This window comes from Nothoprocta perdicaria, unplaced genomic scaffold (genome assembly GCF_003342845.1).
Source record: "Nothoprocta perdicaria isolate Ctin4 unplaced genomic scaffold, notPer1 scaffold_45, whole genome shotgun sequence".
Classification (NCBI taxonomy): Eukaryota; Metazoa; Chordata; class Aves; order Tinamiformes; family Tinamidae; genus Nothoprocta; species Nothoprocta perdicaria.
The window spans coordinates 390,256-453,030 of record NW_020455699.1 but is presented as its reverse complement, the minus strand read 5'-3'; the positions used below and the strand labels follow the sequence as shown (position 1 = coordinate 453,030).

At 38.0% G+C, this 62,775-nt stretch overlaps 1 protein-coding gene across 2 annotated transcripts; it reads right to left on the bottom strand.

Annotated features, from left to right (window-relative positions):
- Positions 1-3,886: 3,886 nt before the first annotated feature.
- Positions 3,887-34,561, bottom strand: SNX2 (sorting nexin 2). Of its 2 annotated transcripts, XM_026046553.1 has the most exons (16): positions 34,437-34,559; positions 26,157-26,274; positions 17,944-18,107; positions 17,510-17,576; positions 17,253-17,296; positions 17,009-17,150; positions 14,327-14,405; positions 10,962-11,037; positions 9,562-9,675; positions 9,241-9,334; positions 7,211-7,416; positions 6,326-6,469; positions 5,818-5,829; positions 5,045-5,125; positions 4,872-4,943; positions 3,887-4,300 (listed from the first exon to the last, which is right to left on the bottom strand). In XM_026046553.1, exons 1-16 carry the CDS (start codon positions 34,542-34,544, stop codon positions 4,250-4,252), a joined length of 1,572 nt encoding a protein of 523 aa, XP_025902338.1. In that variant the 5' UTR covers positions 34,545-34,559; the 3' UTR covers positions 3,887-4,249. The 2 variants fall into 2 exon arrangements, with proteins under 2 accessions (XP_025902338.1, XP_025902339.1); XM_026046554.1 differs by lacking the exon at positions 5,818-5,829 and having other exon boundaries at positions 3,898-4,300; positions 34,437-34,561.
- Positions 34,562-62,775: the final 28,214 nt, after the last annotated feature.

Here is a 62,775-nt window from a genome sequence, read left to right as displayed (position 1 = left end):
GGCGCGGCGGGGGCGGGGCCTGCGCCATGGCGGCGGGGCCGCCTGGGAGCAGCGCCGAGCTCGGGACCGCGATGGCGCCTCCGGGGCAGCTCCGCAGTGCGTCTGTCCAGCGCTGCGGGAACTCACTGTCCTGGGAGCATCTCCACGGAGACGGCGTTGTGGAGCAGGGCAAAACCGACCCCTTTGGGAGAGGCTGCTCATTCGCTTACCTTCCCCTTACCCTCCCAAGGAACGGCTACATGGATAACATGAAAACACTGCAAGCCAAAAGGAGGGTGGACTCGCTGCACACGCTGAGCAGGAAATGCACAAGCTAACGCCTCCATCACGCACACCAGTGCGCAACSCCGAGCTACCAACCATTCACAAGGAGGATCCAGGGGAGGACAGCAAGCCCCGGCTGTACTATCCGTCTGGCTGTACTTTAACAGCCACCTGCCAAGGTCACACAGGAGCTTCCCGAGCAATCCCATCTTCCCCCAGGCACGCTCTGCGGGACACACAGCTACAAAGCTGTAGTCTGTTTAGCATGTTACACTAAGCACATTAGCGAGTAATTTTCATGCTRTCGTAAATGTTACCTTCTGGCAAAGAGAAAGGTTTTTAGGCTTAGTTTCTGATCTTCACCAATATAAAATGGATGGGCAATAGGAATAGCATACGATCAAAAAACATGCAGACGAGATACTTAGGGACATGGTTTAACAGCCATGGTGGCCACGGGCTTACGACTGGCCTCGATCTCGACAGCCTTTTCCAACCATAATGATTCTATGATCCTATGATGCTATATTGAATGAAACACATTATCTACACCAATCTACACCACAACACATCTGTGCTGATGAGAAGCGGATGTAAAAAAAAAAAAATAAAAAAAAAAAAAACCACTATTTGTGGTTGTCAGAATCTAATAACCAGTACATTTCCAAAAGCTACTCCCTCCCCCCAACCTGTATTACAACTTTGTAATAAAGAAAAGTTTGAGACATTAATCTCGTTTCAAATTCAATAGTACATAATGGAACTTTTGTCTGTGCATCAGCCAAGAGGAACAACAAAGATTACATGGGGAGCTGAATTCAAATGCATCAATATGTTTTGGAGTATTAAATACTTAATTTGTACAATGTATCATCATTAGTTAGCTAATCATGAAAGTCACAGTTGAAGAAAAATCAGGATTTCTCCACATGGCTGACAAACTAATGATCATCTTTTCTGTCTCCTACCTTTAAGGGCAAAACAAACAAAAAGAGGTGTAGATAATGGAATAGAGTTTCATATAGCTTGACTTCCAAAATCAATTTTCAGTTCTATCTAAAAATTAAGCATGGGTTTTAGTGGGAAAAAAAAAAAAAAAAAAACAAAATAAAACAAACGACAACAACAACAAAAAAAGGTTTTGGCCACTTTTATTCTCTCCCTGCCTCCCACCACAGCTCTTTCTTTTCTTCTGTCCTGCCCCTGTCTCTGCAATTCCCCTTAGGGGAATTTGGCATCTTCACACAAGCATGAAGAGACAATAGGTGACAACTATCCTAACAGTAACTTTTCTTCTTGTCTCCTCCTTGCATATATCTTTCTTTCCTCAAATGTTCCATCTCATTTTCATTGCCTAAAGTTGTCAACTCCTAAAATGAAGGAATAACAATAATAATAGTACTGATGGAGGAGAAAGAGCTGAGCATACACTGGCAACACTTTCTAGTATGTAGGCCTAGGAACAGTGGATAGTGATTCAAGGATGTTCCAAATGGCTGCTTTCCTGATTGAAAAGAAACGCATAGGCAAAAGAAATGCCAATAACAATTCTAATCAAAGTGATAAGTAAAGTACACATTAAAACATGAGCCCAGATTAAAAAATATATATGTACACACACACACACACCCATAGTGTTTGATAAGAACAGAGTCTGTCTCAGTGTGCTGTCTTCTCAACTGCTAACAGAAAGATTAGTTTTAAATAAACCAGGACTTGTGACCTTGATGCGCTTCATTGTAATCTTAGAGATACTGATTTCCTAAGTAAGTAGTAGCAAAGTTCAGCATATGTCACAATCTCCACATACGTAAACAGTTTGCTTATTAAGGCATTCACCTCTTCCTCTCTCCGCTGTGAAGATACAACATTAATTTAAGTGATGTAGTTGCTTCTAAAGCAGCACAAAGAATTCTGAGCATGGTTTCAGAAGGGAGTTGGCAGAATGAACATTCTGGAAAAGTCAGTCATTTTTCTGTGTACAAGTTTTTCATGCCTTGGCTATCATAGAATCAAACGAAACGTTATTTACCTCTGGCAACAGCCATGTTGTTGGGAGCTGATAAGTTCACTGAAAGCAGGTTGCGGGTGGATGTACCTGGAGGTTGCACAGGGGATGTGAGCCTAAGGTTAAATTATTACCACTCATAGTTTGTGCATCTCTCTTCCTGTTTTGATTATCTGTTAAACTGTAGATATGGTTTCTCTGAAGTCTTTTCTCCCCTTTCCATTTTCACTGTGCATTTCCTTTAACTCCAGTTTTCATGAAAGTTGTTAAAAACACAGCTTCAAATTCTGCCCAAGCTGCCTCCCACATTGTTTTAAGGCCCTTTCTCTTAATGATGTTACCATGAAAGACTTATATTACTTTTTCTCCCTGTTCACATGATAGCAGGAAAAAAAMCCAATTTTTAATATAACTATTTCACCGTACCTCTACTGTATGTCTTTGGTCCACTTAAATGCACAAGATATAAAAAAGTAAAACAAAACAAAATGCTGAACCTCCCCTCCTCCAAAAAAATATAAATATTCATCCATGCCATGATATCTTAGCATCCTGGGATGCTGAGAAATAGCTATGAAAACTGTAAACTTAGAACGAGCGCATTTGAAAGCAAGAATGGCAGAAGATTGCAGGTGCATGGAGAACTTCCCACTAGTAGCCAGCAGGTAATCACTGCAGAATCTGTAAGAAACTGACATATTTGGGACATGAACTCCTGATCTGTCAAAACATAAACTCTCACCAGAGATTTTCAGAAGGAAATGATTTGGAAGAGATAAGAAAGAAGAACCATCAGGGAAAGCAGAATATCCTGCCTTAAAAGGACAGCAGTTAAAGAATTGATGAGAAGGCCAAATGCTATACACAAAAGAGTTAACACAATGCCCTAAAGGAAATACTAGTCTTCAATTTGCAATTCATCACCTTATTCAGTGGCTATACATTTTTAATTTAAACTTTTTGAATTCAAATAAACACAATGAATATGATAGATCATCTTGAAAGTTTAAACTCATCTCTGTGTAAAATGGAGTGTATGATCTTTCTATAGAATTCAAGTTTCCAATTTGCTCAGAAATAGTATTTAGTATTTCCTTATTCTTGGCCATAAGCTACAAAAATTCTCTTCTTTCCACAAACACCGAAGTTTTTTTGTTTGTTTTTGTTTTTTCATCTTGACACCACTCATGAAGAGATTAAAACTGGTGACGTTGATCAGTCCACTATGACATCTATATTTGACTAGCACATGATCTTAGACTTTCAGGACCTTTATAAGGTATTAAGAAAAGAACATCAGAAATGCTAAGGCATTAAAGTTTACCAAGGCAGTGGTAACTTCAGGTAAAAAGAACATCTGTAGCAAAGACAATCAAATAAAAAAAAATAGTTTACCACAAATACTTGTTCAAGAATCTTTAGCACCGTCTCTGATATTCTTTCCCAGATGGCTAGCTTCTACCAGGGTTATAACCTCAATTTGTTATAAATGCTACTTCAAAGAATATAGTACGTATCTATGAAAAACAAACCAGAGAGCTTAATGTTTCACAAGGTATATCCCTTTATTATTATAATCACAAAAACATGATTTTGTACAGGAATGTGTAAGTGAACATTAATCAATGCAATTAAATTTGTTTCATAAAGACCAGGTAAACATACTACAGAACATTGTATTGTAAAGAACAAAAATATCTGTTTTCTGGCCTTRCAGTGCACATTTTAGTGCAAGTATTAAGACACAATAGTGTTCAATTCAGCAATGTACTGCAGAACGTCATGCCACAGTCCACTTTAGAGAGGGTCAGGACATGCAGCCTGTTAATAAAATGCTGTAGTATATAAAAGAGCCACATGTTAATTCATAAAATATAGAGTGTATTTTGGATGATTTTAAAGTGATTTTACTGTGGAATTTAGTTTTTTATCCAGGACAAACATCCAGAGTATCTTGTTAACTGGAATATTCTTCTTTTATGCGATGGCTTTGGCTTCAGGTAGGAATGCCTCCCAGTATTTTATTAGCTTGGAAATAAGGGAAAAAAAAATCACTGTCAGGTATAGAATTGTGGAAAAGAAAATATATACACCTTCCATTGGTGTGCTGGACTAGTCCTCACTGGACAAAGTAAGAATATGGATGCTTCATATTATCATAAACTTTGTTATACAATGAAAGACAAAAAAAMCACAATTAACAAACGCACAAATTGCTCACAGTACAGAGCTATGGTTACATATTGAGCACTATGTATATCCCATGACAAACTTCGTTTTCCAGTTCAGCTTGCTATTCTCACCTTTAAATGGAAATTATTTTACTGCTATAAGACATTCAGCACATTACATTTTTGTAACTGGAAAAAAAGACTGCTACTTCAGCAAGTTGAAGCACATATTTAATGCAGTTTACTCTCACTTGCAAGTGAAAATAGTGAAGAACTATGTGACAGCAATCACTATGTTCAGCAATATACAACAGACTACAGTCAATTCTCTATGTTTTAGGAACTTAAAGCCCATGTTTTTATATTAACCTAATATGGAACACACTGCAGTATTAACTTCTATAAGGATAGAGAAAACTTTCTCTTACCTGTTGCTGTGTTTGCACTAAAGATTCTAAGTACTTGATAATAACGGTTTTAAAGTCTTTCACTCGTTCCTTCTGTTAATAAATAAAGTAAATTAATTATGGCCGATTAAACTCAAACAATTTTGCTTGGAATGTTATTAATGTAAAATTGCCAGCTGAACATTTATACATGCCTCAAATCTTCCCACTTCTTTGCGAATGGTTTTGGAGATCTGTTCAAAATCTTTTTCSCCTTGTTGAACCTTTGTCTCCCACTGGCAAAAGAAAGACATGCCGAGATAAGGCTTTACATTCTCCATTCAAATTATCAGTATATTTTTAATACAGATACATACACACAAACATATATACACACTATTTATTTTTATTATTATGACTTCCAGTTTGACTTCTCTGCCAGAAGGACTATCATTACATATTCCCAGGTACTGAATTCTATGTCAAAGGCAACAGTAACTTAGYGTCACCCTATTCAAATTGTGAGTTATTAACAACCTTCTGCAAAAACCCAAAGAAGAAAGAATCCTACAGAAGCAATTGTTTTTCACATTAGAAATGAGAAACTGTCACCATATTTTTCCTATAGCTTCAAATATTCAGGAAGTATTTTTGTCAGGAGGTTTCAGCTCACTTCCTGTATGGTGGACAGATAGGTGACATCAAGAGAGCCAACCAACAACAACAAAACGGTCATACAAGAGTGATGACCAACACTCAACTCTTGATGAAACAAGAGTTTCACCAGTCTACAAGGACCCTCGACACTTATGAAAAATATACTAAAGTTAAGAACAAAGCAGCTTGTGGTCAGTGATGAATGAGACAGCCAAATGAAATAATAGCATAACACGGCTTGAAAACTGCAATGACATTCTCCCATTATTTAATGAGAGAATACTGATGCGTAACTAGAATGTATTAATATTAAATATTTAAGTTGTCCTACCTCTTCAATTTCCTTATAGAAGCATGATAGGAAAAGTGTATAAATTATGATACTTCAACATGTTAGTTTTTTTACTGAAATTATACATCTATACATACACACATATATATGGACAGAAATTCATCATCCTTAAGCAAACACGGGAACAGTCCTCCACTAGTCTTTTAGACAGACTTTAGTTTTAGCATCCAAAGGATGAGCCCCTCTACCCAAGTCATCTGTAACAGTTAACAGCATTTTGAAATTTGTCCATATTCCCTTCCTCCCATCTCCCACACTCTGGAGAGACAGATTTCAGCCACCCCGCAGATCTTAGAAGGAATAACAACTATGCACATTTAATTTTTTAAAAATTACTTTTAACAATTTCAGCAAACATGAAAAATATCGAATCAGTGATTTGTAAACAAAAAAATGTATAAAGTAGTGCACTGATGGGGAATGAACCGATGCAAAAAAAAAAAAAAGACAAGACCTCCAGAATAACAGAAATTTGTGATAGCGTTACCTCTTTAATTTCATCTTTAGCTTGCTGYAGTTTATCAGGTTTGTTGGCAAGCTGGAGCTTTGCTTCAGCTTCACGTTTTTTTTGTAAGGTGACCTGAGCATCTTGCCATTTCTGCCAGCATTTCATTCGATGATCAAACACACCCTGTACAGGTGGACAAAGTTATTAACCCRTTGGAACTGTTAAGAGTCCTTTACATTCCAATTAACGGAACACATATTTGGAAAAAGCTGCAAAGACGCTTACCACAAGCGTTTTTGTATTTAATTTGGCAGCATGCTTACATAGCTAAGTACCACCTAACAAAGAGGAGGGGCACTCAGCAAGCCTGTTCAGAGCTGACATCTTAGTGCCCTGTATTGTTTTATTTTTGTTATGTTCCTTGCTCCTTCACAACACTACCAAAGCAACCACTATGAAGTGCTGCATTACACAAATGCTTCTCTAAGTGTAGATTCCATCAAACCTTTTCATTGACTTAATACCTATTTTTGTTAGCAAAGTACGGAGAAAGCAGAATTAAAGTGGGTGTGTGTAATTTTCCCCCAAAATCTGACAAGTTCAAAAATACTATCATGGGGTCCCTAAAYACTGCACAACTAGCATTGTTCTAATTAGAGGATATTCACTGTTGGCATTTTGTCTAGACTCTGTTAACCCATGCCCACTTTTCTCTCACAACCATTTTTATTGTGGGATCAGCAGTGAGGAGTATGGATTCATTTTTATTCTCAGTTGAAATTCAGGCAAAAGCTCAGTAAGTCTTAACTGCATAATTAAGTGTGCAAATACGCAGGAGCACACATTTACGCCAAGTCTCTAAACTAAAGAGTGCATTAAGTGTTACTTTAAGCAAAAATTAACATTATTCCTAGTAGTACTCACTTTGACTGCAGCAATGAGACGAATGTAGTCACCAAGCAGTTCTGAGAACACATAGAAATCAGCAAAAGCTTGTTCTTGATGCAGCTGATCTATCTTCTCCTCAACTTCTGCAAGCTGAGATAGAGCTCTAGACAGAGCAGTGTGGTCCTCAGAGTTGCCTAGCATGGCAGCACTTTTAGCAAAGGCAGCTGTGTTGACTGAAAGCTCTGAAGTACAGGAGAAATACAGAGTAATATATAAAACATATATAGAAGTATGTACTTAATATCTTATGGTACACTTCAATATAGAACAGCTTAAAACCTGTTCTTGAGTAGACCCTCCTGCCCAACAGCAACCTTGACTTTACTAGAGGGAAAAAACACTACAAGCTATATCCCAAAGCTCACGATAAGGCCCATGTACATGACCCACAGAGATCACAATGAAATCACGCCTGGGAGAAAAGTGCACCCAGAATTCCCCAGTATCAGTTAAAAGATTTGCTGAAACTGTTATGTGATGCCTGTCCTGTGTGGYGAGACATAGAAGATACTGTTGCTTTGGTATTATCCAACTGCCACCAAAACAAAAGCCAAGTCACCCACACAGCAAGTTCAAAACACTTAACTCATCTGTAGAATAACTGTCCTATGCAGCTGGAAGAGCAAAGTAGCAAGAAATACTCAATGGGAACATCAACACCACAGTAGAATTTGCTTCCACTCTACTATTTTACCAACTAAACTATCTTAAACTGTCCTGYAATATCTATATCATGTATATAATATATATTAAAAAAATACACATAGCTTGCACACAGCAGGGTGACTAGTATCCAGGAAGTCAAAGTTTTTAAGCTTATTCATTAACAAATACTTAAGATAACTGTTTCATCAAATCGCACTTAAGTTATCCTGTACAATGTTAGCATATACGAAAGACCTTTGAACAAAACAACATATTCAAACTTGCATAAGGATTAGAAGTACAAGTTTATTTGTGACTGTGATGGCTTTGCAGAATCATCAGAACACCAGAAATGTTTGTAGAAGAAAAAAAATTCTGATTCCCAAAACTCACAATTTTAACACAACTCTATAAAATTCTGTTTTTTCACATCTAAAAGCAGATGTCAAATCCATAGTAATCACATTCATTTTCCATATTTCTTTCATCTTAAAAATATTCTTTAACCATGAGGATAGCTGTCTAAAGATGTTTTACTACAAAGAATGATTGCTGGTACAGATTTTAGAAATGAGCTTAAGACATATTAATGCATTTTGAAAGCAGTCTTGAAAGGTAACCACCACAGTTTAAAATTAAGTAGTAGTGCCAGAAGATACATTTATAATCTTCCACAAATACCAAATTAAAGTTTTGATTTTTWAAAAATCATCTGATGGAAAACAACCTTTGACAAAAAGCTGCAAACAACTGAAATATTAATTTTGCAGGTATGTTCTCACTTTGAAATAATGAAATCTAAAGCCAATAATTTAAGACTAGTGACCTATCCAAAAAAAGCTTACTTAAACTCYATCTTTGATGACATAGTGTTACGTGCACTGATGTAAGATTAGCAAATCCCCAATTAAGGGCTTAAACTCAATTAATAGAACAATACCCAACCACAAGATGTTTAAATGGATTTGAGTGGCCACATCTTGTTCAGCATAAAAGTCTCTTGCCATGAGATTTACAGAAACATTTATGGACACGTACTGTAGTTTCATTAGTTTCARTATTAGACTCTTTTAAAAAAACAAACAAAAACCAACCAACCAAACAAAAACTTCTACACTAACCTATATAGGAACTTTCAAGTTCAAGAGAGGGCTGAGAGATATTTGAAATATATATCAAAACATAATATCCACAATGACAGAAGAGTTTAAATTGGAAGGTACAGTTAGGAGATTTTTTGTGTTAAAATCTGACGTAAAACTTTGTTGCTTTAGAGCTCTAGCATTGTTAAGTTCCAGTCTCATTAACATTTTTTAAATCACTGAGCACTTAAATTTACACAGTCAGAAAAATAAATTTACCTTTTCTGTGGCACACTAGTGCTTCGACACTGGTGTGAAGTTTCCTAAGCTGTTGATCCAAATTCTCAAATTGCTGCTGTTTTTCTTCAAACCACTGACAAAAGATGAAAGAGTCAAGTATTACAAATTAGATTACCAGCAGCATTTCTTGTTTTAAAGAAGCAAATTATCCRCATACTGCCAGGGTGGTCAACTGATACAACTAAGAATCCAAGCCAATAAGCAAATTAATATCCCATTTTCCAGTTCTACAGCTTTAAAACGCAATTGTTGAGCCTCATTAATTCATCTCATTATTCAAGTCGAAAAATCAGCTCTTACTGCATCCGATTCATTCATCTTGATTGTCATTTTGTTGACAGCGTCGGCAGCCTTGTTCACCATCCTCAATATTCCTGCTCCACTCAGAGCCTGAGTGTTAACTGCTCTGGGCAGCTAGAATTGAATGACAAATAAGGGCAAACAGACTGGTTAAAAGGCTGGAGGTTTAAGTGGGCACAAGGGGGAAAGAAAAGGATATAGTGTTTTCTTTACTCCTATGTGTTTCAATATACTGGAATCTAATTTCACAGATTTACTACTTTTACATTCTCAGAGGAAAACTTAAAAATACAGACTATTTACTTTTCTTGTACACCTTTACATTTAAATGGAACAAACAACCTACTTGTCAAACATTATTATGAACCAGCTAAGGTCCTAACTAGCCATCTATACATTACAGAGAAACAACTGGCACTATATGAACAGAAAAGCTAACATTTACAATAGGATACAGAAAATTCTATAAATATAATGCAAGATTCACACCATGGATCATTAAAAAAAAAATGACATCTTTACTTTTAAATATAGGCCAGATTTCAAAAACTACTTCTAGAACATTGTATGAGCAGTCAATTTGTAAGGTACCTAGAAGACTTCGTGGTAAGATAAATTTAAATTTAATTGATATTAATCTTTGTTAAAGTCAGTCTGAATATGCGTACAAAACGGCCCCTATGTCAAATCATTTGCCCCTCACATCTGATATTTTGTGTCAGCAGCATTGATAAATCCACTTTAAGTTATCTATCAATGATGCTTTTGTCAGTAGCAGGGCCTCTGTGACTTATTAGTAAAGCTAAAATATTGACATTGGCCAAAAGACAGTGTAGTATTACAGCAAATCCACTATGCACATTCATAAAATGACTGATGCTTTTATACAAGCATAGCAGATGATCTGTTTTGCAATATATTTAATGTTTGTGAAAGGTGCCAGATTGATAGCACTGGTGACTGAAGTCCTCTATCCACAAAACATTTAGCACGGCCAGCAGCACTGCAAGCCTGTTCACATTATCCCACCAGTAAAACAGAAGCTTGACTCCTGGAAGCAAATTCGCTTGGAAAGACCTCTCTTAACACCTAACCTAGCAACAGTAAATGACAACCTTCACTTAGAAGTAGACGGAACAATTAATGTAGTATTAGTAATCACTGAAGAGAAGGTTTTGGTCACTACCAAGTATTTACTACTAGTATTTAAAAGCAGTATGGGCAAAACAGTTTGCAGGTCACTGCCTAAGTAGTCCTCTGCCATTCTGTCCCATGAAGGGTACATTCCAACTTGATTTCATATGAATTTAGAAGACCATRTCTCAATACAAAGAGAACACACTACTTTGCATGTTACCATACYTTAAAACAAATAGGAGAACTTAGAAGAACTTAAATACCTCAGAACTTTCCAAGAACTGCCTTAAATCTGGATCCTGTAACAAGGTGGGGTGTTTTACTGTTCGTTGTAGATACCTATGATTTTAAAAATTAAAATATTAGATAACAAGACAGATTTAATGTGCCTGACAGAATGGAAAGTGTCCTTTATCTGAAGAGTGGATACACTGCAGGCAGCACACAACCTCCCTTCATCATCTGCTGGGGCTTGAACACTCTCTTAAAGCCACCTCTACAGGGTCAGAGGATAGTTCAGTCTCCATGCCCCTTCAATCCTTTGCCTCTCTACTGAGTGTTCAAATCATGCTTATGCATTCTAACACCTTCACCCAACACACAAGTCCTGCAGACAGTCATGAGAGAGGACCAATACACAGTTTAAATATTCACTTTAGACTCAAACCAGTGAGCCCATCACAAAAATCAGAAASTTTTGAGTGAAAATAATGATGCTTTGTTATGCATGGGGCTGCATTATAGCTACAGGTTGCTGGCTRTGGTTTCCAGCATAGCTTGTTTACACCATAAACTTCTTAGGATGAGATCTATAATAAYGATGTCATATGGTATTAAAATATAACAATATATCTGATACTTTAAACACCTTRATGACATCCTCCTAACTCTACTAACAACCCATTTAAGACAGAAAAGACAGAACTTGTTTTAGTATTCTGTACAGTGCAGTGAATAGTGCACGGTTACTTGTTACAACTAATTCTAGATGGCTTACTTTAGATTTACAGGAAGTCTTAGAGAAACTGATCACACTCTAGGTATGCACTGGTTGTTTGCTGCTTAGGCCAAGTCCAACCTCTATTAGTTCTACACAACTCATGCATTCAAAAGTTAAATTAATGCAGCTCCTTCTTTTTCAGATCTGAGCAGAAACACTTAAAAGTCTCAAAATTCTGCAGTACTCACCTCCTATAAACCGCTGTGAGCTTACCACAACTAATCTTAATACTAGGGATTCACRGAGAGTGTCCATTGTGTACAGGAATGCTTTATAGAAACTAAATATCTCAAGAGATTACAAGAAAGTAGGCAATATTGCAAATTAGGATGAACTGACAGAACATTACCAACAGTGTTTTGCAGCTGAGGCTTGAGCAAAACTTAAGCTTTRCAAAACTGCAGTCCCAGAACTGCACCATTACAGTCACAATCACATAGAAACTGCCCTAGGGCACGATGSAGCCTGGGACTCCTAACTGAAAGCACAAGTATTTTCTCCAACATAATTTTATCCATCTCCCACTAGATATGGCCACCATATCCTTATTTTTTTTCCTTAAAGGAGCTAAGGATTGTGGTGAAGTTGTTTCATCCATTAAATTGCTCAATTTTTCCTAGATTGTTTTGACACTCAGTAGCAAGTAAGAACAAGTTAAACTTGACAGTGCAAGCAGCCAAAGAGATTTTTTTTTCAAACTTCTGCTAGAGACTAGCACTTTCTCCAAGGGAGATTACTAACATTTTCACTCGAGACAACTAGAGGTGTGCTTGAGGATACCCAGAAGGCTTGCAGTATTTTAAGTTCCCAGCTCTAGGGCATAAACTTCAGTAAATGCAACTGAAAGTGAGGCTGCGTCTTTTCCCACTTAATCCACAGCTCTCTGTTCAAGGGAGATCAATTTTGAGTTAGATGCTTTTGATCTGAGATACATAAATATGTTCTCCTCAGCTTTATAAAACAGCAACAAATCCACTGCCTTTAAATATCTTTTGAGTATCTGGATATGTAAGCAACATTTTTGTTTGTTTCTGAATGGAAAAGCCAGTTAATGAAAAAATTGTCCCTTGTCAGATAAGATTTTTCATTTGCTTCTGCAAAAGAAAATGAAATATACTGTGAAGCTTTCCCAATATTGCCAAGAGTAGAATTGCCTATTCCCCAGTACAAAAACCATGCTCAGCACCTATCAAAAGTGGTTTATACTTTATTAAAATAACAACAAAAAGAAATGTAGTACTTAAAGCATGTACACAAGTTTGTCAATTAGCTTTTCCTAATTCTAGTTCTGTTCTTCAAACAAGAAATCAAGAGGGAGATTAGTCATCTCTATCACAGAGATATGAAGTTGTGYAGAAATGGCTGTTCAGTTGAGTCCAATTAACTCCAATCCTGGCTGATGCCCCAAGTTTTTGTATCTCATACCACCACTTCTTCAGCAATAGGACTTCTGTATACCCAGGATGTGCTTCAGAATTTTGTTTCAAGAGAAACAATTACTTGAGTAACTTTCGGCTGGAACTTCTAGGTGCCAAGCCATAAGCTATATCCCAATCTTTAGTGACAGGACAATCTATTAGTATTTTGAATATCAATATCAATTCAAATGTTCAGTTGATCCTAATCAACTGCATAATTAACTAACAGAAAGATTAGCAATAAGATTTCAAACTAAGATTATTTCTAGAACTCTAAAATTTTGATAGCTTCATATCTGCTAGGTATGCTCCTTGTCACTCTGAAACCTACTGATTTTTGTTAACTTCCTGTTTAAAAGATTGTTAAATACTACATTGCTGTCATATCATGTAATGGCATCATAATAGCCACATTATGAAATCATATCAAAATTACATTTTTTTTAAATTTGTGCTGTACATTTGACCCAGCTGGTAATGGCCATAAGTCACAGAATTCTTTTTCACTAGTTGTTTTCCAAGGTTTGACTAGCTGTGTCAACAGGAACAGCTGACACTGCTCACTAGTGACAGTACTCCAAACACAGTAGACTCCAGAACAATACTAGCTGTATGCCCGTGTTGGGTGATAATCTGATGTCTCTAGTGTGAAGACTCCACTAGTCACATCAATGCTTTTTAAGTAATCAGAAGGCCAACTTAGTTTCAAATGACTTCTCTGGAGATCTTCCAAACCYGTCTGGATGCCACCCTGTGCCCCGTGCTCTGGTTGTCCCTGCTGGAGCAGGAAGGTTGGACTAGATGAGCTCTAGAGGTCCCTTCCAACCTCAACCATTCTGTGACTTCGCGTGACCTTTACCCTTTGCAACTGTCAATTTTATACAAAACAGATCCACTGCTCAAGTCATTTAGTTACTTAAAACCAAAATGCCTAAATCWGCTGATGAACAAAGATTCACTTACTGAATCCCAGCAATCTCCATGTCAAGAAAGTAACTGTTTGAAAAAGTGTAGGCATAATTCCCCTCACGCATAAGATAAAATGTCCCATATTAAGTGGAAATTATTCCATTTCTAAACAAAATTGAGAAAATATATRAGTTTTTCCAGAACCAACTGGCCCATGCCCCAGCATGTAGCATGTAGCCCATGTAGCATTTCATAAGTCATTCTGAAGCTAAACAAGTTTTAGTTAGATTATATACATTACCTTTCTAGTGCTGCTCTTCTTTTTTCTACAAATTCAGTAGATGAAGAATCCTCCTTGCCTACTTTAACCTTGGTCATGCCTTTGGAGAAAATTGCAGCATACTGTTTCTACATTTTCATAAAGAACCATTAACATAGCTGATATGATTACAAGATAAATTTCATCTATATTTACATATTTAAGTCAAATTATAACAAAAAGCACCACATAGGAATACAAAGAATATGAACACTGCATGTTGCATGCTTCTGCAGAAACAGACCTATCAAATAAGCACTTTTTTGTATGCATTTATTGCAATTCACATTAAAAATTAATTGAATTTTCTTTTACAATCTCAAAGTCAACCTAAAAGATCAGGATTTTATTGGTCATCCATATTCAGGAAAAGAAAACAGTTACCCTAGTAAAATGGAGCAAGACAATAAACCTCTGTTTGTAAGTCTAATGACTGGTATGTTCACAACCAAGAATTTAATTCTAGTAACTTCTAATTTCTGAAACCAAGAGTCTTCATTATTTGTGACAAACAAGGCAGCTCTTAAAAGTTTGAAGCATACTAACATATACAAACTGAATAGAAGAGAAAATCCGCAGAGTGCATTCAACTTTATGTCACATCCTTTGCTCAAGAGGAATAGACAAAGAATCGTGACAATGGAGACAGGGTTGTTTTTGATGTCTCATGGCATGGGAAACATATTCAAACTTAGCAACAGCAGAACTCTTAAAATCTCAGAATGAGAGCATTATCTTTCATGCTAAACACCCAAACTTACAGAGTTAGGAGCCTAAGTCCTACCCATTTCCTGAAGCATGGGGGCAGAAAGTATAATATGATACAGTCCAAGCATCTTTTTTTTTTCCCCTCCCCTCCTGCACTGATTTCCTGCTCTATCGCCTCTGTACCTCAACAAGAAGTTCAGGCTTAAAAAAGCCTGAATATGTACTCTGTGAGTTSTTAAACCAGCAATTTCCCACGTTGCTCCCCTCTCAACAACCTTTGGACATCAGAATTTCACACAGCAACCAAGGAGCAAAAATTACCATTGCAAAAACAAGGAGGGACCTCTACTTCTCAGTGAAGCCTGAGCATTTTCTCCTCTCCATAACAGGAAAGAAATAAATGCCATTGCTATGTTTTTCAAATGTATACTACTGTGTAACATAGCACTAAATCCCTAAATTAATATGTTAAGGCTTTAAAGTATACAAACACACTCTACTTAATTCATATGTCTTTCTATTTTAGCATTAGTGTACTAGTCTTCATTAATATTAAACTGCAGAAAGGATGAAATACTGAAGTTYAATAGATTAGGTACTTCATATATGATGGCAATATAAGTTCACAGGAAAAAGAACTGAAAAAGGCCACCAACTGCTAAGAAGGAGGAATTCCTAACTTCTGATAGTGTCAGCCAATTCTAGATAACATCAGTTTTGTACTCTGCTGATTTACAGTTATTTAAGAGCAAGTGCAAAAGCATCTCTAACACAAGCATCCTACTCCTTCACAAGAAGAAATTCACAACTTAAGCAAATATTTCTTAAAAACAAGAAACAAGACTTTCCAAAATGCAGCAACTAAGTAGTTAGGCAGTTTAGATGAACATTCAACTCTAGCTCACTGCTGACTCTGCATAATACACTTTTCCACAATAAGTAACTCACTATCTTACTTTAGGACTGAATTCCGAAATGCAGTTCTCCCAACTGCCCTAGACCTCCAAAGTTTTTTGAACCTACAGCTACTCCAAACTGAAAAACACAGTTCTTTTCCACAAATTTAAAAGACTATTCTTCCAAGCTTTCTCTTTCATAAAACTACCTAATCTCTCCTTTATTACTTATCTGAAAAGCCGCTTTAATTAGATTTACAGACAAAACTTTTCCAAGAGAAAAAAAAGCTTTTCCAAGTAAAAAAAAAAACAGGATGGCTTTCTAAAGTCCAATCAGTTATTTACATACGAAGCCACAAAGGGAACTGCTTACAACTGCCAATTGCTGTAAGGTTGTTCAGCAGGTTTTATTGTTTTAAACACCTACTAATACTGAAAGAACTACTTTAGAGATCAAAAACTTGCAATTTCAAGTCACTTCAACATCTCAGTCTTGCTTCTCAGCTTGTTCAAAGAATTTATTAAGAGGGATATCATTCAAAAACATTCTGAACTAGACCTTTGAAACTAAGAGTTTCAGTTTTTACGAACAACAAAACAATCAAAAGAAACAAACAACAAAACAATCAAAAGAAACAGACTTAAGTATCAGAGATGCACAGCACATAGGAAGTTCTGTGTGCTACAGGGAACAGATAACAGTACAAGTTAAAAATAAACTTTCGTTTAACATTTTTGTTTTGATAGACTAATCGCTCTTAAGGGGCAACAGTGCAGAAAGAACGACAGATAAGAAACAGAAGGACACACATTAAGACAAATGTCCTTCTTATTATCAGCACTGCTCTGAGTCAGTAAGAGGACAGTACCTTTCCAACTTAAACATAACTTTTTTAGAATACAGAAGGGGAAGTATAAATAATAGTTAAGTCACCTGATAATCAGTATATAAAAGTTATGCAAAACAGTATTTAGTTTACTAACAAAGTCAGTATTAGAATATTTCATTGTTATTGTGGTGCTTAAGTTGCGTGCATACATTCAAGCTTTTTAGACTTACCTACAATACTTTTTTCTGGAGCAGGAGGCACAATGTAACCCACATGCATATACTTTGTTGCTAATTTGCTGTGCAAACCAAGAAAATCACTGAATCTTCTTTTGACAGAGAATTCGTTTTTGTGAAACATGGAAAGAGATGTCTTTAAAAAAGAGAGAGAGAGAATTCATTTTAGTCATGATTTACTAATACATCTACTCAGTTGTTGTATGAAGTTATATTCAAATACTTATGTGCTAGTTACCTTTGTTGTTACTCTGTATGCCATATAAGCATTCATGCCATCCCCTGTAAGAAAATTAAAATACTTATCCTAGAGCAAATTGTATTAGCCTTTCCACATACTTTTTGTTCTGAAATGCACATTAAGCAACTTTGCACTTAGATACTCTAACTGTTCAAAAGATAACCGAACAAGAGGTTACGGTAGAAACCCAGAACAGTCGTCAAGAGGTAAGACTGTCTACCATCTGACTTACCGGGTTGAAGACATGAACTTACCAACTTTCTCTGGGTCCGATACATTGATTTCTATATCAAACAAATCTCCATTTGCTTCCTCTTCAATCTAGAAAAGTACACACCACATTTAACAAGTTCATATGCATTCATATTATCTATAAGTACAAGGGTAGGACTAGAAAATTATAAAGAAGAGTCAGCATGTCTGAATGATCCAATAAAGAAAAAAAAACAAACACAGTACAGATCACTAGTATAACCGCTTAAGCAACAAGTAATGATGCCATTGAAGGAATGAAATCCATATTAAATACTCAGTGCAAAATAAACAGAATATTTCATATGGCTGTTTATCAGTTTATCAAAGAATGATTCTGTGAGTAACAATTTAGCAATTTTTTTTTTAATCATCTAAAAATGTGACATCACATTTTCATGGTAATCAATCCAAAACTTAGAAGTTCACTCAGTACCTCTTCTCTGGATCTATCAAAAATCACAGGTGCCGCTATGCTTTTCGATTCCAGTCTTGGAGCTATTAATGCAGTAGGTGTTACAGGAGTGATTGCAGGCGTCGGTTCTGGAGAGAGTATTGGATCCCTCTCTGGGCTGTCCAGTGATACTTCTTCTGTGGCTTCTAGATAAACATTAAGTTTGCAAAGATGTTTTTGTACAACAGAGATAAATGTGCGTCAAAGATCCCCCCCTCACACACACACAAAAAAGTGTCAATATGCAAGTCTAAAATGATCATCTCCAAACAGCATTTTTTTCCCATATAATTATTATAAATATGGAGCTCACCTACATGCATTATCTGGGTTTCCATTTATAGGTCAAAGGAAAATGTATATATATGTGTACACACACACACACACACACACATACAAATTAAGACTGACAGGTAGAGAGTCTTTTAGAGAATTCATAGTAATGAGTCACTCATTTCTGTAAGCGAAAAATCACAGAAGCCTGTGACATTCTTTTCACCACGCTTACTGTTCTTCATTTCCACATCAATTTTACTTTTTATATTCAATAGCTGATTCAGTTATCTATGCTGAGAATTGAGCATACCAAAAGAATTAAGTTTCTAAGTGAAGTTACCCAACCAAAATATATCCTTCCACTAAAACAATATGATACATCAAATACAAGTATTAGCAAATAAGGCATTCTGACCAGTACAATTAACTTATTTCTACTTTCTTCAAGCTCTTCTGCGGTTAAAGCAGTTTATACAAGGCTAAATAGTTTCTTCAGTCTGTTTTAACAGTATGTAGATCTCTGCACTAAGTAAACGGCATGCTTTCCCAAACTAACTGGTTTTGATGACTGATGGTGAACCACCTCTTGGGTATATAAAAGTTTCTSTTTTAGTCCAAGCAACTAATGTCCTGCTTCTCAATAAATGTACATTTTAAAGACTTTAACTTTTTAAAGATAATATTAACCATAAAACAATCTTGTGATGTGATATTTGATTTCACAACTGTTCACAAGACTTGATACAAGCTCAAGTTCTGGAACTACAACCAAATCCTAAGTTCTTCAGGCAAGTTCAAGCCTCAGACAGTAAAGCAGATGTACTCCAAGTTATATTAAGCTATCAAAACAGTTTACTACACAACTTTCAAAAAAATGCTGTTCTTGCACATCTCCAGTCTACATGAACAGCTCAGTTTTCAAAAGAAAATACGTTAACTTCCTTTTAACCTTTCTAAAGCTTGTTAGCTACGATGAATAGCAAATCCATCCTCCTTCAAGCAAATCCCTGCCAATTCTGAAGATCAGGTCTTCCTTAAAATTTGAGAGACTACTTATGTTATGAAAAAAGCACGTCTCATTTTTGACCCAATATTATCGTGTGCTTCTCCAGAACAGCCTGTCACTTAGTAGTCATCAAAACAGAACTGGAAGTAACATCCTCAGCAAGTGAATCCAATCATTTATTACTCAAGTGTATTACAACCATTCATAATAAATATATAAAATCACTTGGTTTTAGCTCTGCTGCTACTTAAAGATGTTCTGCTAGTCAATTCTGCTTCCCATTTTTATTAAAACACTTTTTGTCAGTCCTTATTTTTTTCATTAGCAAAAGCATTTTTCTTTTTGTCAGGGACAGATAAGATTGTCTGCTTAAACTAAGCCTCATGATCAAGGAAAAAAGCAGAATAAAAACAAATATCAAGGCCAGTATGCCTTTAGCTTTAGGCAGATAAAGGTTGCTTCGTTTAGGGGGGCATATTCATTAGAGAAGGTCATTATTCATTTAGGGATATTTCACAGAATAAGAGAATAGTTAAGGTTAGAAGGGRCTTCTGGAGATCCTCTAGTTCAAACCATACTACTAAAAGCAGAGTCAACTATAGGTTGCTCAGGTCTATATTCCGTGCAATTTTGAGCATTTACTCCACAGCTTCTCTGRGTAACCTGTACCAGTGTTTGACCACCATTGTAGTGAAAAGGTTCCATCTCACATTTAAATGAAATTTCTAGTATTTCAATTTGGCTTTGTCCTGCCACAGGCCACCACTGAGAAGAGTCCTCATTATCCCCCACATCAGATACTTATATAGACTGATGAGATCTCTTCTGAGCCCTCCAGTCTCCAAGCTGAACTGTTTCAGCTCTCTCAGGCTCTCCTCACATGAGGGATGCTCCAGTCCATCAGCTCTATTTGCTCCAGAGTGTCCGTGCACATCTCATACCTTGGATCCCAAAAAAGGGGCACTGGGCTGGACGTGGCACTCTGGATGTTACACCAGTGCTGAGTAGAAGGGAAAAATTACCTCTCTCAATGCACTTGCAACCCTCTTCCTAGTTTTAAATTAGAAATTTCTACAGTATTTTCAAATTAAGCTTAAAAGCAAGCATCTTTTATATTTGTCACTTTTAATATATGTCACTTTTATATATATGTCACTTTTAATATGAATTATCTATGAAATTTTGCTGAAAAGATTTATTTTCTTACCATACATGTTGCTTTACTTCAGTAAAAACTGCTGAATCTTTCTGAAGAAACTTATTGATGACTTCCTATCTCAAATGTCACAGGCAGAACATTGCATCTTAGACCAATAAAGAAGTTTGATTTAATATCTCAGATCAGGTAGGAAAACATGCTGAGACAGTTGTCAGGAAAATTCCAGAATAAAACCTTGGAAGCACAACATCTAAACATGGAAAAGAGGTAGCTCTCTCAATCAGTGGCTAAGAGCATTTAGAGATGTATAAGAAGTTACACAACTGACTATGTAACAAGGAGAGAGTTAAAAAAATAAATAAATAAATAAAGTCATTTTACTTAAATCCTTCCTTTTCCTGTCACCAGCTATTTGCTATGACATAAACCATTATTCACATGCACTCTGCTATGGYAACTTCACATTTCAGACAATGATAAACAAGTCATGAAACAACGTGGACCACGTATTTCTCACAGCTGGAAACAAACAAACAAAACAAAACAAAAACATTCTCTTCTGGAAAAGTGCAATCTATGGAWGCTGAGTGAATTCAATGTTACAAACCTGCGCTGCTATCAGACAAAACAGCAGCACACCTTTCCACTATCCCTCATTTTCAGTCCTACATCTGCACATGCATTACAATATCACACACAGGTATGTTTCAGAGTAGAAGCTAATGTACTTCTAGAAACATTTGAGTTACTCAATTCAGATTTTCAACTAAAACTTCTACATCCAACTTTTAGAAGAAATGTGGGAAGATCAATAGTCACATCAGCAATGGCAGCTATAAACACATAGAGACATTCCCAGATAGCTAATGCCATAAGACATTAACATCTACTGTACAATCCATAAATAGAGTTTGATAGGAGATCACTGTCTTAACTCCAATAGGTCACAAAAAACTCGCAGTCTGCTGCTAATTATGCTTAATTAACACTCGATAGACAATTATATAAAAGTTTCTGTCAACAGCCTTCAACACTTAAGCTTGTGGGTCAATCTCAACAYTGTGTGCCTAGTGTCTCTCTACATCTCACCATTAGTATTCACCAATCATTATCATCATCTCAGGAAGTACAAGTTTCCAATTCATTGCAAGCATCATCACCTGACTTGAATGAGCTATTTTTAACTGATCACACCTACATGCTACAGGTCTCTAACATTCTGACATCATTTGAGTGCTTAAACTGGCTTACTGTCTTCAAAGGTTTACAAAGATAATGGCACAAATTTGGAAGCAAGCTGAACAAGACACTGTTGTTCAAAACAGCAGACGAGTTATTAGAAAGAGGTGGTTTGGCAGGACAATCAAGTTACTTATAAGGCTTCCTTCTGACTTCAAAAATATAGTTTCAAATGCCTTTGTGCATAYATTTCTTTCAGAAGAGACCTCAAATTGAATAAACATTTTGTWAAAGGCAGCCAGGCATCCGTACAGGACTGCTCGGATCGGACACGTCACACGACCCTGCCTGAAGGACACCATTAGCTAGAATTCTTGCTGTTCAATAGGGCTTCAAATAAGGRTTTTGTCTGGTCCACAGAATGAGCATCTCCTTTTCTACATGAACTTCCCAAAAGAAAGGMCTAGTACAAATCTAGTAGGACCTAAAGACCAGAACATAGTAGCTACAAACCTACAAAAGGGGATCCATTCTCATAGCCCTTTAAGAACGGGACATAAAAAAAGCACACAAAAAGTAATCTTTYTATGGATGTGGGGAAATTGTATCTGTGATCTGTCACCAATTTCCGAAAAACAACTTCACAATCTATTCATAATCTACAAGCACCAAAAAATGTAGTTATGTTCTGCACTGTCCATCTATGACACGTTTATTCAGCTGTAGCTACATATAGCACTTTAGATCACCATTTTAGARCAGTCATTTTTGCTCTTATCTTGAGATTAGAAGTTTTCAGTTAGCCAGGTTTTAAGAGTGAACTTTAGTATGGGTGCTCCTGTCCTCAGAAGCTTAGGTTTTTCCTATGCACAGAGAGCCAAATACATCCAAAATGTTCTTAATGTTCCGTGATTTGAAAAAGTGACCAAAGCAGACTCCAAACATAAATGCTCTACAAGATACGAAAACCTCATTTTTTTCCTTTTTTTTTTTTTCTTTTTTCTCTTGCTTGAAATACATACACTGACTTTTATCCTTTAGAAGAAAGTGCTTAGCTATGTTCAGCAACATGTTCATCTGCATTTATTGAGCCAGGAACCACAATACTAATAGAAGGAGTGACAAAGTTCAGTCAAAGATTGTGATTCAGAGGCAAAGAATACCTAGAAGTATTTATTGCAGATGTTATCTGATAGCTGCCACAGAAGCACAGCAGCAAAGCCTAAAAGCTTCAGATCCTGAGTTATATTAMGACAGTACAAGAAATCTTCCACTTTGTTGTTCTTCACCTCCTTTCCCCATTAAGCTATATTATTAAAGTCAATAATGAAAAAGACTTATCAAACTTATATTTGCTAGAGAACAACAGCATATGATTGGTGAATATGATGGGGAGGAAAACCAAAGAAAAAAATACAGTAGGTGTTTTTTTTTTAAACACTGAAATCTTGCTTTCATAGAAAGCAAGGATTATGCAATCACACTGAAGGCAAGTAAACAGTACTCATGCAACCTTCTCACATTACTTCTGCTCATCACAAATCAGTGCAAGAAAGAGCTGAATTAGCAACACTGCCAAGCAAAATAGTGCTAAGGAAGAAAAAAAKTTATCCTTTGAGTATATAGCATGGAAGCATGAAGTAGATTTTGCTTCTGAGAACCTGCATGCTGACAAAGTGCAACAAAGATCAAACTTCGTCACCAGCATAATGCTGCACCACATGAACTTCCTGTTTAGAATTCCCATTCTAAAGTGTGAGAGATTTTTCTGGGTTGTTCTTCCTATTCAGAGTATATTAGCCTTCATCTGTGTATGAAATGACCTTCTAAAAATGGCTTTCAGTTGTATTAAACCTCCTATTTGTTACTGCTGCAACTGGATGCTTCTTGCCTTTAAGATAATGTCTTTGGTAGTAAAACTCAGGCTCTTTAAATCTGTTCTGGAAGCATGTTTTCTCACAGCATTCATTTCAGTTGCAACAATCTGGCTGCTAACATTTGTCACTTCTGTCTGCAGCCTATCAATATTTACTCTAGGCATCTTTTATTCTTAATTTAATATTTTCCAGCCAACGGAGAATTGGATTTCCTGAAACATTCTTTCCAGATGGCTCTATGGCTACAAAAAGCTGCCTTTACATATTAAAGCTATATAGCAAATTATTAGTACAAGWAAGATTTGTTTTTCAAGTGCTTCCCATCTTCTTTYCTGTGAGGGTGACCAAGCCCTGGAATAGGGTGCCCAGGGAGGCTGTGGAGTCTCCTTCTCTGGAGGTCTTCAAAACCCACCTGGATGTCACCCTGTGCCCCGGGCTCTGGGTGTGCCTGCTTGAGCGGGAAGGTTGGACTAGATGAGCTCTAGAGGTCCCTTCCAACCTTGAATATTCTGTGATTCTATGATCCTGTGATCTATGTGAGTCATAAGATCAGGTAATAAACACAAAACTACTAGAATTATCACTGAAGTGTTTATTCTGCAGTTTTCTTAAGCCTGTTCCAGAGAGCTAATAAATTAATCAATASATCCCAATAGTGTCATAATCAAATATACATACACACCTACCTATATAAAACAACCTAAAACTAATGGCTACAAAGTTCAGTATGAAATGGTTATATTAGGGAACCAACGAAGATGGAACTAGGACTGTATGCAAAGCAGACTGTCAACTGATACAATAAATAGTAATAGCRTTAGTACTGGAGAAAAAGCATTTAGAACTATCTCTTCAAACGTATAAGATATTCCAACATTATACTTACTTCCTTGAATTACAAATGTTCCCGTAACTGTAAAATGAACCATTGTCTATGCTTAAGGGACTAGAGCATCTCTCATGCAAGGAAAGACAGAAGCTGAGACAGTTTGGCCCGGGGAAGGGAAGGCTCAAGGGAGACTTTAACAGCGCATAATAAATATCTGATGGGAAGGTATAGGGAGAATGGGACCAGCCTTTTCTTGGTGGCAAATGGTGACAGAACAAGAGGCAAAACAAACACGGGAACACTTGAACACAACRAAACAAACACAAGAAAATAGTTCCTAACTATGCAGGTGGTTGAATGATGGCACAAATTGCCCAGAAAAGCTGTTAAGTCTCCATCCTTGGAGATATTCATAGCCCAGCTGGACATGGTCTTGGGCAACCTGCACTGGTTGTTCCTGCTTGAACAGAGCAGGTTGGAGCAGATGATCTCCAGAGTTCCCTGCCAACTCCAGCTGTTCTGTGATTCTGTGACTATTCTGCAAGAAATGGATTGCAGAAAATGGACAAATTAGTGACCAACTGATGAAGAATTGGAAACGTTTATTGACTGCCGAACTGACTGCAAAATTTTCATGCAGCTTTCTCCAAAACATATTTCATAGTGAGGTATCACAGAAAGAATCTCATACTCATGAAATGAAAGGACTGACCTCATAGGCCATCTTCTCATCTTTTTATTGTAATAAAAAGGCCCTGTAATAAATGGAAATACTCTCCACCTTGCAATATAGCCTCAATTATCCTTCTGCAGAAGTAGGAAATGGGCTGGGCAGCTTAAATGAGGTTATAAAGTATGAAACAAAGTTTTTAACTTTCTTCATGCTTTTGAAATAAACACAAACTTAAATACTGGTAATTACATAACAAGAAATGCTGCACCGCTGTCTGCGGAACAAATTACTAGCTAGCTACCTCTACAGCACTGTAACAGCAAATACAACAAGGTACCTGCATTTGGGGAAAAAAATAATAACAATTAAAGCTATAGCATACTACAAGGAAAAAAAAAATCCTATATTCCACTGTTAAAGTTCTTAAGAAGATTTAATTTTACCTCTCTTTCAAACAAGCTTCTCAAAGTTCCATTAATTCAGTATGTAAGACAGATCAACTCCAAAAAGGTCTGCTACAAAAATGTTCTTTGTTGTGAGTGTGATAGAAGTGTTTACTCCTGAGACAAGACACAAACTCGCAGAGGAATAGCTTAATTTTTAATTTACTAGTGAAAGCTAAGTAAACCTTACCTACTCCTAGAAACAAATTATGTATCACTATTTTCAAAAACCAGCAAGATTAAATCTTCTGTTTTATGAGTTCACATTAAAAAGACCACACTCATTTTGACAAAAAACAGTCAATAGTTACACACATTAAAAATGGCTTAACAAACAACTTTGGGCAACAAAGAACTTCAGCTGTTTTCCCTTTTCAGTATGTTACCTTTCTTGCAAATTTTCAAGTTGATAAACTTGACAATATGTTGCAGTAGACATAGGAATCTAGGCGACAGCTAAACCCAATAGAGAATGATTTGCAAACGCTACCCCAAAACCCAAAGAAAAACTTTAAATGACTTTTCCAGAAAGTATAACTTGCAAATTAGGCAACAACTAAGATTTTCTACAATTTTTAAATTGTAAAGAATTAAAATTGAAGTCTCTATTTTTCAGGGTACTGCTCCCTATTTCCTTACATCAAATAAAATGACAGCATGAAATGTTTTCTTCTACTTCCCAGAAAAACACTTTCCTTTATGTCTAAAGGAAAATAGTCTACTTAGACACAATCAAAAGAAAAAAGCAGTTACCAGCAAAGAGGTCTTCTCTATCATCATCTAACATCATTTCAGCTGGCTTTGGACCATTAGAGTTTGTGCTGAGATCTTCTGCAGGAAGACTTGCTGGCTCTGGAGAGGAAGGGCTTGACTGTTTAGGTGGAGGAAAACAAATAAAAAAATAAATCAGCGGAGAACCAGTTGCCTTGTGTCAGTATGTAAGGATTATTGCAGCAAGCATTCCTTCATTGCAGAGAAACAAAGCGAAATGCACAGAAAGGAAACCCTGTCAGCTATTTCCATTTCCTACTGGGATAACAATGAACAAAGGATTCATCAGTCTACAGCTCTCCTCATTCCTTTAACATGTTTAATTAACATGAAGCAAAAACTGCTAGAGAAGTATCTAGAAAACGTGTATGAGTATTTTTGAGTGCTGTTTGATTAAGTTCGTTTTGGAAAAGCTTACATTTATAAAAGCTTACATTTTGTTTAGTATTCTTTTCTATGTACAAAAGCAGATTTCAAGTGTTCCATATAATTTTTTTTCAGAGATTAACAAGTTAATTACATTGAAAGAACAAGCCAACACTGCCTGCAACTACAAGAAATTTTGAAGTCAGGAAGCGGGCTGCCCAAAACATTACTGGACAGTAGCTTTGCAACAGCTCAAATTTGGACATTATTATCACTCTGGGTAACAATATGCAAAAATGGAAGTTATCATCAACATGCATACAAATTGAATTAATTTTAATTAACTGAAGATGAGAACTTGTCCTGCGAAGAAAGAAATACACAAAGACACTGAGAAAAACAAAAGCACAACTGAAGTTAGAGTACTGAAGCACAGCTTTCTCACTAAATGAGCATATATCTAACTGAAGTGCTTTAGTATGCAAGTTCTTGCTGAATCAGTGTCAACTCTGGTTATTTCAGAGTACTTCAAAATTTGCAAGACTCATTTCCCGCAACTTCCMCCAAGACGGCTAGCCAAGGGATTTTCAAGAAAAGCGTACTTAAGCAAAAAGAAAGACATCTGCCTTAGAAGGGGCATCACTAYTGACTTCCTAGTGTTTTGCATAAAATTGTCATAATTTAAAGTTAAAAACAGAATTCAGAAGAAAGGCTTTTTTTCTGGGCAACAATTCAATAGATGTAACGAGGACAAAAGAAAAGAAAAAGCCTGAAAAAAAAACACTGAAAAAAAACACTGAAAAAAAACTACAAAGAAATTGTAATACGGACATGACTGCATCTATACTGCATGGTCCATGAAAGCAGCAGAGAAAACAGAGGGAGACCTTCCTTATATCAGGTTCTCCAAGAACAGTGTACTTGCTGGCATGAAGCACAGCAGTGCTGCTGTACTTGAAGATCACCACCTAAGTGTAAATCCCAACCTCAGCTACTCAAAATCCCAGTCAGAGGGATACAAATACACTACAAAACAGTTATTCATAAGCTGTATGAAACTGAAACTCTCTCCACTTGGAAAAGTGTTACTGAAATAATTCTTTCCCTGCTGAAAACGCAAGAAAGCTAAAAGCAGACAGRAGAATAACAGAAAACTCTATTCTGAATCAACATGAAACAGATTAAGATTGCAACAAGCAAATGCTCCTTTCAAACAGACAGAAGTTATACCCCACTGTATTTCCAAAACCACCAATCTCTGAAAAACTCTGATACAACATCATCAAAAACATTTTAAAAAGGGAGAGGGAGAGGGAGAGGGAGGGGGAGGGGGAGAGGGAGGGGGAGGGGGAGAGGGAAAAAGCTATATACTATAAGTCACAACAGGCTGCAGCTTCTTCTTAGATATTGCCACAGAACCTGCAAAGAAAGAAACACTGGAGAACTACATGTAGGTAGCATAGTTTATATGCTTACAAGCAACAGATATATCTGATACGTGTATACTTCTGATACTATGACAAATCAACACCAGCATTATCCTATGGTAGGAAGAGGAAGAAGTAATGAAGTTACATTTGCTTATTCCACAAAGTAGGACTTCAAGCTGCACTATACAATGCAAGTAATTTAGAAGAAATTAAATAGTAAATTTAAACAAAACTATGCACAACTCGCCATGCTTCACTGTTCTACAAACAACAGTATAGAGAGTATGCATCACATGTAAAGGTTAGCAGCTTAAAGTGATTTGGGAGCTCAGGAAGCAGCATGTTCTCCGAGAAAAAGGATCTTTCTACACAATACTGCACAAAGCTCTTAATTTTGTATGTCAGATGGAAAAAAAGGACATGTTTCCAGCATGGAAAAGTTATCTCTCCATGAATTTCAGGGAGTTTAAAGTTTTATCAACAAAAACATTTTTTTTTTTAACATCATAGGTCACTCCTTTCGAATCATTTCAGTTGTTGCTCAGCTTTGGTAACTACCTACTGAGATCCTGATAGATGTGAGTTTTGGTGCCGAGTGAACAACCTAGCACTAACACAGAGTGAGGATGACACAYACTTCATGCTTCACCTCTATGAGAAACAGCTGTAAAACAGCCAGGCACAGCAAATAAAAGCTTTCCCAAACAACTGCTACACACAGCAGATGGCTTCAGGTTCTAAGTGTTAGTAGGATTACATTTGCTATTACTAAATTGTGAGAGATTCTGTCCTTGACACTATTCAAGAAAACCCTGTATTTGCACAAAATATTAAGCTTTGCAGCTTTAGCTTGAGTATCAATTACATGGGACTTCAACAGTATTTCATATACCCTGTTGTAATGAAGTGAAACTAGAGAATACTCACAAAACAAGAGGCAAGAATGAACATTAGGGGTACCTCAGAAAGCTCAAGGAACATAACAGCAGCATGAACAAGCTTTAACTTTTAAACAAGGCACAAGGTCCAGAGGTGATTCTTTCCCAGTAAGACAGATAACCTGTTTATCTGTAACTTACTATATAAGAAATTTATACTTGTTATATGCATTGAGCTCTGTTACTATGAATAGCAGATATGAAAGTTTCTTTTTGCGGATTATTTACAGAAAACATCTTTCCTTTAAAAATATTTTTCAGCKGAATAAGCTATTTCCTGGACTATTAACCATTCAGTGGCATGTTAGTATCTTGTAACAAATGTTGTTCTGAGGCAAATAAATAAAAAATGTGGATAAATATCTTTGCATACAGTTAGGACTTTCTTTGCAGGAAAAACCTGCAACAACTTAGAACAAGTATCTTCAAAACACACAGCTTTTCTCAGTGAACTAGGAGGACAAAGTCATTCTCCTGAAAGCATCAGGAACTGCTGTCAATGATTCCTTTTTTTATTATTAGCATTTTATAGGACCAGTAGACAACAGAGCACTGTTCAGTCTCTCCAATAAAAGGAACACCCATAACAGCATTAACATATTAAGTTATTCTAGTTACATTCTGCTCCATGTGCAAGATRGAGTAAGGAAAAATATCTGCTCCCCTAGCACAGCAAAGAAGAGTTAACACATCTACAGAAGCAGAGCAGCTAAGGTCATCTAACAGAAACACAACAGTGAAAGAACAGACTACCAGACAAGAGATGGAGGAGATCAACCATGAAAAACAACCTCAGGGCCTAGACAGCCACATGTGCAGGACAACTGTTTAGAACATTTAAACTTATGTGACTCAAGGATTTACAAAAAGTCACAAAGTTGTCCACTTCTTGAAAGGTACATGGCTTACAAAGCTTCTGAGAGACTCCTGAGCAGAAAGTAACTCAGAGGGAGCATTCAACCAAGACATCCAACGGTCAGTATACACGTGAGACACACAGGATCCTGTTCTACTTGTTTTCTAGAAAATGAGTTACTGGACACGCATCTGAAGGGCCCATTCCAGTGTGCACTGGCAATAATTTTTCCTCCTGTATTGTTAATTACAGTTGGTGACAATAATCATGTATTTTAATAGCCTTGAYTTATGAAGGCACAAGAACAAGTTCACACACCTTTTGTTGGCTGAAATAATAGCTTTCATTGTTTGGACATCCTCTCTTCTTGTAATAGGAGGGGTCCCCAGCCCAGCCAGTTGAGCTACATGCCTGAACTCCTCCTGCCGCTTTCAGCTGGAACAGGGCAGGCTGACAAAACGCACATTGCTCCCAGCCCCCTGAGCCAGCCTAGATCACTGTGACTGAAACAGCGGACAGAGGCCCACAGAATGCCACAGGAGCAGAGAGAACAAGGCAGTGCAGTGATGTTTGCAGCAGAAGGTGAGAGGACACTAGCAACCTCAAAAGGATCGATTATTTTATGTTTCTGTTAATATCTGTATTTAACACTGAACTGACAGGGAGGTGTACTTCCAGCAGAATTATATCAGTCAGTCATGCACATTGACTTAGTTTTCTGCAAAGTTTTAACACAGCATTGAAAGGCTTCATGTTTTAATACCAAGTATTTTGACRGGATCATTAACACCTTCCCCATAATTTTCAATTTCTTGTTAAATCCAGTTCAGACATAAACTATAAAGTTTATAGTCCTATATATACTGAACTCCTCTAACAGTCTATCCAATGTCTCGCCTTCTGTGGAAGAATCAAGATTATATTTTAGTCATGTTTAGGCCAATGACATAAGCAGTTACACTTGCAATAAAATTGCACAGTATATTCTACATACACACCTGCCTTAAATGACAGTCCTTGATAAATTACCATATCTATATCTATTGCTTGCTCATTGTTTTCAAGTGACTCCATATATTCTTCCATTAAAGGGGAGGGAAAAAGTATAAAAAAMACTGGAAATGAGTAGATGGCAACTCAGCTACAGGTTCCCAAGGGAGCCGCTTTGCAGAAGAGGGAGACATTCAGTAAYTGAATTCATAACATCTACTTAGGGAAAGATGAAGAAAGAAGTGCCATAATGGAGACAACAGATATACAATGAAACAGATGGCAGAAAAACACAGCAAGAGAGCAGCAGGGACTTAGACTGTGCAACGAGGAAAGAGAAGTGACAAAATAAGAATACCACACATACTATTTTTCAGAATAATCCCAAGGATGCTTTKTTTTTCCCACACATGTCACCACAAGAGTGACTTTCATACAATTGCTTGCTGTCTCTTCTGATAGTGGCAGAGGACATAGACAGCAAAGTAGTAATCTGTGGACAAAAAACTGTAGAGATTTATCTTCTTTGTAACATCACCTGCACTTGGATTTAAGACACCTGAAAACTTAGCMATCAGGAAATCCCTTGAAGATTATTAATAATATAATGCAACCTATAGCTCCTCAAGTCACCAAATGGCAAAATGCTGGTAATCAGGATAGAAATCCATATAAGTTCCAGCACATACACATATATAATCATCAATAAAGGCCTTCCTATGGCCTCTGTTGACTTCCACCAAAAACAAGAACTCAGTCTACAGAGACTATTTGTCTGATTGTGTCTGGTTGTTCTTACCTATGAATGCCAGTACAGCAGCTGCCAAAGACTGTTCTCTTTAAGTGGAGAAGCTCCATGAAAGGTTTCAATACAGCTGACACAAAATAACCTTGAAAAACATTTTAGTACTTGTAGGCACTGTAGGTACCTGAAGAGGAAATCAGCACCCTGGTAGATCAGAGGAGCTACTTTACGCACTAAGTTTTCCAAGACTTTATTTTCAGAAGGTGAAAGTTCAGCTGTTTCCATCCACGACAACTCCTTTCCACTGTACCACAGAAATTACAAAGTTACAGGGAAGAGCATCAAATCTTAACGTCTTATATTCTAGAATTAAGAAGAAATCTAATTCAAGATATTAACTTTTAATATATGCTCATGGGAAGTGAGACTCAGCTTCTTTCTCTCTATATGCAAAGAATTCAGCTTGAAATAAGTTACGCTCTTCCTATTAAAGAGGAASAACTGAAGTCAGTTAGCTTCTTTAGAAACAACATTTAAGCATTCTGATATTTTTATTGTTCATAATATATATGAATTTTATGTTTTACTGAAACAAACTTACAAAATAAATGATAATATAAGCGAAGACTTTGTTACTTTGAAGCTATTTGGAAGAACTATTTGCACCTTTACTGCTTTTAATGCTGCTTTGTCAAATTACAAGTAAGAAGGGACAGCTTCTTAAAAACAGAGAAAAAAAAAAAAAAAAGAAAGAGCAGAAATTAATCACACAAAACTCAAAGGAGCAGCTCCAAGGTCAAAACAGTTATGAACCCTTTCAAAGCCCCATAAACCAAACACAACCTGGCTTTAGACCTCACTGTCTTCCACATCGCCATGCCCTTCTCTCTGTTACCAGCTAGTAGTGCATACAATCAACCATGAAGAGCGCTACGTCCTCTCTGCTTTTAATGTAACTTCAATTGCGACTTATAAACGAGTACTTCATGAATATTTACAAACTAGAAGAGCACTTAAATACAGAAGTTTAATTAGGTCCACACCATGACATTAACATTCTCTGGGCTAGGGTGGATTTCTCTTAAGTGTGTTACACCTACACTAACTAGTGTCAACTAGAAGTTTAAACTCAATTTTCATGACCCCTTCCTTCCGGATTTGCTAGAACAAGGTTCTTTCCTAAGCACTCTTTGATTAAAAGTCAGGAAAACCTTTACTGACAGAAGTTCTTCAGAGTTTATCTTTAAACAAAGTGCCTTTCCCTTTCAACTTTCTTCTGATTGTGTTGATTATAAAAACAAAGCAGAACAGAACTGTCAACAAAACACTTGAAATACAGAAATATACAGATATAGAGAGAGTGCATCTCTTTGCCTGTTTCTCCAGTTTTAAGATTTTCAGTGACTATTTTTTTAAATATTCAGAGGAAGATTTTTCAATGTTAGATTGTGGTTTAGGCAATAATTCTACTGTATGTCTTGAGGTTTTAATTCTAAACCACATCAGTAAAGAAATGACTTGTTTTACTGCAGTTTTGCTTAGCAGTACAAGATACAAACTGTACACACACATGTACAGAGGTCTATTAAAGCAGCTATTAACTGTAAGTTCATAAATCACATCATYTGTTATCCCATTACTGTATTTTCCACAGTTTTTTGGGTTTTTTTCCTAGTAATGAATAGATCATAGTTCTATAAAAAGAAAAAAAAAGATCTTTTAAGTGATTGCAGAGGAGGCAAGTGCCTTTAACACACATTTAAGAGCCTCTTTTATCTTTTTTTTTTTTTTTTTTTTAAGGACAGGCAACAACCACAACAAAACAAAGAAACATACACTGATCCTATTACTGTAAAGGTCAAGGGCAGGAAACTCTTCAGGAAAAGGACAGCAGGAACAATTTTCTTTTTAAAAGGTTAAAAGGATCACTGTGTACAGGGAAAATGAAGTTTTTCCATAAGGGACTGGCATGAGTGAGATGTGACCACAACCTAAARAGCTTCCACCTTAATTAGTGCAAACACTTCCAGCAGTAGGAAGTATTTACACATGCAGTTGTGCTGTTCTTTTTTATTAAATGGCCACAAGAGAAAGCAGGAGTGTTTTACGTATTTAGTAGATTTGTTTAGATCTTTCAGACTGATTTCTCCAAACAAACAAACGCAGGTTTCACAGCCTCTTGCATGAATGTCTCCGTTCAGCTATCCATAATCGCCACTTGCTCATAGAAGCGGCTGATGTTACAGCACTCTCCTCAAAAAAAAAAAAGAAAAAGAAAAAGAAAGAAAAAAAGAAAAAAGAAAAACCACCTCTGCAAGAGCAGAAAAGCAGCTGTTCAACAGCGATAGACTGTGTTATTTTACAGCTGAGCACTGCGCTAACTGTGACAGGGAACGGTCCGGGGAGCACTAAGTTTTCAGAAGTTTCAGCGAGCTGCAAGGGCGCGAAGCCCCGGGGCAGGCAAAGCACAGGGGCTATTCCCGCCCGGCACGGCGGCGGGGAGCAGCCCCGGGGGAGCGGCGCCCCGCACACACGGAGCCTGCGGTGCCTTCCGGGCGGCCAGCGGGGTGAGCGGCACGCGCGGCCGCCGGGACAGGGCCGCGCCCCGGCGCTCCCGGCTCCCCGCGCCGCTGCGGGGGTCGCTCGGGGGAGCACCGGCCCGGCGGGGCACCGGGGGATGAGGCGGCGGGCCCGGCAGCGGCCGCTCGCAGAGGAGGCCCCGTACGAGAGGGCCGGAGGCCGTGCCGGGCGCCCCGCGGGGGACGGCGGAGCGACGACTTGAGGGGGAACCTGTCGCGGCGGGGGTCGGGGGGGACAGCTGGGGTGACAGCTGGGGTAACGGCYGGGGTAACGGCCGGGGTAACGGCCGGGGCAGCAGCCGTGACAGGGGGCGGGAAGCGGCAGGAGCGAGAGGGGGCGGCGCAGCCGGGCGCTCACCTCGAGCGTGGACACGGTGCTGGTGAAGAGGTCCTCGCCGTCCTCCAGCTCCTCCGGCTCGCCCGGCCGCGCCTCCCCCAGCGGCGGGGGCTCCCTCTCCGCCGCCATCTTCCCTCCGGCCCGCGCCGCCAGCACCACCCCCCCGCGCCCGCCGCCAGCACCGCCCCGCGTCACGTGACGCGCGCAGAACGCCCCGCCCCCGCGCCGCACGTGACGCGCGGGGCGGGCAGCGGGGTGGGCGGGGCCGAGAGGCGGTGGGGGGCGGGAGTGGTGTCGTAGCCCCTCCCCCCGCCGCTGCCCGTTTCCAGCAACGGATAAAACGTTTGGGAACGGCCGGTTTTGTTCAAGTGCGGCTAGAATTGTGTCCATACAGGGCTCTTCTCGTGCCTACCAGAGAGCTGGCTGCTGCCCTGCCCCCGCCCTTTGCCCTGCTTCCTTACATAGCCGGCTCTTCCTCGCACCAGCCGTTGGCGAGGCAAGGGCAACGTCCATGTGCTATGGCAGCCCCCCGAGGCGCTTTGGAACCAGCGTTTTCATTATTTGAACGGAAGTTCCTATCACAGCCTTTCAATTATGATTTTTTTTTTCTACTAGCAGGTTACATTCCTAGTTAAGATTGAATCTTTGTTGGAGGCTGAGGAGCAGCGCTGCTCTTGCCATGTAGTSAAATGACTAGGTCCAGTAATACAAACACTGAAGTATTTCTCACGTAAAGTATTAGTAGGCACACTTTCTAAGTTGCTCTTYCTAAATTTCTTTTTTACATGTGACTTAGCTCATATTCTCCCACAAATTTAAGGCATAATACTCACCTAAAAGGGATGAAAAATACCAATACTGTTGAGTCAATAGGCATGAGCTAATATACCTGTACTTGATCTGAACTGCTACAGTTGTTCTTGCAATACTGAAGGAAAGTTTCAGAAAAAAAAATCTTTTGAGCTTTTTTTTTTTTTTTTTTTCATATAGCTTTCATTCAGCGTGGTCATGATTTGCGAGGTCTTTGTTAGTATTTGCTGTTTTAAAGTTAATTTCTAAATGGTGACCCATGGAGAGTAGKAAGAACAAGTTGCCTCCTCAGGCTGTCAACCCTTCTGGGGCAAGGGCTGCGTCCCTCCAGTGCTCGCCCAGTGCCAAATAAAGACTAAAAGGAAAGGATGGAGTCATACTTACTCTTTTCTTTCAGCTTCTTCCCAATCACATCATGTGAAAGTCATAAAGATATAAATAGAAAATCATGTTGGCTTGAAAATGTGGAAATGCCATGCATAATTTTATCTCTACTGCTGAGTCTGGAGATGGAAGACAATGTTAGGGAGAGAGGGCTCTGCCTTAGGCGAGGCTGACGGCTGATTTAGGGACCTGTCCTTCACTCCTCTTGTGGTGCCCTAGGGAAAGATCCAGCCACAGAGCTTAGCAGAATAGGTTTAAGTGCAATCTTAAAATCTGCCACTTAAGAGCTAAATTTGTGCTGAAGTTTAGGGACTCCAAATTGCCCATGGTAAGTAGCAAGTTACCCAATAAAGAAGAGTTATGATGCTTGAAAGTCAAAAAAAAAAAATAAGGGACAATCTATCTCCTTTGACTAATAGATGTAGATGGACAAGAAACAGGGAAGGTTTGCAGTATTTCCTCAGGTCTGAAGACGTTGTCTAATAATTAATAAAAGACTTATCTTCAGACTTATAGTGTTACAATAACACTGCTACTGGAAGATTATTAGATAGCTTGCCTATCATTCATCAGGCGTGGCACTACTTTTCAGTTTCTTGGGAAAGGGACTTCTTCCAGGATGGTATTTCCTTTCTCTTCACAAAGGAATAGTATTGAAGCTTAGGTTGTTCATAGTAGGTATGGTGTGAATTAAGCTACTCACATTTTTACTCCACTCCTCAAACAGCCAATTTCTCTTTATTATATCTCTGAATATTGATTCTGAGAGCTCATTTTTAAATAATAAAAAGAAGATAGAGAAAGAAAAAGTATTCTACATACACTTTAAGTATGATTCCTTGGCCTCTACAGTTTTGTTGGTTACTTACTGCTTTTTCAGCTTTTGTTGTTGCTGTTTCGCTATTCTACTTCTGAAAGCTTCTCAAATAACTAGTATGTGCACGTTTTATCTAGAAATGATGTTTCAACTACTTTGAGAATAATTTTTACCCTTTGACCTTAATTTAAATATTTCCCCATAATTTCTTTTCCTGTGATCAGAAAGATGATATAACATACATTATATACTTTCAATACCTACCAAGTATACTCACCTAGCATATTGTTTAGATGTTTAGTGCATTTGTCTGGTTATAACAAACTAATACGATGCTGGATRGTGTTCTGACTTCATTAAGATTCACACCGTCGTCTCCAGTGTTCATATGGCCAGACTATTAATTAGTTCTCTGAAATACCTTGAAGTAGCCATCTATCATAGCAAATGAATATGCTGTTGAGGCAGAATGAAGTTAAAAACAGACAAGATTTCAAATGCAGAATTATTTTTTCACTTATTAATACAAGTTTAACTTCTTTGATTCAAAGCAGAATTTTATTTATGATTTGTTTTGTTTCCTACTTTTCCAATGCTTTTGAGATGTGTGGCCCAACCCTGATGCCACAGAAGTCTATAACAGACATTTGTTGTGACAAAGAGGATAAGAAATCAGTACAAAAGTAACTACAGGACCTGGATTTTTAATGAACTGGGAGTCAGTGTGGATCCTGGATTACACCAGTGGTGTGTATTATATCAGTGTAAATCTGGGTGTAGAAAATAATCCAAAATAGAGAAAAAGCAATGGCAAAGGGTGGAGGGGGAACCATAAATTCTGAAAGAAAAATTAGGATGATTGCACAAGCTGATCACATTGAAATTGTGATGTGTGGCTGAAAATAAGTAAATAAATAAAGCCTCATCCCAATCACCATGAAAGTTATCRTGTGTACCACACAATAAAAATGTGATAGATGTCAACTCTATCTCATACTACCATGTCAGGGTCTGAAGGAGAGGAGACAGATCTACCTCCTAGCTAAAGGAAACTATGGCCACCCCTTCATTTGCACCCACTAGATCCACTTCTGTAATACTATGTGGAAAGAATATTAATCTTGCAAAGTCAAGAACTAAAAAGGTAGGAAATGCCAACACCAGATTTATCCATGCAATTTCTTGCAACCCTTTATGTATATGGAGCGTACTTGCTTTAATTACATGGTTACATATTAAGTTTTCTATAGGAGCCTTCTTCCCAAGGAACATTGATTGAACAACTATTGACTTTTTTTTTTCTTATGATACAACATTTAGCTCCATTTTTTTTTTACTGTATGCTGTTCCAGTCCTACTCTGAAGACAAAATGATTCATTTCCTCACAAGCTTTTCTCCAATGCTCATCACTACAGAATCCAAGAATTCCCCAGGCACTAATGAATTTGTCTTCAGAATATTCCTGTGGGAGTGTGTTGCCCATTTTACAGGCAGCGAGCAGAGTCTGAGTGAGTAAAACCGTAGGTAATTTTTGTGCCCAACTTGAGGSAACTAGGATTTGGCTTTTTCTAGAATTCTTAACATTTGAACAGTCTCTTCACCTAAGCAGCCTGCTGCAATGTGCCAGTACTAGCTTTGTCCAACACTTTTCTTCCTTTATTTCCCTATTCTCTTCCTTTCCTCCTTTTGTAAGCCCTTTACAGATCTGATACTTCTTGACAGGCTGGGAGAAAAACTGAGAACCCTTAAGAAAAAAAAAGCATTTTCAAATTTTGACCTACAACCAGTACTTCCAAACCGGTAGCATCAAAACCAGAAAACTTAGGCTGTACCTCTCCTGCTCCTGCCTCGTGCATCTGAGGCTGTGTCCGACACTCAGAGGAGATAGCAAGGTAAAAAGGTGTTCTGCATAAACACTCTGGGAGTTGCTATGTGCTAAAAAAGACTCCTTTTATCATGCAGAAAGATTTCTTCCAGGATTATGATTGTATCAGTTTGAAATGACTTTACACAAGTTCGATAAAAAGAWAAAAACAGCAGTATCAAGGTTATATTTCAGTTTCCTAATTCAAACACAGAGGTGCTGACACATTCACATAGTTGTAAGATTTTTTTTGTGCATCTTGCATTTTGTGCATTTTTTTTTTTTTAATTATCTACAGTCAGAAAATGTTTTCCTAATGTCTCAACTCCATTTCTGTCCTCATATTTATACATACCCATATGACTTTGTAGCAACAAAGCACTGTTAGGACTCATTTCAGAACGGACACTGGCCTCATTTTGTACTTGCAGGGAAGGATATTCTTTTTATCACAGCTTACAGAGTTTTAAAATCATAGAATAAAATCATAGAGTAGAATCATTGTGGTTGGAAAAGAGCTTCAAAATCATAGAGTCCAATGGTAAGCCCTTAACCATCATGTCTGTTAACCCATCCCATCTTAGTTTACGCGCTTCATCTACACCTTGACCAGTGCTGGGAATGGTGACTCCACCACTTCCCTGGGCAGCCTGTTCCCAGCTTCACCTCTCTTYCCATGMAGAAATTCTTCCTAATGTCTAATCTGAACCTCCCCTAGTGCAGCTTTAGGCCGTGTTCTCTTGTTCTGTCTGCTGTGATTCTGGAGAAGAGATCAACCCCCGCCKCACTACAACCTCCTTTCAGGTAGTTGACAGTAGTTGTTTTGCTCCAGACTATTACAACCATTTTGAATTCTGCTATGCTACAACTATTTGATATCATAATATGCATTCTTCCCATTACATCATAAATAAGAAGATAAAATCTTACCAGATCTAGCACAGACTACTGTGGACTTCCATTCAGTACATCCTTCCATTTAAAAGATAATTGCTGAYAAATAGTCTTGGAGTTTGTTTCTTAACCAGTTTTGTACCTACTCTATGTAAGATTACGATACAATATTTTATTAGCTTGCTTTTGAAAATGTCAAAGATAAATATTTAAAGAATATTGAAGCAGTATTTCCTTAATAAGAAATACTGAAAGAAAATGGCCACGTGAAGTAGGGCAAAAACCATGACTTGATTCRGAGCACATAAATTTTCAAGATTTGATTCTCCCCATTTAGAAAATACTAAAAAGGAATAATATTCTATTGCACAGTGCCTACACTTTCATACCGCAGTAAAGCTCTACAGTGAATCAGCCTTTCTAAGAAAAATTACACAAATATTTACAAAATTTACGTATTTGACACATGCGCCCACTCCTCCAGTCAGCCAGATGAACATTACACTTCAGATCATCATGACTGTTCTACAAAACATATGCCATCTTTCCCTAAAAGCTTTGCAGAATCTAATCACATATTTTACACACACACAGAGACAAAATTTCTTCTGGCAGTCTTCTTTTTTCTTGGCTATTGAGCAGTTACTATTCTTCATTTATTAGAGTCTAACCTTTTCTTTTAATATATGGGAGAGGGATGTATTTTTTCACAAGTTGTTTGTTTCATTTGCCTTTTCAGTAGTTCTTTTAATCAAACAGAGCAAGAATTTCTGTTCCTCAGTTCATATAATGTTGCAGTATATTAAAACAAAGTTCTAGGAGCTATGATATTCTTAATTTTCAAAGAGCAAAATGAGGTAGAAGAATAGCAAGGTTTTCTCTTTTTTAATTTTTCCCCAATTTTAATACACTCTCACTGCAGTAGAGAACTAAGCAAAAGTGCTGCTTACTGTGATATGCATTTATCTACAACCATGACTGCCTTCCCACTGCCTATATTTAAGTGGGAATATCTTCCAGTAGATTTCTTTTCCTTTCTGCACTTYCAAATTTAAATCTAAATCTGATCTTTCTAAGTTGGCGAGAAGACACACAGCACCTCTTAGATACCCAGACTTGCTCTAGGATTTAATTCAGGTGCCTCTTCTGATGTGTGAAAAGGGGACATGACATAAAGCTAGTAAGGAGTTATGCTAAAAAGAAATGAAAAAATGTTCTTCATGCAACTAGTAGAGCTGAGGCATGATAGGCTGAAGAGTGTCATGAATACTAAAAGTTTGCTTAGGCCCGAAGGAAGTCAGGGGAAATCCATAGAAAAAAATCCATGGAGGGCTATTACATGCAAAGAAGCCATGCAGCTAAATTGCCCCAAAATGGTTGGAGGTGGGACAGTGTTTGGGAGAAGCACCATACGTGGTTGCCTGACCCTTTTACCCATCTCCAAGCATCTGCTCAAGGCCGCTGCTGGAGACATGTTGCTTCTGGAGCAAATGTTACTGCTGCCTAATTCCTGACTACTTATTAGTTATCATGAAGCTCCTGGTTCAGCTACAGCCCACTAAAACTTTTGGTTGTGTGACCACAAGCCAAAACTCTGACTGAGTCGATTTCATACATTTCTATAATACACAGCTGTCTCAGCCTACTTTCCTACTTTCAGAAAACATGCAGGATCTGCAGTTTGCCCCTTGTGAGGAATGAGCATTTCAGCAATTTGATATCCAATTTTAAAATATTTCATACATGATTTTGACCATAAATCATTAAGGTGAGCATTGGTATTTTGTTGTGTTCTGAATTGTTAGGACTTTGAAGAGACCTTGAAGAATGGTCAGCTTAATTAAGGATACATAGGTAATCTTAGTTGTTATCTTGGTGGTATTTCTGGCAGTCCATTTTATTGCATATTCCTTGACACCTTTTATGTAACTATCTGTTTATATTGATTTATCAAATTATCTTTAATCTTTCATCCAAAACCAGACGGTACAAAGGTCCCTAAAAAAAAAAAAAAAAGAGAGAGAACAGTGAAGAGGTGAAGRGAAGGAAGTAGAATCTTTATCACAGAGTCTTAGAGAAGAATAAATGTGCTGTCTACATCAGTTCAATCTCTGCATGAAACATCAAAAATTACCATTTGAAAATCCTTCTGTTCAGAGGCTGTATCTCACCCAGCTCTTATCTGATTTTTCCTTAATGCATTCCAAGTTTCCTCAACTGTGGAGTCTCTAACCATTTTCTTTTCCTCAGTGGGAATTGAGGTTAGAGGTGATTCTCTTTTTCTACAGTTAGTTTCTGGTACTGCCACAGTCTACAAGGCAGTGCAGGAATTGCTCAGAAATGCCTCTTAACACTTATCATCACTGCTGCACTCGGGGAAAATATGACATTATCATTTCTTGTATCTCATTTCTCCTTGGAAAATTGAATCTAGTGAGAACATTAGGGTGGAACCCTAATGAAAACGGTTGCAGGGAAGAAAAATCCATTTTGAAGTGTCTGTTATTAGGAGAAAAAAAACATCTGCTGAAAGCACACACTTCATCAAAAAATCATGTAATCAGAGCTGCATCTCAATGTACATTTTTCAGTGAGCAGTACTGTTTCCACCTAGTGCAGCACTTAGTAAGATGAGAGCTGAAAATAGTGTTTGCATTATCACTTGGTAGATGAAGAGGGCTTGTATTGTCTTTCCTCTTGCAAGGGGCTACCCTTCTGGAGCAAATCTCAGCTTAAAAGCTTTGAGGAAGGAATGCAATTTAAGGAGGCAATATAAGAAAGAATTTAAATGAAGAGCAAATTATTTTCCATGCATGAGAACCTTAAGAATTATTAGGGCGGAAGCCGCAAGGTGGAGGAAATTGCAGCGTYGAAGACGACCAGTGACATTCAGCAAAACCAGCAGCAGACAGCCCTGCGGCCCACTGCCATGCGCACGAGCCCGAGCCCGGCAGCACCGCGGTGCTGTGCCAGCCACAGGAGCCCTTGGAGGGAGCCCCTTTTCCTGCCTCCTGGGCGCTCTGGCGTCTTGGTGGTGGCGGTGGCCTCCACGTGCCCTGAGGTGGAGGGGAAACTTCAGTTGTTACCATAGAAACAGGACCAGGTTTTAGTTACCCTTAGCTTCTTCCTAAAAGAATCTCCACATTACTGAAATGCTAAACTATATCCCAAACTAATTAATCCACTTATGAATGTTTGTAAAAAGCAAGGGTGAAATTGAAACTGGTTCCTTGGGATAGATAAGAAGCAGAGTTGTTGCTTGCATTCATTTAGATGCTGGAGACTGTGTGTTTAATGTGTTCTCATGAGAGAAAAGATCTTGAAGCTGCTGCTACAGCTATTGCCCAAAGTGTTTCCCAAGAGCAGGTAGAGGGTGATCTTTATGGCTTCCAGCAGCTCCTCTGCTACAAATATGCACGTGCAGAAAGAAGGTGTTGCTCCTGCTCCTATATAGCTGAGGGAGATGTGAAGTAATTTGCTTTAATTCAAAAGTAAAACCTAAGAAAACAGAAGTCTATCCTCTGACACAACCGGTGACATTTTAAGAATGCATATATCCAACATACAGCTCTAAAACTGTGCATTTCCATACTCAATTGGAGTATTCATATATATTTGAGATGYACTTAGCTTATGCCTTCTAACACAGAGGAATCTAGTCTAAGCTACTCAGCTCTATTTATAGACTACAGAAAAGGGGAAATCAAAGGAAAAGATGATTCCCCTAGAAGCCTATTTGCCTTGGACTTCTGTGCTAGAACAAATTATCCTGTGAGTTACTATTTCTATTGCCTAGACAGGGTGCTAATAAAAATGCATAGATAAATTATCACCTTTTGATAAGAAAATCCTATTTAGCAAAGCATATGCATATATCCAAAACTTTAAGCCCTTTAGTTCATTGTGCCTCAATCTTAAATGTATGGTTTTGATGAATCAAGTCCTAAATGTTGTTGGCTGATTGAGGCATTTATCATCATAAACATTATAAAGTGGTTGCAGAGTTAATCTGGCACCAAAAACTATTAATAATACTCAATCCAAAATTAGTCTGAGAAAACTAAATCTTTCCACCCCTCCAGACACACTGGCTCACATAGTGTTGCTCTGTTTTTTCTTTTTTTTTTTTTTAAACAGAGACCCCTAAAATTAAACAAAGGAAAAAAAAACACTCTAATTTAAAAATATCTCTCAAAATGTTTGCATTTGCATGGATAAAGAGAGCAGAGACAGAAAAAAATATTGTAAATGTTTCCAATAATTTTTTCAGAGCATAGACTTTAATCCATTGAAATTTTTTTCCCACTTTGTGAACATGTAAGATAAGGGCATGTGAAAGCAATTTCTCACTGAAAATTGCATACTGAGTACACATGAAGTAATATTTGCTTTATTTCAAAGTTTCACAGCCCAAATGCAGCTGTAATTTGCATCATTTACAATTTTGCTGTAAACTGACTTGGGGCATCTGTCTACATTATAGCCATATCAGACCAAAGATAAGTAGGAAAAATGAAAAGCATCTCACATAATTGATTTCCACCAAATAGCTCTGACTCTGTCTGTTACAACAATTAGTTTATCAATTTAATGTTGGCTACAAATTTCCCAATAAGTAACAGGAAAGCTTGGAAATGTTTCCTGAACAGAAGTGCAAGAGAAGAAGCTGCCACTATGGCCACAAAAGCACCTAACACATATCTTTGATTTTCTAAGTTATTTTAAGATGTGCTAAGTCAAAATCTGTTTTCACAACACTGTCCTTTGAAAAATTTATTTCAGTGTGCTCCAGCTAAATTTATCCTGCGGAGGAGTAAGTTCGGGCTTGGAAATGCTATTTCCTCCAAGTTTGTATTTCAAGTGATAACAGATGCTAAACACATGGAAAGTAAAGAAGCATCTCCCGAGAACATTGAGAAAGCAATTAGCATGTTGTCTAAACAAATTAATAATTACGTTTTGAAATTCCTCTGTAAGAGAAGAGCTTTGAGTGCTAAGGGAAATCCTTAAAGCAACATGCAGGTCCAGGACAGTGAGGAACCCATTCGTGAAGAGACGGGAGCATCAAAAATCACAGAGTGGTTGAGGTTGTAAGGGAGCTCTAGACATCATCTAGCCCAAGTGCCCTGCTCCCCGGAGCACAGGGCACAATTATTTCAAGTGCTCAACCTGCGCAAGCTAGCATTTAGTTACAGAAAAGGGAAGGTGCTTTTCTAATCCTCTGTCCAACCTATGTTGCATCCCAAGGTATATTTCTTTGCTTTGATTAACCTAGTGTTGTATATATATATGTATAATTACACATATATGGCTTCAAGCAGCTCACTTTAATAGTATAGTTAAAAATATGTTTTTGTCAGTATGTTTTTGGTAGAATCACTGATCCTATTCAGAATTAATTTAATCTGATATTAAAACGACTCTAATAAAATTCTGTATGAACATTCCAGCATGGCAATCCTGTCTGAACATTCCAGCAAGGCACATAGTGTCCCCTTCTTCTCTTACCCAGCCCTCCTCAAAAATACCAGGACTTCTGTGAGTAGTGAGTTTGTATCCTAATCACATTTTCCTTTCAGAAAATGACAAATTATAGAGAGATTCATCTTACCTAATTTTAAACATATTCTTAAATTGTCTGTAATTAAGCATCATCAGTCAGCATTCCCCATGTGGTTGCTGGAAAGAGATACTTTCCCTTAGAGAGCAGTACAGATTTGCTCCAGAATCATCCCTGGAGTGACCAGCCCCATTTACCCCTATATCTTTTTCTACTGATGGTGCAGGAAAACCTACAGTAACTCAGCTTTTACCTTGGCACTCCAGTTAAATATCTTCATGGACCCAAGGTATCTTTTCTTAGATTTGTATATTTTTCAGAATGCTCAAAATATGTGGTTTCACATTGAAATGTCCCCTGTAAAACAATGCATAGAGGATGGGAGCATGGGGAGATAGATCAGTCAAAAGTTTGGTAAGCAAATTGCTTAGTACTAACAAAAATAGTTTGTTTTTCCTTGAGGTCACYGAGTTCTCTTCCTGTGACTGCTAGTAAATTGATACATTAATAAAATGCTCATGAACTGGTATCTCTGTTCCTCGTCCTTGTTTACAGTTCCACAGATTAAAAGGGAAGAAGGAAGAGCAGCCTTTTTTCCTATCCAGTGATAAGAATATAGACCATTAATAGTTGCTAAACTGTTTGTCCAAAACAACAAATGCAGTCTATGTCATTAATTATTTCCAGACATTACATAAAGTATTTGAACTATTTGAAATATTTTTTCCAACAAACGTAGCCTCCTTTTTTACTGGATTAAATCACTCCATTTTCTACAATATATGTGTTATTTAGAAGCAATCATTTAAAAAAGTTTTTCAGATGCATGAGGTGTTTACAAGCTCTTCTTTTTTCTTCCTCTTCCTCTGCCTGTTCATAGCAGCCAGCTGTTTGTCACAGTGGGTCAGACTGTGATGCTGATGGAAATGCACTTGTGGAATGGCTCTTTCTTACAGGAACTCCAAAAGACCTGTCATTAAACTAAGCTAAATATTTACAACATTAATCAACCTTCACATTTTAAAATACAAGCATGTATTTCATGAGATTTGAAAGATTTATCCTGTATTCATATTATTATGTGGGACGAGGACTTTTTAGTGGTTGCAGAAGGAACATACCTCTGCTCCTGCATTTGCCTGACTTTAGTAGCAGTATAGATAGGAAAGAAGTGTGCACAAATCTCTGATTCACACAGGCACAAACTAGGATGCAGGTACCTAGGATGTGTCCACCTTTAGTTACAAAATTTTAGCTTATTACCTTAAGATACCAATTCCCTAATGAGGTTAGAGAGGTTGGACAATTACAGAGCTGTGCTGGTTGAGCTCTCCTTTTTGCTGAGCTTATACACAGACCCTCCAGTGACTTTCTAAAAGCCAACCCTGCCGCGCTTGCAACTGGTGCCTGGTGAGGAGGTGGCTGCTGCTGGTACTGGAAAAATCCACTTTTTTGCCAAGGGGCTGAGCAGCTGCCTCAGTCGTGCAATTCTGAGCAAACAAAGCCTAGATCTTACCCTTCCTCCCAGGCAATGTGGGTTCTGCTGCACCAAAAAGAGGAAAGATGGAGCCCTCGTGCCCAGGCCACGGCTGCTGCTCCTGCAGTGGCAGTGCATTAAGGGGAATGTCTCCCCGGCCACTAACATTTAGTCACATCTGGACCCTGCATTGGTGTTGCAGAGCCAGCACACCCGCAGGCTCCTGTGCTGGTCTCAGCAAAGGAAGGGTCAAAAGCTTGGTGCAGGCTCTTAGGGCAGCCTGAACCCTCAGGGCTGGCGATTGGGGCCTTCCCTCTGGGAGAGGTTACCAGCTCCTGCTGCTGGTTTATGAGGCTGGGTCTAGATCATTGCTAGTGTAACTGCTTTGAATATCACACAGGATACACTCCTTCAAGTTTTTTTTCAGGACTTAAATATCTTGCCTCGAGCCTTTTAGAACTTCAGAAAGTAAAGTCTTCCCTGAGGTTCTAATGGCTAAAACCTTAAGTGCTGACATTGTACCACTTATTAGTTCCAGGCAAATCCATACCCAAAAGCATCTGAATAGAAAAAGTAACCAGGCTTGTCATGATGACTTCAGTATGATGGGAATGCATTGTGGGTTTTCTGGGTTGGAAAGCAAATACTATTTAGAAGCCATTTTTCTTAAAAAGTCATGAACATAAACCATCAGCCCTAGGAAATTCCCATACTGCTATTCAACCAGAAGTATAAAAAAAAAGAAACAAACACTATTTTGGATTAGGGGGCTTTTTGTTCTACAACAGTGCTAAGCTATTGCCAAGATTATTTTTCTCTTTTCTTTCTTTGCTAAGCTAGGATGTTGACATGGAACCTATTATTTCAGATGGGTATGTTACTTCTGGAAAAAATCAACAGTCTCAGTCAAAGGATTTTGTATTTTTTTTTCCTCAAAGGAAAAAAATAATTAGATTTTATTTTCCCAGACATTTATGTCAAAGCTGGCATATACAGCAAGTTACTTTATGAAGTCAGTAAATAAAGTGATTTCGTTTTCAAACATATGTGTTTTTCCCACTCTTGAGAACACATACTGCCCACAGCCTCCTTCAGGGTTGCTACTGTTGCCCATATATTCTGTAGATGCAATCCTAGACTTTATATCTTCATAGTATGAAATGATGATTACTTTTCTCCTGAGATTGCAGAATATTTTGTGTTACATTTGGCACTAGATAAACATCCTCTGGTGGCTAGCTTGAAATGTAGACCATCCCATGACTATCATTTTTCTGGGTTAAATAGCTACATTGGTAAAGAACTGGATTTTGTGTGTGAAAACTTACTGTATGGGATATAATGTCACTAGAGCCTGTCTTCGCACTCTGTTACAAGCTGGATATCAAATTTCACACAAGCCATGGAAACCGACACCTGAAAAGTACCATAAAGTCGTGCATCAAGTAGCTAGACAAAAAGCATTTCACATGTTGTCCATCCAAGAGGATGAGAAATAGGAGAAAGAGTGGACGAATACAATGTGGCTTGACATACTGACAAAATGGTAATCTGCTGAATGAAATCCTTTGCACATCAGTGGCTRGCAATGATAAATAGCTCTTTCTATTTAGGAAAAAAAAAAACCCCAAAACCCTTCCACTTGTTAGCTGTGAGTAAATACAGTAATACCTGTATTCCAAGACACATTTGCTGTGTGACAGAAAGTTGCTATAGGTTGTTGTCTCGCTCATCAATCACAATTAGGAGTCAAAAGGCCATATTCAACAGGAATAGTCCATGTTTCACAGCCAATCTGAAAAGCCACTGTAAGCTGATGCTGCCATATCTATTCAGGCTGCTGCTCTAGTCAGCACTTCACAATTTGCTTGATGACACAGAACCAGCCCTACAGACAACAATAAATGGGAAGAGCTGAAAGACAGCTGAATTTCTAAAATTATTTTAATGAATTTAAAAATTCCCTATAAGGAACAAATGGCACTTAATAAAAACAAAAATCTCATTTAGTAAGCAAATATCAAATGCACAAGCACAAAACAAGGGCTTAGAAGCAACAAAATATGTTACCAGAAACATTTTGTATGCGAGAGTTTTTGTTTTGCTTTTTAAATTCATCTCCATCTTATGGCCCAGATCATGAATACTGTGTCTATAGCTCACTGTAAGAAAGATGTAGGCAACCTAAAAAGACTTTAAAAGGAGAGCAACATGAAAGAGATTGGGTAATATGATCTGTGAGGAAAGATTAAAAAAACAAGAGWGGACATCATACTAGTTTCTTAAGTTGCAAAAATTGCAGAGGGGGTGATAGTCAAATATTATTCGTTTCCACATACAAAGGACAAGAAGTAAAGGGCTTAATTCTCATGTGAGAAGATTCAGTATAGACAGTAAGAAAACTTTCTAAATCTTGCAGAGCCGAATGCTATTTACGGATCATCTTTCTAATGAAACACTTTAGATACTTGTCTACTAGTTCAAGAATGGTCTGGGTATGGACCATTCCCTCTGAGACGGGAGAAGATTGGGGCACTTGCTTTCTTCTAGATTGCCAAGTGGGATGAGTTACCTCCTAGATGATAACCCTATTTTAGACTTAGTTTTAGACTCTGACAATAAATGCAAGCATAATCATTAGACCTCTTCATTGTATTTCAGATATCCAAGTTTTACAGATTTTTCAAAAATGCTTACCCAGAAGGCAAAAAATTCAGTGCTCATTTTTTCTTACCTCACGATTTCCTTGAAAAAGGTGAATAATACTTAAAGCTTGCTGTATAACTTACTTGTTATGTTTGGCATCTGCTACCACTGAATGGTACCAGGGAGTCTGGATCTGTTGTTTTCGCTCCTTCATCCACACTTCACATATTTTTTCAACTTTATTTATATCTGAAAAAGAAGCCACAAGGGAATTTTTAAAAGGGAAGCATCCAACACAAACAAGTGTTCCGAGTCACGTGAAGCAAGATAGTAATCCTACAACATAAACCAAAATCACTTAGATCATTCTGTCACAATATAAATCCCACATTCATTATTTTCTTAAGATTTCTTTAAAAAATGATCTTACATTTCACCTTTGTTCAACAGATCAGTTATTTTTGTAAGTTATGTACCTGTTTGTGATAAATTTCGGCCTTATCATAGAATTGTAGGAGACAAGGTTTGGAAGGGTCCTCAAAAAATACCTATTCCATTTGACTACCTCATGTTGATTTGTTTTCCCTTAGAAAAAACACACAGATTCCACTTTTACAACATGAAGTCTTTTTATTGTGACTTTTGAAGCTGTATGAGGTGGACTTTTCAAAATAGGGAAAGACAGTGTGCCTAAAGGGAACCTGGGGCAATATGGTGAACCCCTGTACCTGCTTTTCCAATAGTGAGCTTTTTGATTTCACTCTCCTCCTTATGCCATTTTCAAAGGTTTTTTTTTCCTAATGTTATTTTCTAGCTTTTCTCCTTCCTCTGCCCTTGTTTCCAGTTATGTGTACAGATGATAGTGCAAACTGGAAGAAATGACTTACTATAGATCCAACAGTACTGGATCTCATCACTGAAGAAAATGGAAATGTAATAGACACAAAAACAATACCAATAATTGGTGATAGTCATCTCGAGATTACCCCAGTCTGCTTTTCTCTTTGCTGATTGTATTCATGCTATACTTTGGACATGCTACATAAGAACACTAATTATCTTATATTGTGTCCAAGCAGCTCTTTCCTGCTCTTGGTTCTCTGACAGCTGCTTGTTGTGGCTGCTGGACAAGAGGTTCCTTCCCTGTTCCTTCAACATACACTCAACTTCAATAGCAGGGCTGAGAGCCAAGCCAACAGTGGCAACTCATTTCCCATCTGAGTATTTCTTTCTCATACCTTTCGGGAAAAAATAATAAAAAAAGAAAAACAGTTAAAAATCTTCCATAATGTTATTGAAGGTGCTCAAACACTCAGTTTAAATCAAAAAAAATTTTTTTTGCAGGAAATATTTTTAGGCTACAAAATGGAAATGGATTGGAGACAGACTGAAAGTAACCAAAAATCTTTTGTATTTTCCTGATTTTAAAAATTCACAGGGATTATCTTTAATCTGAGAGATTCCTTTTTTTTTTTTTTTTTTTTTCTTTTTTTCCCTTGGGATACAGATCTATCCTGGAGCTGTAATACTAGAGAAGGATTTTTAGCAGCTTTATACTATCTTCACAATATCCTTCCCCAAAGATGTGGCAATGTACCATATACGAGAGAGATGTAGAGGAATACAGGGATTTAAGGCTTCACTGGTGAAGGTAATGAGCTAGCTCATCAGAGCGGTACTAGAAATGCAAATGTAGGGTGTTTTTCTCTAAGAACCACTACAATTCTGAGCTGACTTGGAGGACATTGTCAGGACAGTTACACTCAGCACTCAGGATTTAGTTCTCAGATATAGAATTAGAGAATTCAATTAGGAGAATGAGTGGCTTACCCTCCCATTGGACATCATGGGAAAGTAGATAAACTTGATATACTTTATGCTATGCAAATAGCAACAATCTCCAAGAATTCATTAAATAATGACCCAAAGGCTATGAATAAAAGCCTTCTACTATAATTCTCAGAGCAACTGGTGAGGAGGTTGTTACTGTGTTAAAAAATAAATTCAACCAAATCCAAAACTAATGTAAGATTTGGCTTCCACGAGCTGATTTTCCTTTGCCGCATTTGTCATCAATTTAGGTTTATTTGTCGGGCTTTTTGCTCATGACATCTATCTATATGGCTTTAAATGTTAGGATACACAGAAAAGATTCAGGCGGGACCTATAGACTGTATTCTGCTACATCTGTCATGTGAAATCTGGGAATTCACTGTCTGAATATTAACTAGCAGAACTAAGCAAAAGATTTACAGTATATCTACAACTAAGGGATATATGCCATGATACAGCAGAGCCTGCCGAATGAATATATATAAAGTGCTTTCTGTTTCACGCTAAGGCTGCCATGCATATTAAGAGTTACTTACTTTCTGCAGGTAAGCTTTTTAAGTAGCTATGTTTACTGCATGTAGCATATAGATTCCATATAAATAGATTCCTGAATTCTCTTATCTATGTTAAGCCACACCATGAGTTAGGAAAAAGCAGTGCATATGGTTGTTTTGATGGCACTTGTCATGAAATCAGCACATTTATTATGTCATTAAATGGTCAGCTGCCAACAGTGGGCCACGTCTTGTTATCTGTTTACTTGTCAATAATATATTTAGCTTGGTTGTCTACAGGCAAATGAATCCAGTCAAGATTTCAGGGCATAAAGCACTTTTCATATGCTGTGAGAAGACTGAAAGGGCATTTGGGTGCAGTGAAAGGAAGGGAATGCATCCCTTTAAAGCCGCTTGGTTTAAGTCACTTGAATCTGCAAATTCAATAACATTAGCAAAACAAACTAATTATTTAAATACAAGAAGCCACCAGTAATAGCTTAGACTCTGTGGAAAATTTAAAATAGGGAGCTGCCTTACAAGATAAGTATTTTTATACATGTTCCATCTTATACTATACAAATATCTTGAACTCAGTGATGTTGCTTGCCATGAAAACAAGAACTGGTCGACTAAGTCCCTAAAGTTCTGCAATTGTACAGATATATTAAATAAGGATCCCAAGTTATGAGAGGCTTACAGTGATACTTTACTGTTAGGGTAAMAGAGCAGTGGAACAGGCTGCCCAGGGAGGTTGTGGAGTCTCCTACTCTGGAGGTCTTCAAAACCCGCCTGGATGCCACCCTGTGCCACATGCTCTAGGTGTGCCTGCTTGAGCAGGAAGGTTGGACTAGATGATCTGTAGAGGTCCCTTCCAACCTTAAATATTCTGAAATATTCTGAAATATTCTGAAATACTCTAAGATTTCCCCAAATTGGCATCTGAAAAACAAAAATCAACAAATAGTAAAACAAAAAAACCTCAAAACTCCAAATTATTTTCCTGTCTGTCCAAGATGTGAAGTACTCAGACACGCCATGCAAGCCAAGGGCTGTGGGAAGAGTCCCAGTGCTCTTGCCAGCCGCTATGCACAGCATGGACAAGGTCACTAAGGTACATGGAAAGCACCAGGATACTGGATTATGTTCTGCACAGATTTTGCAAGGAGCAATTGAGACAGTGTAAACACCTGCACAATATCTGAGCCACTAACTTTTGAAGAGGAGTTTCTCCTAATTGGTCTGTGTCAAAATGAAAAAAAACTCGAGGTGGGGAGGGGAAGGAAAAGCATATATTGGTCAGAGAGGGGATAAGAACCTCAGTCTGACCCAGATATGTCTTGTCTCTGACAAGGAAAAGTGAAATAAATTGCAAGGTCATTGCACCGGGTTCATATCAGACTGCCTTTCATATTCAATAAATGATGTGCGATTACAGTAAGCAGCTAGCTCTGAGGGAGTGTATTTTGGCAGGGCTTCTCCCCTCCCTCTTCAGCACTGGTGCTATGGCATCGTGCCATGGTATCCTCCTACCTGTCCAAAGACTTTGGTTCAGATGCACTGACTGCTACCGAGAGAGGAAGAAAGCGAGCCTTACCCAGCTACGCCTGGAATGTGTCTCCGGATGGGAAGGGAACCGGGCAGAGGCTGTTTCCCCCTCAGTGTGCACAAGGATCACCTGGATAGCAGCAGGAGTTCCCTCTCCAGGCCCACCGAAAGCTGGTCTGAGGAACCAGCAGGCCATTTTGTTTGGCTCTGCCTGTGCAGCATGCAGCAAGATGGTTGTATCTCCCTCTCCAACATGAGCGTGTCAAGATTTAAAAAAAAAAATAAGATTTTTCTTTTTTTTTCCTCATTGTTTTCCCTGGAAAGCTTGACATTTGAATTTGTTTATTTTATAGGTAGCATAAACTGAAGACAGATTTTGTGTTTGCTTGTCTTTACTGAACTTGTTAAAAATGACTGATGCTTGTTTATCTCCTCTTTTGTACTTTGAACAGTTATCAAACCCCATGTTCTGAGAAGGGAATACAGAAGGAGATCATGGATTCATCATCATTCATCATGCACTTTGATGTGCATGTGTGTGCCTGCACTGCAAACTGAGACCACAGATACATCCATTTGTCTGCTTGCAGCGAGCTGTAATTAGACTTCTCAGGACTGTAGCTGAAAAGCAGTGTTGGCTGTATTGCAACTCTGGCAGAACTAGATCGCTTCTTTGGGGTTTTTTTTTTTTAATTTTTTTAGGCTTTTCAAAAGCAAGTGGCAAAGGAAATCTTTCAAACATGTGCTATACATAATGAATGCAAATTCCTATTCTTCAGTTTGCAAAGGGTTTGGAACAGTTCTTCTGAGATAGACAAGCTCCCTAACAGCCTTGATTTGGAGGGGGACCTATCATCAGATAGGAGGAAAGGTATCCGCAGATACCTTTCTGTAAGACTCAGAAAGAAGGTATGTRCTTGTTACAGAGTCTGCTATCTGAGAGACTGCTGTACTACACTACTACCATGTTTCCTTCTAACCTTAAAAATAATAAAGGAATAATTAAGTCTAATGTACTGCCAGCTTTAGGATTTGCATTATAAGCTGAAAACACAGTTAGGAAATTTTATAGATGCTGTTAATCATACTCTATAAGAAGAATATATATATTACATAATATAATATAGAATATAATATAATATTGCYGGAGGACTGGAAGAAAGCCAACATCACTCCAGTCTTCAAAAAAGGCAAGAAGGAGGACCCGAGTAACTACAGGCCGGTGAGCCTCACCTCCATCCCTGGGAAAGCGATGGAGCAGCTCATCCTGGCTGCTCTCTCCAGACACATGGAGGAGAAGAAGGTGCTCAGGAGTAGCCAGCATGGATTCACCAAGGGGAAATCCTGCTTGACTAACCTGATCACCTTCTACGAAGGAATATCTAGCTGGATAGATGAGGGCAGAGCGGTAGATGTGGTCTATCTGGATTTGAGCAAGGCTTTTGACACTGTCCCTCACAGCATCCTCCTGGGCAAGCTCCAAAGGTGTGGGATAGATGTGTGGACAGGGAGGTGGATTAGGAATTGGCTCGATGGCAGGGTGCAGAGAGTGGTTGTCAATGGTRCGGAGTCCAGCTGGAGGCCTGTACTTAGTGGTGTCCCCCAGGGGTCAGTTCTYGGTCCGGTCCTGTTCAACTTATTCATTAACGACCTGGATGAAGGGCTGGAGYGCTCCCTCAGCAAGTTTGCCGACGATACCAAACTGGGWGGAGTAGCTGATASCCCYSAGGGCTGTGCTGCCATCCAGAGGGACCTGGACAGACTGGASGACWGGGCGGYGAGAAACCTCATGAGGTTCAACARGGGCAAGTGCAGGGTCCTRCACTTGGGGAGGAATAACCCTGGACACCAGTASAGATTAGGGGTGGACCTGCTGGAGAGCAGCCCCACAGAGAGGGACCTGGGTGTCATGGTGGACGACAAGTTGACCATGAGRCAGCAGTGTGCYCTGGTGGCCAAGRAGGCCAACGGGATCCTGGKGKGCATTAAGAAGAGYGTCTCCAGCAGGTCGAGGGAAGTGATCATCCCCCTCTACTCAGCCCTGGTGAGGCCACATCTGGAGACTGTGTCCAGTTCTGGGCTCCCCAGBACAAGAGGGATGTGGAGCTGCTGGAGAGAGTCCAGCGCAGGGCTACSAGGATGATCAGAGGCCTGGAACATCTGCCCTRTGAGCAAAGGCTGAGRGAGCTGGGYCTGYTCAGCCTGGAGAAGAGRAGGCTGAGGSGGGACCTGATCAGCGTGTATAAATACCTCAAGGGAGGCAGTGAGGAGGAGGGGGCGGCCTCTTTTCAGTGGTGGRCAGSGAYAGGACTAGCGGAAATGGCTTCAAACTGAAGCATCGGAASTTCCACAGGAACTTAAGGAAGCATTTCTTCACTGTGAGGGTGACAAAGCACTGGAACAGGCTGCCCAGAGAGGTTGTGGAGTCTCCTTCTTTGGAGATCTTTAAAACCCRCTTGGAYGCAGCCCTGTGCCACGTGCTCTAGGTGACCCTGCGTGAGCAGGGGGGTTGGACTCGATGACCTCTGAGGTCCCTTCCAACCTTCGGCATTCTATGATTCTAATATACCACACTACATTTACATTTCTGTTATTAAATAAAGGGAAACATCCCTCTGACTGCAATATAGTCATGAAACCTGACTGGAAAGAGATCCTCTTTGGGGTTTTATAGAAAATTTGGAAACATCTTCATCCTTTTGACATTTTTTGCTGTACTGGAACATGGTGAACATGGGATATACTCATATAGCCTTGAGGAAGGAGAGCCTGCCGAAAAGATCTTGCTGAAGAGCAAGAAGACACATCAAGAGGAGTTACCTGCCTGGGAGCTTCAAAGTGAAATGCGCTATTGAAGGTGAGAGCAGAGGATTCTCAGGCTGTTSCTGTCAGCAGCTGGCAAGTGTGATRGGAACCTGTGAGGAAGCAGGAAATTCTGTGAGAGACTGAAAGCCGGGAAGCTGCAAGAAAATTCTCTACAAGTGCTATTAAAGAGCTCTCCTGGGTGATGGCACTTAAATGCCTCACAAATGCTTATGGGAACAGTGATCCAGAAAGTACTGCTTATTTCATAGCGTTTCTCCCAAACTTAAAGATGATGAAAATTTGTAGAATACAAGTCAGAAACTGAAACACACATTACTTTAGGCATTACAGATAGACAAGCCTAATTCTGCTTATCAACTCACTTCGAATAAGGGTAATAACCAGACCTGCATTTTATTTTATTTAGGCAGGTGGCAGTGATAGGAGGGCTAGTAAGTCTGCATTTCCTTTCCTSCAATAGATTAAGAGGAAGAATAAAAAAGTTCAAACTTGAGTATCTATTCATTTTTTTCTTCCAAAGATTCTGATAGGAACAGGTTCTTCCTTCTTAATTTTTTCATTCTTAGTGACTTATTCTGTAGCTTTGTTTCAGTGGATGGATAGATAAGTTCAGAGGTGAATATTAAGTAGCCACTGTCAAATACAAAAGATAATCAATCTGCTGCACACTTAATTAAAGCTTTTTGTTTGTTTCTTTATGGGAGTCTATTATGCATCAAATTCTTCCCATCTTATTTATATAAGATCGAACTCTGGAAATGGTGTATATGCCATAAGGGTCCTGCATTGGCAGAGGGTAGCAAGTATGATAGGAATCTGTAAATAACAGAGAATTATGTAAATAACAGAGAACAGAGAAAAAAACCAATGCATCTCTGCATTGTTTTTCAAAGATAGTGCCATTTTTTCCATTCATGTCTTACCAGTTATGAGCACACCCATCATTTTGTAAAAGTTGGTAGAAAATACCTAAAACATTCAACATCCCATCCATAAGTAGCCACAATTAAGTATGAAAATGCAGTGCTGAAACCACAACAATTGACTTTAATTTCTGCATATAGCTTGTGTACATGCTGAGAGCTTAAATTTATGTAGGAGTCCTAGTTTACACTGGGCTGAATGAAAACATTTTGATTATTTCAGATCCAAACATTTGACAGTCTGCCAGGCATTTATATATTTGATTTCACAGAATTTATTACCCTTGGGCCTTTAAAACACCAACTGATCTAAACGAAAAAGATGAAGCTWAAAGATTAAATGTTAAAATCCTCAGAATCTTATGCATATTTACAAGTGAATGCACACTTGTTAAGTTAATACATATATTTAAATACTCCAGTTGCAAGTAAAAGCATTAATATGAACGAAAGACCAGAAAAAGAGGAGATTTTGGCCACATTCTTTAACTTAAACTTCCAAAAGCCTGAAGTCCTTCATACTCCTAACATTCCTACATACTAACCAAAATCACATACCCCAACTTTTTGGAGGGGGACTTAATTTAGATAGCAATCTCTTTTTGAAAGAGACTTTATCTTCTTCAGACTCATTTGTACAGTAAAACAAAGGTAGGGCTCTAACAGAGCAAGCCCTGATAACAGCAGTGCAGCAGCCTGGTCTTATTGTGTGCTGACTACGGGAAAACAAACTCTCTAGGGACCCTTGATTAAATCATAAGGGATGTACTAGCATGTGGGACAATTACACTTTCCTCATCAAGCATATCTTTACCTTCTCATCAAAACCAGTAAGGGAGTTAGGACCACAAATCTTCATTGACTTTCAGTAAAATTTGTTAAACAAAGTCATGAGATGCTTCCATAATTTTCTTGCATATATTTACCTTTACAGGATATATATATACATATATATATATATGTACAGATATTTATATATGCTAGAAAACATGCTAGATTATATTTTTATTATATATACTATACTTTTAAAATATACTTTATATTATTCTTCTATCTGTCTGCTATTAATTAATCAACTAGTGGGGCTATTTGAGCTAATGGTAAATTCATGATATACTAACAGTTCTTTCCAGATGAACAGAGAATGCTTCAGCTTTGTAAAAAAAAATTAATTCCTCTCCTGCTATGAGTCTGATAAAAAGAYAAAATATACTATAGGGTGACATAATCTCAGGAAAATATGATTAACTGTCTCAGCATTAATAGGAAAGGTTGGTATCAAGGCTTATCTGCAGTTATCTCTTGCTGCATTTCATTCTTCTKTTATAAGAGCCAGTTTAAGTAAGGGTGGGATATACTGACAGCAGTCTATCAGATAATGTGACTTTCTGGTGCTGCTATTGTCCACAGACATTTCTTTTTAATTCATGGATACATTGTTGATGTATGGTTTTGACTTTGTGATATTAACTTTAGCATATCTTAATCAAAGTCAATACAGTTTGCAGTTTCTTCCTTTCTATATAATTAGCAGTGGTGCTGAGCAGTGTTCTCTACTGTTTTATGATATAAAAATATGTTAATTCCTCTTCCTTCTAAAGACTTACAAGAGCTCTCAAAGCCAAATGAAAACATACATTTTAAAAACTCCCAATAATTGCTGCTCTAAGGTCCAGAGAGGTTGAGTGACTTTCTTGTAGAAATCCTGAAATACTAAGTAACTGCAATGCAGAAATGCTTCAAGTGAAAAAAAGTAATATTTTGGTACTTAAAAATATCTTTAATACATAGGCTGCAGGGATGCAGAATAACGCTTAGAGTAACTAGTGAGTAACATTTTAAGCTRCACACCTAAATGAAATAGGATTTCACATTCTATTTTCAGAGCTGATTTAAGARCTGATGGGCTTGTCTAGAATACGCAGGAAAATCAATCTGAATTAACTTTTAAAATGGATCGACTAAACCACATTAAATTTCTGTGTAGCTGACTCTCATTTAGAATGTATTAATTTACTTTGGAAGTAAATTTAGTTAAAACAAATTAGGGTCACTTTAATTTTGAAAGAGAATGTGCACATGATGTGCTTCAAGTAATCACAAATTTAAATTCACACCTTTAGTTAATTTGAATTAATTTTCTTGAGTGTTCCCAGGCTTATAAACTCTAAACCTCACTGAAGTCAATAAACATTTCTTCAGATGTGGATTCTTACACAGCCAGATAAAAGAGCCTGCAGGAGCATGTCCTCGCTGCCAGCACTGCTGCAGGCATAGGTTGGGTTCCCTGCCTGCKGTGAAGGTTGTCTCTCTGAATGGTGTCATGCAGTGCCTGAACACTGAAAACATTTAAAATTGCTGACTGTCAGCATTCGATGGCATCTGTGATAGCCTGATTTTTGATAGGGAAATAATATTATCAAATCTGCTTGCAGTGCATTGCAACCCCCATGACAACCGAGAGGCTTTTAGTACACAGTGCCAAGTTGCTGGCTGTCCCGGTGGACCGTGAATCTTGATGACCTTTTCTAGGTATCAGATGGCCACTTGCTACCAAACGTACTGGAGCTATCTGGAGTTTACCATTTCTTTGAGTGGCAGGCAGAAGAGGTTTAAGGAGCGTTTATCTGAGCTATTGAGAAAACAGTGGGAGACGTGGAGCAAAGAGGCAGGGATGAGATAGGCCCTAACAAACCCATCTTCACTCTAAAACCCACAGGACAGATTAGATTATAAAGCACAGGACAATAATCAATTAGTTAAGTTATGTGAAGTCTGTCCAAAAACAACATACTGCAATGTCTCCATGACTGAGTAAGGACCAAGGTAGGACTGAGGAGCAAATAACTGCTTACAAACTAGCAGATTGTAGCTTAAAGGGTAAGAAACAGGGAATCTGGACAGCATAGTTCAGTTCTGACTGACATTTTCTTCTATGCAGGTAAAACTAAAATTCTTCAGTAATGATGAACCTCAGAATCTTAAAATCAGGACGGCATGGCTTGCAATTACTTTAATTATCTCTGCTATCACAGATTTCTTGGAGCAAAGAAATTAAATTTCTGAGCAAATCTGACTAATAATATTTTGAGCAGGGATAGTTGTCTTCTATTTTGTTTGATCTTTAAATGGTAATGATAACTGCTATCATGGTTATTGTTAACCTTAGTAACATTGACCATGATAATAAAGAAATAGCAAATAAAACAAAATTTGCTTTGAAATTGTCACAAAGAATTTTTACTTTCTCAGATCATACACCAGATTTATAACCAAAATGAATTTTTGACTGTATTAGCTTCTGTCTTAATCTTACATAATGTAAAACACCAGCCCTGATATAAGTTACCTTACACTGAATGTGAAATTGTGGGGCTGCAATTACTTAAAATTTGTAACAACTTCACATACATAAAGATAAAAGATAACACCCTAAATCTATATTTAGACGTTTAACTATGCAATGGTCTTATCTTAAAGGGGCCTCATTATTATTATTGCTAAATACAATCAAACTGTTTGAAATTCCCCTATGGGTGGCCTGTCTTAAGCAAATTTGGCTTGCTCATATAGAAAAGTCATCAGTGAAAGCCAGGAAAAAAATTACTAACTGCTATAGGAGAGTAAACCACATTTTCACATTTTCACAGTTGTTGCCACAGTTTTCATAAAATGAAGCTCTCATTTTAGGCATGCTTGGATTCTAACAAATAGCAAGCCAATAACGGATTTCTCTAATCAGCATGAAATAGATTCAGAATATGGATTACAGGCAGTTTGATGCTGTGGTTGCTGAATGTTTCAAATGATCCTGTTTTACAGATCTAAAACAGCTAAAAACTGCTAATGAGTCACTAGCAGTTTTGTGCACAAAAAAATGGTAACTGCTGACAGCATTGAATCCGCTTCCTCTTTTTGGAGCTGTGCCTCCCACTGCCTTCTGTGAGATCCAGCACAATTGACCCTCCTGGGCTTCGGTTCACCCGTGGAACTGAAAAATGTCCTTGTAGAGATTTGCCCTGATTGACTGAATGTTGTTTATCACAGAGTCAGGCAGTTCATCAAAAGAGAAGGCTCAGCAATCTTTTAATTCAGAATCTACACCTCCGAGTGAAGAAAATTCTTTGTGCTCCCAGGCTAATCATATTGAAAATTCCAGGTTTAACAACATCATTTTAATGGCAAAATATTTATTTTATCCTTCTCAATTGCATTTAAACCTCGGTCTCTCTATTACGATTATTTATAGTTATCATTTTGGCTGCTCCGAGCAGCAATGTCTAGGCTTAGTTGTCCTCTCCCCTCAAAATGAAAAATGAAGTTTGAAAGAATGTTCATTACCTTCACGGCATGTGTTGACTGCACTGATTCTTCATCTGCCAAGTTGCGTATGCTGGCTTCTGTCTCATCTAGAGACCTCTGGAACTGAAAGTAATTGATCAAATTAATTCTAATATAATCCCACATAGACCCTGCTACCACTGCAGCTTGTTAACCTTACATACAAACAGTTTATTTAAAATACCTGGATGACATCATGAAAACTACCTTCAATACATCAAAAAAGTATGAAAAGAAACCCCGTTTCAACAATACAATTCAAGATACAATTTCATTTTTTGCCCCTTCCTTTTAGAAGGCAAAATTTGGAACCTTGATACTTGATACTACTGATATACTTTAAATTCAGTTGGCTATATCTCTCAAATAACTGGGAAATTTCTCGCTATTTTAAAACAGGGCTTTGTACATTTTATCAAGGAGCAAGTGGAGGATCTTAGTAGCCATTTTCTGAAGCATATGCTCATATGCTCTCTTTTCACTCGTGCTGAAGATTCTTACTCCAGATTTTTTTTTTTATTATTATTATTATTTTTGTGCACCAATATCTTTAAACTCAAAGCAAATCACTGGCAGACTTCACCRTTCCTTCTGGAATTCTGTCCATACATCCTTCAGGAGCTAGAGCTTTTGCTTGTGCCAGATATTCCAACACTACAGACTAACTGCCCCTTTGTAGTTAGTTCCATCTTCCTGTTGTACTGGCTGTCTGTCCATGGTAGGACACTGTTAATGCCATTAATAACAATGTCCTATGCAATGAGCTCACTTAATGTGTGAAAGAGAAAAGATGTCTGAGAGTGATGTCACATTAGGCTATTTCATTTGCTATAAAAATAACTGCTCGCAAACCACCACAAGTGTCCAGGCMTTCTGGTATCGATTACTTCAGGTAAAATATTTAATACTAATATGCATGGCTTCTGAGTGGGAAGGATGAAGACTCTGGACAATGCCTTGTCATCATGTCTTGTGATGATGATGTTATTTAATTAGCATGAGTGTTCTTTTCAGGTAGTAGACTGCTTCTCCGAGGCTGTCATGACTGCTTTATAAATTCTTTCAGTTCTAATCTAGAGGAAAGTCTTCCCAAGACTCTGAATGGTAGAAAGGATATAACTCTCATTAAAACCTGCTTTTTGTAGAGTTGCTCTACGACGTRTACTATATCCTATATTCTATATTCTGGTTACGGCTAATTGGCAACATTTCAGTAAAAGCTTTTTTCTGAAGGCAGATACTGAGAGAGAACTTCTTACAGTAATATAATATTCTCAAATTTAGGATAAATTTTACAGTCAAAATGAGAGACACAATTCTGAAACTACACTGTTCTTCTGGGACAAAGGACCTCCAGATTTTAGTTCATATTCTACGTCATTTCTCTTGCAGTAACTTGGAAGACCATTCTGCCATTCGGCAAGAATGTAATACTGTTCTGGTTTAAAAAATATATAATTTGTTTAAAAAACACAAAATTGGCTTGTTCCTGAAGTTATTCATGCAAATAGCTGCAAAGGGAACACAGATATCTGGCAGTAACACTATATACAATGTTCTAGCCAATTTCTGAGGATATCCTGATGCGAAATGAGATGCATGGCGGTTGTTTTTTAGCTGTTATTAAATAAATACAGACTCTGGAGAGATATAGCTATGTTTCAGACATCAAAATTCCCAACTGTGGTTTATGTACAAGAAAGCTGCTCTATATTTTTCTCTCTGTTTGCATCAGGGTACGCAGCAAAACAGTATCATTCCTCCTTACAGACTTCACTCCAAATACAGATGTGCAGAGTAGCCCATTGAGTCTTTCWATTTCTGAAGAAGACCATACAAGTAAAAACTCCCTAACAAAATATCTGAAACTCAAAACAGGTTATCAAGTGTAGCTGACTTCCTCTTCTAAGCCCTTTAATAATGCCTAACAACTATAATCTGT